Source organism: Mustelus asterias, chromosome 21 (assembly GCF_964213995.1).
Source record: "Mustelus asterias chromosome 21, sMusAst1.hap1.1, whole genome shotgun sequence".
Lineage (NCBI taxonomy): Eukaryota > Metazoa > Chordata > Chondrichthyes > Carcharhiniformes > Triakidae > Mustelus > Mustelus asterias.
Genome location: NC_135821.1, coordinates 39,787,083 through 39,859,171, shown reverse-complemented (window position 1 = coordinate 39,859,171; position 72,089 = coordinate 39,787,083).

Below are 72,089 nucleotides of genomic sequence, written 5' to 3'. Positions count from 1 at the left end.
AAACTCTCCGTGCTCCCGCTGTCAAACAGACAATGTATCAGGCGTCCGTTTACCTCTATGTCCATCATGGACTTGTCGAGTCTGTGAGGCTTGGCCTGGTCCAGGATGATTGACGCCACCGTTGAATCTTGAGTGCAACTGCAGGCAGCTGAGATGGTCGATGATGATGACCCCTGCTGGTCGTCTGCGGCCGGTGTCGACCAAAATGGCTGCGCCCATGGATCGCACGTGGTCGATGGCGTTGAAAGTAGTGGCACTCACAGGTTGCACGTGTCTTGCGTCGTTGTCCTCAGGAATGGCGGCGCTCGTGAATCGCACGTGGTTGAAGACCTCGACGAAGCCGGAGACGGGGAGGCAGATCCTGGAGAGTCACACGCAGCACTGCTTGGCTTCGAAGGTAGTTTCGCTCGGCACACTTTAGCATCGTGGCCTTTCTTCCCACACGCGGAGAAAAATACCGTTCTGGCCGGACATCGCTGACGAGGGTGCTTCGCCAATCCACGGAAATAGCACCGTGGGCCACCTGGAGCTGCCGCCGCCGTCAGGTCCGAGGTTGAAAGCACGATCGCGCAGTTCCTCGGAGCCGCTGGGTAGAGTTGAGTCGGTGGCTGTACTTGCCACGATGTTCCCACGTGGTCGGTGGGGTAAGTTTCAAGACTTCTGGAGGCCATTTCCATCGCATCAGCCAATTCCACCGTCTTAGCTAGGTCCAAGTTACCTTGCTCTAGCAGCCGCAGGCGAATATAGGATGAGCCGATTCCCGCCACGAACGCATCTCGGATCAGATCGTTGGTGTACTGAGTAGCCAACACTGGCTTGCAATTGCAGGCTCTGGCGAGCTGCTGAAGTTCGCGCAGGTACTGTCCCGTCGTTTCGCCGGGCTGCCGCCGTCGAGTGGCTAGTAGGTGCCGAGCATGAATCTCGTTTGGCGGTTTATTGTACGGCTTCTTAAGTAGTTCGATGGCCCCTTTGTAGTCTTGGGAATCACGGATTGTTGCATACACAGTGTCGCTTACCCTTGTGTGGAGGACCCGCAATCTGTCGGCGTCATTTTGGACTGCTGTTGAGGTGTCGATATAATCCTGGAAACACTTCAACCAATGGTTGAAAGTGTTCGACGCTCCAGCGGCACACGGATCTAAGGTAAGCCGATCGGGTTTTAACATTTGCTCCATGGTTTTTTTTTTCCTCTTCAACCAAAATTTGTTGCTAATAAAATTGATGCGCGATTAATTCACTCGGGAGGCTGGATCGCTTTTATTAGCAATAAGAATGGAGCATACTGCTTAACAACACAATCCCAGACTAAAGGGTCACTAGGAAGTGCAGTGACCTTTATACTCCTATAGGAAGGCGGAGCGAACCGGAGTGTACCACAGAACAATACCAACAGGTGGAATACCCCAACCCTAACCCCAACAGTAACAAGAGTAACATATGTACAAGTACCCATAGTGATAACCATCTATGGTTCACCACAAATTGTTTGTTAATACATACTGGCTTCATTAGATTAGATTCTTCTTATCTTAGAGCTGTCGTCATATCGGAAAACAGACTCAACGTTAGATGAATAAATTGTGGCTACTTACAAAAATGGCAAACTGAAAACCTCCTTTGACCCAATAAGCAATGATGGACTATTTGTTTTGCCCCTCGGTTACTAAATCTCATCCGATTATTAATTAATTAATCAATCATTTGTGGCGGCACGGTGGCATAGTGGCTAGCACTGCGGCCTCACAGTGCCGGAGACCCGGGTTCAAACCCAGCTTCGGGTCACTGTGTGTGGAGTTTGCACGTTCTCCCCGTGTCTGCGTGGGTTTCCTCCCACACTCCAAAGATGTGCGAGTTAGTTTGATTGGCCATGCTAAATTGACCCTTAGTGTCAGGGGGATTAGCAGGGTAAATGTGTGGGGTTACGGGGATAGGGCCTGGGTGGGATTGTGGTCGATGCAGACTCGTTGGACTAAATGCCTCCTTCTGCACCGCAGGGATTCTATAAGTGGCTACAAAAGGTAACAATTATTGTGTTAATGTGAAGAAACATTTTGTTGCTAAATTTTTGTTTTATTCCCTCCAGAAACATAATGAAATGGAAATATGAAGATTAAGGGAAGCTGGCTGTCTTGTTTTCCCCTGTTGTAAAGTGAAAGGTGGGCAGATGTACCCTGACGAACCTTGATCAGTTTGCAGTAACACTTTTTAAGTCTGGCATGTTACCCAGTGAGATAGACAAAAGGGGACCAGAGTCAGGGGAAGGTCCAACACAAATTTATTGAACACTCTATCAAGGAAATACAATATTTATCAGACTCTACTATTGGACTTTAATTAAACTCTATCAAACTCATCACAGATCACTTCAGTAAACTGTGAAAACTATGATTTTCACAGTAACTTGTAAGCCTACTTGTGACACTAATAAATAAACTTATACAATCTTAAATCTCTAAGTAAACAGTTTCAAATCAACACTAGCTATTTACTTCTGATATACGCTTCTGAGGATTTGCTACACGCTAACCACAGGTGCCTACCACTTCATTTGATCTAGTTTGTCTGAAAATACTGCTAATACCCCTTCAATAAGGCTGGGACAGGCTCTTCCTCAGTCTTTGAGTGTTGGCTGATGTTTCAGGATCGGCAGTCAATGATTTGTGCTTCCCCTCTCGTCCAGGGCTGGTTCTGGTCTTCTGTTTCTGGTCAGTCTGATGATGCTCACCGTGGGGTACAAGGATCAGGAGATGCGGTGCTGCATCCGCCAGTTGATGGTGCTCTCTGCAGATGTCATTGAAGAAGGTGCAAAAGCAGAGGGAGCTGGGGCTCCAGGTTGTCCCTTTTATCCTCCCCTTGGCACCCTTCTCAAAGATTCTATGGTGTGTCTAATAGAAGCACGCGCGGGATAGGACAATCCAATGAAGTGTCTACTTTCCATGTTTGGAGGTCACAGAACATGGTTTTGAGCCTTCAATTTTCAAGTGCTGTCCTTGTCATACTATGCCTCTGGCCTCCTACAGAGCTGGGTGCCACCAAGTCTGTGTAACATTTTTCTCAGGAAGAAGTCTCACAACACCAGGTTAAAGTCCAACAGGTTTATTTGGTAACAAATATCATAAGCTTTCGGAGCGCTGCTCCTTCGTCAGATGGAGTGGAAATGTGCTGTTCTGTCTGGAGACAATACACATCTCTTTAACCTGTGTTCAATGCTCCCTCCACACACATTGTCTGTACCTTTAAGACCTGGCTGGCTTTAGGGATTCGCATTCTAATCAGTATTCTGTAACTTGATGTTGTGTCGCTGTGCACTTTTTGAGAGCACATTTCCACTCCATCTGACGAAGGAGCAGCGCTCCGAAAGCTTATGGTATTTGCTACCAAATAAACCTGTTGGACTTTAACCTGGTGTTGTGAGACTTCTTCCTGTGTTCACCCCAGTCCAACGCCGGCATCTCCACATAATAACATTTTTCTAACAAAGCAGGTTCACTGGAGGTGTAAACACGGTTCATTCTGATAGAATGTGGCTATTAGCATTTGGCCAGACAGTTTCAGGCCTGTCTGGTTTTGATGGGAAGTTGACTGTCCAAGGCCTGGCTGCATGAATACTGTTCCAGCTCTGCAGTTTGTAAATTGCAGAGTCCAGCTCAGTTTAAACTTGGCTTCCACATTTTGATTTTTTGTCCATACTCATGCGGGTACAATTTTGTCTTTCAAAAGCGCTTAGGCAGTTACATGGGTAAGATGGCTATAGAGGGAAATGGGCCAAACGCAGGCAATTGGGATTAGCATAGTGATTTTTAAAAAAGGGGTGGCATGGACAGGTTGGGCCAAAGGGCCTGTTTCTATGTTGTAAACCTCTATGACTCATGAAAAACATGTTAACATTTCTGTAACAATCCTGGAGCTCATTGGTCACCTGACCACATCCATAACAGATTAGAGCAGGAAAAATAATTGATTGACCAACAATTAAATCTCAGTTTAATGAGAACCAAAATAAAATACTGCAGCAGCTGGGAATCTGAAATAAAACAGCAAATGCTGCAAGTACTCAGTAAGTCTGTACAAACTATCAAACTATTTTCCAGCAAAATTAGGAGATAGTAATCAGTTCTTCAGTAAATTTGAAAAAGAACTGAATCAAAACATTTCAAATTGTATTAATTAGTGTTCTTGTGCCCAAGACCCAGCATCACTTTTTTAGTCCTCTGTAAAGTAATTAATAAACACAATGGAAACTCCTGGGATGGGATTCTCTGATCTTGTTTGTTCCCACCCCACTGCCAGCGAGAATGGAGACATTGGTTCTCATCCAAAACTCCATTCAATACAGCAGCGCCAGAGAATCCCAGCAGCGGACGAGGCCAGAGGTTTCTCTTGCTAATGGTGATTAATGTAACCTTTGAGGATGGGAGTAGGGTGGGGCTTGGGGGTGGGTGTCATTGTTCAGGCCAGTTTTATGGATAGGGCCTTTAGCACCAGGTTTTTAAAGCTAGTGCAAAAGGTCACAAAATCTCAAAGAACAAAACAGCACAGGAACAGGCCCTTCGGCCCACCAGGCCTGCGCCGGTATCCAATTTCTATCCCTCTCTTTTCCTCCCATTCATGTGTCTATCAAGATACATCTTGAATGTTGCTAACGTGCCTGCTTCCACCACCACCACTGGCAGTGCATTCCAGGTACCCACCGCTCACTGCATGAAAAACTTTCCTGTGCCTTCTTGTAGTTGACCTTTCCACCCGGGACAAAACCTCTGACTCTTCACACTATCTATGCCTCTCATAACTTTGTAGACCTCTATTAGGCCGCCCCCTCAATCTCCATCTTTCCAGTGAAAATAATCTGAGTTTATCCAACCTCTCCTTATACATGGGTGGCACGGTGGCAGTGGTTAGCTCTGCAGCCTCACAGCGCCAGGAACCCAGGTTCAATTCTCAGCTCGGATCACTGCTTGTGCGGAGTCTGCACGTTTTCCCCGTGGCTGCGTGGGTTTCCTCAGAGTGCTCCGGTTTTCTCCTACTGTTCGAAAGTCGTGCTGGTTAGGTGCATTGGCCATGCTAAATCCTCCCTCAGTGTACCCGAACAGGCGCCGGAGTTTAAGTTTAAAGTTTATTTATCAGTGTCACAAGTAGGCTTACATTAACACTGCGATGAAGTTACTGTGAAAATCCACCACCAAGTGAGGGAATTTTCACAGTATCTTCACCGCAGTGAAACCTACTTGTGACACTAATAAATACACTTTAAACTTTACTTCAAAGACCAGGCAACATCCCGGTAAACCTTCTTTGCACCCTCTCCAATGCATCTACGTCCTTCTGGTAGTGTGGTAGGCACTGAGAGTAAACTGCATTTAAAATGCCATGATCGTTTGTGTGGTTACACTGTTGTCAGAGGAACTGGTATCACCAAAAAAAAACAGTACAAGCAAACCAAAATTCCAGACCCCACAATGTTTTTCCTTTAATTTTACATTTTTTTTTACAATCATACCTCCTAACAGTTCCTCTGATTAACCTCTCACCTGGAAGTTTTAGTTTTCAATAATATATTGCCTTGACTGTGTACTTTGACACGTAATGTTAACAAGGACCGATTATTTCAATAATACAAATGGGTTAAATTTAGTCTTGCGATATGCTATCACACTCACTTCATTAATCACAGTTATTACATTTGAATAACAAACTGTGGTAACCAACAAATCAATTACAAATTAAATAGCGATAAGATGCATAAACTATTTGACAAATACTAAAGATACAAGTATAAATTGTAAATATAACTGGAAAAATTTTAATGGGCTAATTATCCTGAGTACTAAACAGATTTTATACATAATTTTATAACTCTTTCAACAGCAACAATTTATATTTGCTTGGCATCTTTAATGCAGTAAAATTTCATACAAACCTATAATTTAAGAGCAGGAGTGGACCACTCGACCCTGCTTCACCATTCAATAAGACCATGGCTGATCTGATTGTAACCTCAACCCCACATTGCCATCTACCCCCATACTTACCAAGAATCTGTTCACCTCTGCCTTAAAAGTATTCAAAGACTCTGCTTCCATCATCTTTTCAGGAAGAGTTCCATAGACTCACTCTCCTCTGACAGAAAAAAAACAGTCTTCACTTCTTGAGATAAATGGATGACCCTTATTTTTAAACAGTGACCCCTAGTTCTAGATTCTCCCACAAGAGTAAAAATCCTTTCCTCATCCACCCTGTCAAGAACACTCAGGATCTTATATATTTTAATCGAGTTGCCTCGTACTCTTCTAAATTCCATCGGATACAAGCCAAGCCTGTCCAACCTTTCCTCATAAGACAACCCTCCCATTTCATGTATTAAACAGGTAACCTTCATTGAACTGCATCCAAAGCATTTACATCCTTCCTTAAATAAGGAGACCAATACTGTACTCAGTACTCCAGCTGTGGTCTCACCAATGCTCTGTATAACAGAAGCACGATCTCTCTATCTTTGTATTCAACTCCCCTCATAATAAACAATAACCTGCAATTAGATTTTCTAATTACTTGCTATACCTTCATCTTAACCTTTTGTGATTCATGCACTAAGACACCCAGGTCCCTCTGCATCTCCGAGATCTGCAATCTCTCACCATTTAGCTGACATGCTTTTTTATTATTCTTCCTGCCGCAATAGACAGTTTCACATTTTCCCACATTATACTCCATTTGCCAGATCTTTTCCCACTCACTTAACCTGTTTATATCCACTTGTGGCCTGCTTATGTCCGCTTCACAACTTACTTTCCTACCTATCTTTGTTTCAGCAGCAAATAGCAGCAATACCTTATATCCCTTCATCCAAGTCATTTATATAAATTGTGAAAGGTTGAGGCCCCAACACTCATCCTTTTGACTTATCATATGTAATATCTTGCCAACCAGAAAATGGCACTTTTTTATTGGCACCTTTCAGTACTTCTAATCAGAAAAGCCGATTCAAATTACGTCCAATCATTGTTCCCATATGAGGGACAAACCAGATCCAAGCTGACAAGACAAGACTTTGTATCCCATCTTTGTATCCCATCCCATCAAACATTATCTAAGCTGACAGGATGAGGCATTGTACCCCCTCCTGGGCTTGTTCTGACGCTTCATCTTAGCCAAAAGGCCGAAAAATTGCATCAGGTAAAGCCTTGGTTTAACCGTATTGGCTACCGCGATCCTTTACTCTACCCTAGCTTAGGCAAACCACGATCGCAGGCGTCAGCACACCCCCAGTGCAATGCGCGAGCCTTGTCCTCTGCCTGACCATGGTTTTACGCCTACTCTCGGTTTCCTGTCAGCTTCAACCATGTAAGAAGTTTAACAACAACTTCGGGCTTGGGGCTCCGAAAGCTTGTGTGGCTTTTACTACCAAATAAACCTGTTGGACTGTAACCTGTTGTTGTTAAACTTCTTACTGTGTTTACCCCAGTCCAACGTCAGCATCTCCACATCACAGCTTCAACCATGCCACTATGTTAACCCCTATACCTTGAGATTTATCTCCACAATAACCATTAGTGTGTTACCTTATCAAATGTGTCTGAAATTCTAAGTACAGTACATCGCCATTGTCCACATCACGTTCCTTTTTCGAAGAACTCCATTAAAAGGTTAAAGATGATTTCTATCTCACAAAACCATGTTGGCTTGACCTGATTACCTATAATTTCTCTAAATGCCCCACTGTAACAATTTTAATAATCATAGATCTATAGAATCACTACAGCACAGAAAGAGGCCGTTAGGCCCATTGGGTCTGCACCAGCTCTCCAATAGAGCATCCCACCCATTGCCCTATCCCTGAAACCCTTTATACTTACCCTGCCAATCCCCTGCTGCACAGCTTTCGACTGTGGGAGGAAACAGGAGCACCCGGAGGAAATCCACGCAGACACGGGGAGAATGTGCAGACTCCACACAGTCACCGCAAGCCGGGGATCGAACCTGGGTCCCTGGCGCTGTGAGACAGCAGTACTAACCACTGTGCCGCCCATAAATAACTTAGAATATTTTCCCTATGATAGATGTTAAGCTAACTGGCCTATAGTTTCCTGTATTTTTAACCACTTTGAAAAGTAAATGGAAGGAGTGAGTCCCACAGCATCATACCGGTGGGGCAAGCTCCCACCTGCAACTTGTTTTTTTGTAAACCAAGGGCACCCCAATTTGAAATAATGAAAATAAAAAGAACACCCCCCTCCCCACCCCCCAGACACAAAACACCCCGTCCCCACGGACACGGAACACCCCGTCCCCATGGACACGGATCACCCCAGCCAACCGCTGACAGCCCGCTCCCCCATGGAACAACCCACCCACCCACTGACACCCCTCCCCCATGGAACACCCCACCCACCCACTGACCGACCCCCCCCCCAACGGAACACCCCACCCACCCACTGACCGCCCCCCCCAACGGAACACCCCACCCACCCACTGACCGCCCCCCCCCCAACGGAACACCCCACCCACCCACTGACCGCACCCCCCCACAGAACACCCCACCCACCCTCTGACCGCCCCCCCCAACAGAACACCCCACCCACCCACTGACCGCCCCCCCACAGAACACCCCACCCACCCACTGACCGCCCCCCCCATAGAACACCCCACCCACCCACTGACCGCCCCCCCCCACAGAACACCCCACCCACCCACTGACCACCCCCCCCCCCACAGAACACCCCACCCACCCACTGACCACCCCCCCCCACAGAACACCCCACCCACCCACTGACCGCCCCCCCCCACAGAATACCCCACCCACCCACTGACCGCCCCCCCCACAGAACACCCCACCCACCCACTGACCGCCCCCCCCACAGAATACCCCACCCACCCACTGACCGCCCCCCCCCCACAGAATACCCCACCCACCCACTGACCGTCCCACCCACTGACACCCCCCCACAGACACAAAACACCCCATCCCCATGGACACGGAACACCCCATCCCCATGGACACGGAACACCCCATCCCCATGGACACGGAACACCCCATCCCCATGGACACGGAACACCCCATCCCCATGGACACGGAACACCCCATCCCCATGGACACGGAACACCCCATCCCCATGGACACGGAACACCCCATCCCCATGGACACGGAACACCCCATCCCCATGGACACGGAACACCCCATCCCCATGGACACGGAACACCCCATCCCCATGGACACGGAACACCCCATCCCCATGGACACGGAACACCCCATCCCCATGGACACGGAACACCCCATCCCCATGGACACGGAACACCCCATCCCCATGGACACGGAACACCCCATCCCCATGCACACGGAACTCCCCATGGACACGGAACACCCCATCCCCATGGACACGGAACACCCCATCCCCATGGACACGGAACACCCCATCCCCATGGACACGGAACACCCCATCCCCATGGACACGGAACACCCCATCCCCATGGACACGGAACACCCCATCCCCATGGACACGGAACACCCCATCCCCATGGACACGGAACACCCCATCCCCATGGACACGGAACACCCCATCCCCATGGACACGGAACACCCCATCCCCATGGACACGGAACACCCCATCCCCATGGACACGGAACACCCCATCCCCATGCACACGGAACACCCCATCCCCATGGACACGGAACACCCCATCCCCATGGACACGGAACACCCCATCCCCATGGACACGGAACACCCCATCCCCATGGACACGGAACACCCCATCCCCATGGACACGGAACACCCCATCCCCATGGACACGGAACACCCCATCCCCATGGACACGGAACACCCCATCCCCATGGACACGGAACACCCCATCCCCATGGACACGGAACACCCCATCCCCATGGACACGGAACACCCCATCCCCATGGACACGGAACACCCCATCCCCATGGACACAGCACACCCCACCCACCCACAGCACACCCCACCCACCCACAGCACACCCCACCCACCCACAGCACACCACACCCACCCATTGACCCCCACCCCCACCCCCACTCCATCCCCACTGACACTAAACACCCCACCACCATGGACACGGAACACCACACCATCACAAAACACACCCCTTTGGCACTGCCTGGGCAGTCCTAGGCACTTCCCGCTGGCATTGTTAGTTCCAAGGTACTGCCCAGGCATGACCCTCTCCCCCCTGGCACTGGTCAGGCAGCACAAGCCTCTGTATTCTCTCTCTTTGCTGTAGAGAACAGAGTCAATCTCCCTCATTGTGCTTACCCTTAATACCACTGTCTCCCTTTCTGGGCACCTCACTTGAATGGCTCCCTGTCCAACAGCGCCATGATCAGTCAGCTCATCCATCCTGCAGTCCCCCACTCTCATCCAAACAAGCTGAGAGAGCTTCAAACCTCAATTTTCAAAGGCACTCCTGCCCTTTGGATCCCCTTTCCTCCTTCACTCACAGTCACACCCGACTCTCCCTGACCACTGATCAAAGCTGAAGACCCTATCCTAAGGGTTGTGATCACATCCTGGTACAAAATATTCAGTTATCGGACAAAATTTGATAATGTGCGGGAGGTGGGGGTGCGGCGGCGGGGGGGGTGGCGGGAGGTTGGCAGAGTTCAGACGAAATGGCGGGGGGGGGGGGGGGGGGGGATCTTGTAGAAAAGTATAAAATTCTGACAGGACTAGACAGGGTAGATGCAGGGAGGATGTTCCCGATGGTGGGTGTGTTCAGAACCAGGGGTCACAGTCTGAGGATTCGAGGTAGACCATTTAGGACAGAGATGAGGAGACATTTCTTCACCCAGTGTGTGGTGAACCTGTGGAATTCATTACCACAGGAAGTAGTTGATGCCAAAACATTGAGTGTATGCAAGAGGCGGTTCGATAGCACTTGGGGCGAATGGGATCAAAGGTTATGGGGAGAAAGCAGGATTACGCTATTGAGCTGGATGATCAAGCATGATCGTAATAAATGGCGGAGCAGGCTCGAAGGGCCAAAGGACCTCCTCCAGCTCCTATCTTCTATGTATGTTTCTATGGCTATAAAGGAAGATATTGGGACAGATTGAGATTTCAGAACCCGTCGCGCTCAAGATGGAAAATTCGGAGCGGCAGCCAAACATCCATTGACTTTGGTGGGAAAATCCTGGCCATACTTTCTGTTTTGATATTAGATTTCTAGTTTCCGTATTATTATGCTTTTGATTCCCAAAGGTAGGGTTTATTTATTCAAAATTCCAGCCAAAGGTCAGTCCCATTCCTCAATTCTGCATTTGAGAATTTGATGAAATATCAACTTTCAGAAGCTCCTACTATTTTCCTTTAAGTAAACTGTTAAAACCCTTTCATTCAAATAAGCAAAATGTAAAAGACCGAAATTCATAGATAGGATATAAAGCTTCATTTAATCATATATGTGCAAGCTTGTTGCTCGACAAGCAAGCCTAGTTTCCCTTGCAAGGTTCGTTCCAATTGCTGATTTTTCAGACATTCCTAATGGCTCCTGTAATTGCCCAAGCAGTCATTAGCAATATTAATCAGTGAACAACTCATCTCGGATCTAAGATCACTTTGATCTCTTACACAGCAGCCACTGAATGAACATCTCTGGAAACTTAATACAACTGCAACATGTCAATAATCGATGTGTTGGTGCATGTAGCAGTTTGTATTTTAACCCCAATCCACTATCCCCCCCCCTTCAAATGTATCACATAATAATACACAGCATATAATACAATATACAGTCACGGTCAAATGAAAACAAATTCTTCACTGTATTTTGCTCTGTTAATGAACTGTTGGTCGTTATTCAGTAACATAACAGTATTAATTATATAATTGTCATATCAATGTATTTTAAAGTAATGCATTGCCTGTATTTCTTAGACATTAGATAAGCCATTATGTGCCTGCCTATCTCATGCATTCTATTATGTATTATATTTGCTCGTTCAGGTCCACAACCAGGGGCATGGCACCTGGCACTGACAGTGGCCACCAGACACCCTGGCAGTGCCAGTTGGGTGGCAGTGCCAAGGTGGTGGGCCAGAGTGTGGGTTGTACAGGGGGCTATGAAGGGGAGGGGGGTGGGGAGATGCAATGCAGGAAGGTTTTGCGACCGAACACTCTGAAGCTGATTCACTGGTGTGTTTAGTCCTTCCCCACCCCCCACCCTCCCAATGCCCCCACCACACCCTCCAGACACCCTCCCTCCCCTGCCCCCCCTCCCCACCACCACCACCACCCTACCCCCCCCCACCCACCCCAGTACCAGCATGAAGCTCACCACTCTCCAAAAAATTGACTGAGTGTGGGACGATTGTGGTGCAGAACGCGCCTGAGAGACCAATGTGGATCTTTCCATTATTCTCCCCGGTTTTTAGGGAAAATTCCACCCACTAGCTCCAAGTCAACCAAACTCCAGTCACCGGACTCTCAGTCCAAGCAGTAAAAGCCCACTGGAAAAACTCACGTGCATTAATTTGGTTCTTTGATCGAATTTGAATTTTGGTCGAATACAGGCAAGTTACTTGTTAATCCCTTCCCAGAAAGTCACCATTGCCCTTGTGATATCATTTTTGAGTAGCTAGAACTCCCTCTCTAACAGCACTGGGGTGCATCTACACCTCAGAGACTGCAACTGTTCAAGAAGGATTGAAACATTAACAACATGTATTAGTATGCAGTGAAAAGTATTGTTTCTTGCATGCTATACAGACAAAGCATACCATTCAAAGAGAAGGAAAGGAGAGGATGCAGAATGTAGTGTTACAGTCATAGCTAGGGTGTAGAGAAAGATCAACTTAATGCGAAGTAGGTCCATTCAAAAGTCTGACGGCAGCAGGGAAGAAGCTGTTGAGTCGGTTGATACTTGACCTCAGAATTTTGTATCTTTTTCCCGACAGAAGAAGGTGGAAGAGAGAATGTCCGGGATGCTTGGGGTCCTGGATTATGCTGGCTGCTTTGCCGAGGCAGTGGGAAATGTAGACGGAGTCGGTGGATGGGAGGCTGGTTTGAGTAATGGACTGGGCTTCATTCACGACCCTTTGTAGTTTCTTGCGGTCTTGGGCAGAGCAGGAGCCATACCACGTTGTTAGCTTATGAGAAGGTCTGCTGGATCATACATGGACGTGATGTATAAAATTAAATTCCAAAACTGTAACAATTGCCCCAGCAATTGTAATATCCCGTGCAGTCACAGCTATAGTTTCCTTTAAACCTCAGGGCTGAATCACTGTGGACCTGATCGAGCGAATATAATTGTCACTTATTAAAAGTCCTGCTACGTAGACTTGAAGTTTGCTTTTGTGGATTTACTGATTCAAGGTCACAGTGACAAAACATATTACTCGCAATTCAATGCAATAGGATCCTGTAATACCCAGTCCATTAGATAGAAGTTGTTAGAAATACAAGTAGGCTTGCAGGCTGCAAAGAGTATCTTTATCCATCCCAAATAAGCCATCAGCTGCAGCTTTGTTTTAACTTCGCTGTCCATAGTGAGATAATATTTTTAAAATTACATCAAAATATCCGCAGTGCTCTCATTATAACAAATCTAATCGGAGGAGCCAAGGATTCAAACCTCTTTTCAGGTATTAACTGTGCAAACAGTAATGAGTTTTGCATCTCATTCTGAGAACACAATGGGAGGATCGTCATCCTACTCTGATTATAACACTGCTCAAATCTTGTTGCTGGAACCCCATGGAGTTTGCTGTTTACATAAGCTTTCCCCTTGCGTGCGAAATATCAAGAGAGGATTAACAGTTAACTTCAAGGATCTTAGTGGAATATGTAAGTGGAGGTTGCATACAAGGTTTCAGAAACATGAGGCATGCAAAAGCAATATACTGGTGGAGATCAGAAATAAAAGCAGGAAGATCTAGAAAAGCTCAGCAGGACTGGGGGCAGCCTCCATGGATGGAGGAACAGAGTTAATATTGTACGACTCTTCTTTAGAGCATCAGTTCTTCTGAAACGGTCATTCAGACTTGAAACGTTGGGCCGGATTCTCCGATCTCGCTTGCAGCCGGGATTCTCCTGTCGCACTGCAGTGAACGGAGATTTGGCTGAGCGCCAAATTCATCATTCTCTTTGGCAACGGTGGTGGGGCGTGAAAGACCGGAGAATTCCAGCTGTTAACTCTGTTTTTCTCTCTCTCCAGATGCTGCCAGACCTGCTGAGTTTTTCCACTGCTTTCTGTTTTTAGTAGCTCAAAAATACTTGTTGATCTGTCTTTCAGATCTGACCTCTAACCTTCAACTATCCATATAATCATAGAATCCCTACATTGCAAGAGAAGGCCAATCGGCCCATCGAGTCTGCACCGATTCTCCGAAAGAACATTTTACCCAGGCCCACCCCCCGATAGAAAATCTTTCTATCTGGACATCGAGACAATCTTTCTGGTCTCTGGTTTTAGCAATAGTGCAATTGCAGATCTCTACTACCTTCTCCTGGATTTTTTCCTCATCTCTTAATTCCTCCCTTGGATTATATTTCTGATGTGCCAAATAGGCCATCTCCGTCTTTAGATTTTGGTTGTTTTGGAAGCAAGTCTGATTGCACAGTCTCTTTGTTTTTTTTCCCCCTTCGACCTTGAAGAACATAGAACTCCAGACCTTCTTTCAATTTTGTTTCTCCTTGAATCTGAAGAGTTCAAGTTGGACATTATATGATCAAGTCAAGTTTTGTTCACTATTATCGCCCTTGGTCAATGCAGCCAATTTCCTGCTTTTCTCTAATGATAATAAACAATAGAAAAGAATGGACAAAACTGGAACCTCTGCAAGGTCACAGCTATGGCTCAGTTGATAGTATTCTTACCTTCGAGTCTGGTGATTGTAGATTCAAATCTCACTTCAGTATCTGATCGTACCAATTAGGCTGACAATCCACCGCAGTGCTGCGGGAGTGCGGCACTGTCAGAGGTGCTGTCTTTCAAAACAAGCTTTTAAACCATCACTCTGTCTGGGCTTTAGCTATAGATAGAAAAGTTACACTGCATTATTTTGAAGAGTAGCAGGGAAGTCCTGCCCAATATTTATCCACCAAACCTCATTATCAACAGAAGATAGTCATTGCTACTCATGGGATCTTGCTGAGTACAACAGTGACTACCAAAGCATTTCATTGGCTGGGAACTGCTTTGGGTTGCTTTGAGGATGTGAAAGGTACTATATAAATGCAGGTCTTTCTGAATATGAATAGATCATTTTTTAATATTGCCATGTAAATTCATCCCACTACCAAATACCATACAACACAATGTAGCTCCAAGTGAATTATCAAAGGATACCTTTCCAGTCTATTGCCATTCCTAATTGAAGCATCCGATTCATATCCTTCAATGAAAAATTCAGTAAACAAAGATTAACATGAATTTTCAAATAAAACCTTCCATAACATTGGTGATATGTACAGCTGAAAATTCTGTAGACTCTCATGAATATTATGATGAACACAATAACAGCTCATGAAAAAAGTCAGAACAATAACAGTGTTTGAACAGCACAGGCTGAGAGAAAACCGCTGTCAAAATCTGTCTCGAATTTCAGCCATGAAATTCACACAGAGGCGGAAAGAAATGTATCACAATATTGGTGTATGCCACACACAAGCATCTATTTGATAGCGGCATTACAGATATAACTTCACTTCCGCCACTGGAATTAAATTAACTCCTTAACAGCCTCCAGCAGGCTTGTGGTTCATTGGGTTTTGTCAGTCCTTTTGTATCTTGCTGAGCGGGATCTTCTGCCATGAGAGTCACAAGGTCAATCAATCATTGATGATGTCTGAAGCCCTTCCACACCCCGACGGTGCCTGGGTCAGACTTTCAACTGTGTCTGTAGCTATTTATTCCTGGAACAGGTCACTAGTCTGTCGCCACACACTCGCGCACAAACACACATGAACGAACACACACACACGAACGGGCAATTTAGCATGGCCCATCCAACTAACATGCACATCTTTGGACTGTGGGAGGAAACCAAAGCACCCGGAGGAAACCCACACAGACATGGGGAGAATGTGCAAACTCTACACAGACAATCACCCAAGGCTGGAATTGAACCCAGGTCCCTGGTGCTGTGAGGCAGCAGTGTTAATTATTATGCCATCATGCCACCCATTATATCGTTATTTTATTCCATAAATAAATTAGGAACGACATTGTCAGATTTAGTTATACGTGTATGCAGTCAGAATGGCACATCCCTCACCACTGCACTAGAATCAGTGCACCAGAGCAACAAGTTTTTGTTCCTCAGCACATAGCGAGATCTGATGGTCACAGCCAACTTGTACACATTATTCACCAGCTGCAAGTCACCCGTCAGTGCCATGCTCATTGTCCTGTGGTTCCAGCTTGCCAATTGAAGAGTTGGCATCTTCTTTGCTTTTGTTTTTGGTTTTTTTTGTCAGGTGTGAGGGATTCTGTCCACTTATTGAGCAGAGAACCTAAGCTCCAAGCACCCAATAAAGTTGATGGACTGCCAGTGCACTGGCATTGCTAGGGTGCCCAGTCATGTTTCTCAAACCCCTGGGGGCTACAGGCACATCTCTGCCCCGGAATGGTCATGATGACTGGCTTTTATTTTTGAAAACCAGTAGTGATTTGCACCGGCAGGGTGAGGTGGGCGGGGGGGGGGGGGATTGCGACATAGATAGATGTCCTTGTGGGAGGAAACCGGAGCACCCAGAGGAAACCCACGCAAAATGGGCAGAACGTACAACCTCCACACAGACAGTGATCCAAGCCTGGGTCCCTGGCGCTGTGAGGCAGCAATGCTAACATTGTGCCACCGTGCATCTTGCATGCATTCTAAGATTTTGTCTTCCACAACATTAGTATTAATTAGGTTTATCCAGTCTATCGGTAGATTGAAATCCCACATGATTGCTGTATTAACCTTGTTACATTACACTTCTAACTTCCTGATTTTTACTGCGCTTTTTATTACCCCTGCTGTTCGGAAGCCCATAAATTCGTCCCACTAACGCTTTTTGTCCCTTAATTGTGGCCAAACTGATTCTATGTCTTGATCTTTAGAAGTAAGCTCAATTCTCACGTCAGTATTAACACCATCTTTAATTAACGGAAGATCATAGGTATCGACACTGACAACTGGGAGATCGTCATAGCGGCTGTGACCTCTGGAGGCTGACTTTTTGGAGGGCCATTGGAAGATGAAAATAGAAACAGAAAGCTTGAGTGGCTGAGAAGAGGAGAAAAGAAAAGATAGATTAGTGCACCTTCTCAGCCCACTGTCGTCCTCTGTCGGGAATAGGGCAGAGGCTGCCATGTTAGAGTGGGGCTGCTGAGCCACACTGTGGTTAACCAAGATTTGAACAACCACAGCACATAACGTCATCCCATGGGATAGAAGTGCGGTCAGATCCGGAAAAATACACTTGATGAAAGTTCAGTATTTGTATGCAAAAATGTGATTATGTCAAACTTATGGGAAGCACAAAACATAAGTGGTTAAGAAGGCGTATGGTGTGCTGGCCTTTATCAATCGAGGGATTGAGTTTAGGAGTCCGGGGATAATGATGCAGCTATATAAGACCCTCGTCAGACCCCACTTGGAGTACTGTGCTCAGTTCTGGTCGCCTCATTACAGGCAGGATGTGGAAAAGATTGAAAGGGTGCAGAGGCGATTTACAAGGATGTTGCCTGGATTGTGTGGCATGCCTTATGAGGATAGGCTGAGGGAGCTCGGTCTTTTCTCCTTGGAGAGACGTAGGATGAGAGGAGACCTAATAGAGGTATATAAGATGTTGAGAGGCATAGATTGGGTGGACTTTCAGAGGCTTTTTCCCAGGGTAGAAATGGCTGCTACGAGAGGACACAGGTTTAAGGTGCTGGGGGGTAGGTACAGGGGAAATATTAGGGGGAAGTTTTTCACACAGAAGGTGGTGGGTGAGTGGAATCGGCTGCCGTCAGTGGTGGTGGAGGCGAACTCAATAGGGTCTTTTAAGAGACTCCTGGATGAGTACATGGGACTTAATAGGATGGAGGGTTATAGGTAGGCCTGAAAGGTAGGGATATGTTCGGCACAACTTGTGGGGCCGAAGGGCCTGTTTTGTGCTGTAGTTTTCTATGTTTCTATAACGTCACACAATGTGTATTTTTCCCACTGAGGCAACTGCAAAATGCTGCTCAACTGTCTTCCTCTCATTAGGGGAGGCGATGGCCTAGTGGTATTATCGCCAGACTATCAATCCAGAAACTCAGCGAATGTTCTGGGGATAAAAGCAAAATACCGCAGATGCTGGAAGCTGAAACAAAAACAGAAAATGCTAGAAAATCTCAGCAGGTCCAACAGAATCTATGGAGAGAGAATAGATCCAATGTTTCGAGTCTAGATGACCCTTCATCAGAGCCAGAATTCTGGGGACCCGGGTTCGAATCCCACCACGGCATTTGGTGAAATTTGAATTCAATTTAAAAAAATCTGGAATTAAAAATCTACTGATGACCTTGAAATCTGCCGTCCTTACCTGGTCTGGCCTACATGTGACTCCAGGGCCACAGCAATGGGGTTGACTCTCAAATGCCCTTGGGCAACTAGGAATGGGCAATAAATACTAGCTAGCCCGTGATGCCCATGTCCCGTGAATGAATAAAAAAAAGTCTGAGTACATTCAGGCCAATTTGTTGCCTTGACTGAGATCAACAAACTCAAAGATCAAGGATTAAACCTGGAGCCTTGTTGGTCTATGTAATTTAGAAGAATGCTGAGCGATGCCACTGCCCAATAAGTCATGGGATGGCAAATGGACTATTTACACAGTAAATAACATTGTTTGCCATAGACATATATTCAAACTTGTTGACAAAGGAGAAGGAGCAATTACTTCCCATCGACATGTTGTCAATGTTTTATCAATTCATTTTGCATGAATGAGAGATGTGTTGATATCTCTGGTTAATTACATTCCAGAACTGAATATTTTTGGCCAATTTTAATTATCATCTCATTATTGAATAACCTGTCAAATCAAAAAAAATTGTGGTGATTTGTTAATTTCAATATTAAAAGATGATGTGAATTGCAGATTTATTCACATATTTGTAATGGGTGAAGTGCTCAAAGGTCAATTAAACGGCACTAACAGTGTCTGTCATAATGTCATGAATGTAATCTTGAAAGCAATGTTTTGCAGTAGAAGACCATCCCTAAGACATTTCCTCAAACCTCTCGCTTCAACCAAGCTTTTGGTGATCTGCCCTCATGTGTCCTTATGTGACTCTGTGTCAAATTTCTGATAATGCCCCTCCGAGGACATTTTTTACTATATTAACATACAAAGATACATATAAACATATGAATTAGGAGTAGGCCACTCGGCCCCTCAAGTCTGCTCACCTTTTGATAAGATCATGGCTGATCTGATTACCGCCAACATTTAACTTCATAGTTAGTCAAGAAACATCGACCTCTCCCTTAAAAATATTCAATGACCCTGCCTCCTCTGCTCTCTGGAGAAAAATTCCTAATTTATAACCCTATGAGAGAAGGTTATTTTCCCAACTCCATCTTAATTGGAAGACCCCTTATTTTTAAACTGCATCTTCTAATTCTAATCTCTCCCACAAGGGGAAAATTCCTTTCAACATCCACCCTGTCAAGTCTCCTGTGGATCTTACATGCTTCAACAAGACCACTTCTCAATCTTCTAAACTCCAATGGATACAGGCCCAACCTGTCCAACCTTCCCTCATCAGATGAAGCCCCCCCCATCCCAGGTATCAGTCGAATTGACCATCCTTGAACTGATGATGATGGTGACAGCAGAGGCAACAGCACAGAAAACCAATATTTCCAGGTTTTAACTTCTCCCATCCTACACCCCCCACTTCCCCCGCTCCCCACCTGCAGCCCCATAAAAACTGGGGCCCACTTTCTGATATAAATGTAGATAGTTCTAATAGCACAGTTGCATTTGTTTCTGTCCTCTGTCAATCTCTCTCTCTCTCGTTCCCTCTCACAGTCTAACTCAACTGAGCATCAGTCAACCAAGTGTGATTAAAAACAATAACTTCTTGTTGCCTTTCAAGCTACTTTATCGAGTCTGTGACAGTCAAGCAAATAAGCAGACTGTTAGGAAAAGGGTATATTCTCAACAAACCATGACAGGTCATAGATAATCTGCTGTAGAATTCCTTCTGGCTATTTTTTGAGCAGCTTCTGTTGGAAGCTTCAAAGAGCTGGAACAGTGTGCTGCAAGGTCCACCCAACTTGTGGACAAATTTCAGCCAGGATCTTACAACCGTCGATAGGGTCCCATTTCCAGATGTAAGGTCTCTAAAGCCTGTGGGAGGCTGGTGTCTCGATGCACCCAGAGATCTAATTTGGCAGCTGGCACAGTTCTTGGAGGAGATCAGGCACCAGAGATCGTGACTCGGAACTTGCCCTTGATCCATCAATTTACATGTGACAACATAGATGAAATGACATTGAAATTCTTGCCCAATGTTAGTACGGCGCTCCTGCTTATGTAAGTATGGTTATGATCAGATGAGGGGTGGTCGAGTGTCTCTCCTTTTCCTTCTCCTTGTTTGACCACAATGGGATTTTCTTTTGTTAATATGGATATACTTGCCAATTCTGCAACTGTTTAACTGTTTACGCGCTGTGGTCATAAAAAGGCACAATCAGACAGGCTTGAGTTTAAACAAAGAAAAGAGGACAACTATTGTTGTACATAGTCTAAGTAAAATAATAAAATAAACTTTGACTTTTGTACACACACCCACTCAAAGTCTTCACACACACACATGCACATAGATTACAGAGTATGGAAGGATTGATTAAGCAAGTTTGAATCCAGTAAAAATGAAAATGATACACAGTTCCTGGAAGTTGGTGACTTGATGGGCTTCAGGCTGAATTCAGTGATCCTGCTGCATTCAATTAGTGTAACTTTTGCCAATTGAAATACTTAAACATGACAAGATACCGTTCTTAACTGCTAGTCTGTCTCTATTAGTTCCAACTTAAGCAATATTCCTCATAGACATAAACTTCTCTTCAAAATCAGTTAGCGAACGGTAGGCTTACATGCTGGTACATGGGCTGCTAGTCCTCAAGTGCACCTCTGGTGAGAGATATCTATTTTCCAGCAGGTCCCACACTGTAGATTCGAGAGAGAGAAGAGCTCTTGCTCCTTACAGACCCAAGCAGAAACTGTCTGCTTGTCTCTGTAAGCGTAGCGTCTCCCATTAGCATGTGACTCAGCCTCTGTCAATCAACCTAATTAAACCCTACTCTGAAACCCCAGGGGACAACCCAAAAAAGAAACAAAACTATACTAGCTCAGATTAAAGCAAACACCCCAATATCTGGGAGCAGTGATTCTTCTACATTCTCAGCATGTGGGCTGCCTGGAGCAGACAAAGCGGCACCGTTTAAACAGAGTTGAAATTTTAACATATCCTTCCCAAGAACCATGATATCAATACATTTCTTAAAGGCACAGTATCAACACAAGTGTTAGATAAATGCAAATCATTTTTTTCTTCCAAAAGCATCAATGTGTGCATGCAGAAGTAATTTAGGGCAGAGTTTAATCCAGCTTGTCATGGTAGGAAACGTGGTGAATTTAATCATGGGGACAGCTCCAGGTGATGGAACCTCCCCCCCCCCCCCCCCCGATTCAGCTGGAGAGTAGAATAGGTTGACAAGGGATTCCAGAACGTCAACAGTGGGATGTCAATTAGGCCCATTTATGAGCCACTTGACAGACGTTACCCGAGCCCAGCTCATTTTGCTGCTGGCTCAGGAATTAAATGGGAGTCACACTGCCTTCCCCACTTCCTATAGGCTGTCCAGTAAACTCAGTTGGGCATGCCAGTGGCCTCCCAGGGTGGATCCCTCTTTATCAGATGCACAGCACCCGATCGCAGGACCCAGCATCAGGAAGGGTTGAAAGCCATCACCTTCCTGCCCATGCCTCCAACACCATACCTCCAACTCCACCTCCCTCTTGTGACCTCCCACTGTGCAATCCGCTTCATAGAATCATAGAATCCTACAGTGCAGAAGGAGGCCATTCAGCCTATTGAGTCTGCAATCCCACCCAGTCCCTATCCCCACAACCCCATGCACTTACCCTCGCTAGTCCCCCTGACATTAAGGGGCAATTTAGCATGACCAATCCACCTAACCCACACATCTTTGGACTGTGGGAGGAAACCAGAGCATCCGGAGGAAACCCACACTGACACGAGGAGAATGTGCAAACTCCACGCAGTGACCTGAGCCGGGAATCGAACCCAGGTCCCTGGAGCTGTGAGGCAGCAGTGCTAACCACTGTGCCACCGTGCTGCCCCTCCCTCACCTTTGACCTGCGTTCTCTCGGCGGCCCTGTCCTGGGAAGGTGTTGCTGGGTGTGCCCCATGAAGTGCCAGACTGGCCAGAATGTTAGGGCGGGAATTCCAGGTAGTCAGCCCTGCGATGGTGATGTGTCCAAATTGTATCATGGAGCAACTAAATCACCTTCAGATCAGAACTATTTTCTTCAGGGATTCGGAGCTGATGAAGCTGCCGCCTATCACTCCCATCGCTATCGCTAGCCCAGAAGGCTGACTAGTTTTGGCAATCTTGCAGTATTGCTTACTTTCCAAGTGAAAGGCATTTATCATTCCCTAAGTGGGTTGTTGAAGCAAAAAAACTCAAAAACGGTGCTATTTCAAAACATTTTCGCCTCAAACATCTGCCATCTTTCCTTTGTTGACTTGCTGTGCACTGAGGAATGCAAAACAAAATTAACTCACAGGAGATGATTCACTATTTGGTTGCAGGCGGAATATTTGTCAAAAATTGATTATTGCTACGGGTCATTGACAATACATTGTGTGAGCATTTACAATATTTATATTTTGATTAAAAAATTAAAAACGCATGACATAAGCTGTTTCCAAACTACGATAGTTCCTTAATATTTTGATCAACTGAATTTTCGTGGCATAATATTAAAAATCAAACATCAAGCTTGGTACAATTTATTTTAACACATGATTCCCCTTCCTTCAGAATTCTGAGGCCTGATCTCAATCATTAGACCTGTTCCGCATTCTAGTTTCTCATGTTTTTTATTCATTCGTGGGACATGGGCATCGTTGGCTGGCCAGTATTCATTGTCCATCCCTAATTGCCTGAGGACAGTTGAGAGTCAAACACATTGCTGTGGTTCTGGAGTCACACGTAGGCCAGACCTGGTGCGGATGGCAGATTCCCTTCCCTAAAGGACATTAGTGAACCGGATGGATTTTTCCGACAATGATTTCATAATCATCAGTAGTTTCTTAATTCCAGATATTTTTTATTGAATTCAAATTCCACCATCTGCTGTAGTGGGATTCGAACCCGGGTCCTCAGAACATGAGCTGAATTTCTGGATTAATAGTCTAGCAAGAATACCATTAGGCCATCATCTCTGCCTATATGAGAAGATTATGCCTCTGGGAGTTTTACATTTAAGGAAAAGCAAGTGAGCTCAGATGAGTATCTCAGTAGATTAATTCTGCAATGGTAGACTCCTCCTGTTTGCAGGGAAGTTATACTGTAACATGAACTGCTGCCTCACAGGGTCAGGGACCCAGATTCAATCCTGGCCTTGGATCACCGCCTGTGTGGAGTTTGCACAGTCTCCCCGTGTCTGTGTGGGTTTCCTCTGGGTTCTCCTGTTTCCTCCCACAGTCCTAAGGTGTGCAGGTTAGGTAGGTTGGCCATGCCCTTAATGTCCCAAGATCTGTAGGTTAGGGGGATTAGCGGGGTAAATATGTGGGGTTATAGGGATAGGGCCTGGGGTGTGCCTGGGTAAAATGCCCTGTCAGAGAGTTGGTGCCAAATGGCCTCCTTCTGCACTGTAGGGGTTCTATGAAGACGTTGATGACAGAGCTGCCTGAAATCACCATGCCAGCAGTGATCTTCAGGTCTGCCAGGGATACAAGGGGCAGACTAGCTGCAAGACCCCCATCCCGGAGGAAGGCCCCTTGTCCTCAGCCCAATTTGATCGAACCCCTAGGACTCTTGGGGGACCTCCCTCTGTGACCCGCAGTGACAGAGGGGCAAATGGCCACTGAAACCCACAGACATGGGGAGAATGTCCAAGCTCCACAAAGACACTCACCCAGGGCGGGAATTGAACCCGGGTCCTTGGTGAGGCAGCAGTGCAACTGTGCCACCATGCCACTTTCATTCTTGCCTGCCAGCTTTGAAAACTTTGAAGTGGCCTGGTCATTTTAATCTCCATGCCCTTTAAATCACAGCAGCTATTAAAAGTTGCAGGTGTGAGCAAAACACTTTGAAGTCCTCTTTCAGAGAGGAGTTGACAATTTCACTGGGGGGGGGGGTTCCCTTCTCCACAGCTGTTTGCTCACTGCAATGTATTCATACAGCTTTCATTTGAAGTCTCTGAGCCTTCCTATAAAGCTCAAACGTTTGAAACTCTCTCTATTCTCTTAAAAATGTTATAGTGCATTGTTTTGAGAAAGGCTTTGATTGACAGCTTAATGGTTGTCTGCTCAGCCTCCAGTCAGCTAAAGAACAAAGAAAAATACAGCACAGGAACAGGCCCTTCGGCCCTCCAAGCGTGCACCGACCATGCTGTCTGACTAAACTAAAGCTCCCAACCCTCCCGGGGACCATATCCCTCTATTCCCATCTTATTCATGTATTTGTCCAGATGCTCCTTAAAACTTACTATCGTATCCACTTCCACTACCTCCCCCGGCAGCGAGTTCCAGGCATCCACCACCCTCTGTGTAAAGAAACTTGCCTCTCGCATCTTAAACCTATGCCCCCTAGTAATTGACTCTTCCACCCTGGAAATAAGCTTCTGACTATCCACTTTGTCCAAGCCCCTCATAATCTTGGACTTCTATCAGATCATCCCTCAAGCTCCGTCGTTCCAGTGAGAACAAACCAAGTTTCTCCAATCTCTCCTCATAGCTAATGCCCTCCATGTCAGACAACATCCTGGTAATTCTTTTCTGTATCCTCTCCAAAGCCTCCACATCCCTCTGGTAGTGTGGTGACCAGAATTGAACACTATATTACAAGTGCGGCCTGACTAAGGTTCTATAACGCTGCAACATGACTTGCCAATTTCTAAACTCAAAGCCCCAGCTGATGAAGGCAAGCATACCATATGCCTTCTTGACTACCTTCACCACCTGTGTACTTGTACACCCAGATCCCTCTGCCCATCAATACTATTAAGGGTTCTGCCATTTACTGTATATATTCTATCTTTATTAGACCTTCCAAAATGCATTACCTCACATTTGTCCGGATTAAACTCCATCTACCATCTCTCTGCCCAAGTCTCCAACCGATCTATATCCTGCTGTATCTTCTGATGGTCCTCATCACTATCCACAAATCCACCAACCTTTGTGTCATCCATAAACTTACTTATCAAACTAGTAAACTGTTTTTATTTTCATTTCACTTCATGGTTGAATACATCTCAAGTATCCCTATTTTTCCTAACCACAATGTTTACACAAAAGAGGAACTAAGAAGCACTTACCTAGTCCGAACCACCCCTCCCTCCCCAGGTAAAATTTACATCTCCTCTTTGTCAGAGGACTTCAAAGAGATCTGCCCATACCTGCAGCTTCTAAGAGAGAGAGAAAAGGAAATCCCTGCTGCAGAATGGAGTGCTGCTGTGATTTAAATGTCTGCCAGCTCTCCAGCGGGCATGGAGATTAAAGTGACCAGGCCACTTCAAAGGTTTCACAGCTGAGAGGCAGGAATGAAGATGTTGATCACAGCGCTGCCTGAAATCACATGCCGGGGTGATCTTCATGTCTGTCAGGGCTAGAAGGAGCAGTCTAGTCACGAGGCATCTATCCTGGGGGAATGTAGTGAGGTCAAACCCTTGCCCGCAGCCCAAGCCCACCAACACCAAGGACTCTTGGGTGACCCTCCCCCTGCAGCCTGGCAGTGGCAGAGGGGCAAATGGACACTGGACCTACCTCCAAGGCACCAGGCTAGGATGTCAGTGCCAGGGTGCCCAAGGGCAGTGCACCATTGGTACTGCCAAGGTTTAGATCTTGAAGCGGGACCTTAGTGAAAGTCGGAGGGGAAGGGAGGCCTGAGTGAGGGTCTGAAGAGGGGAGGGAGGTGATGATGGGCCGAGATGGGCCACCCTCATGCTGTGTTGTGTGTCGAGGGGGGGGGGGGGGGTGTTACTGGTTATTTGAGGAGAATCCAATCTGACAGATGCTACCAGCACCAGCATGAATCACTCCCGATTTCACGCCAGCGGGAGCACTTAGAGTGAAAATGGGAAAATTCCACTCTGAATATCTGAAATGGAAAACTTGCATTCCCCAGCATCAATATCCCTTAATTTGGTGAGAGCCACACTGATAGCTTGTCGTCTTTAGTAGGTTTGGTAACTCAAGGTGACTCAATGTGGTAAATGAAAAACTGAAGGATTTATTATTTGAGAATAACTATATACAACCAAGGATTTAATAGAATAACGACACAGATCTACTCCTAATAATGCCCTGACTCCAACTGCAACCTCCAGCTCCGGGGATGTATGCCCTCGCTCCCAATAGGTCCAGGTTTGCACACACATACTCCATTGGTTCCGGCCCAGTCATGTGGCCAGCAAAGGATCGCCCATTAAAGAGGCCACACTATCACAGTTGGGATGATCATTTCTTTCATAACTGGAGCTCTCTCTCCTACTCTCTGGATCTGTTGATCAAAGACTGCTTAGAATCATAGAATCCCTACAGTGCAGAAGGAGGCCGTTTGGCCCATCGAACCTGCACTGACCACACTCCCACCCAGGCCCTATCCCCTTAACCCCACCTATTTATCCCGCTAGTCCCCCTGCCACAAAGGGCAATTTAGCCTGGCCAATCAGCCTAACCTGCATATCTTTGTAGTGTGGGAGAAAACCGGAGCACCCAGAGGAAACCCATGCAGACACGGTAGCACAGTGGTTAACACTGCTGCTTCACAGCACCAGGGATCCGAGTTTGATTCTCGGCTTGGGTCACTGTCTGTGTGGAGTTTGCATGTTCTCCCTGTGTCTGCGTGGGTTTCCTCCGGATGCTTTAGTTTCCTCCCATATTCTGAAAGACGTGCTGGTTAGGTGCATTGAGCCAAACAGGCGATGCACTGTAGCGACTAGGGGAATTTCACAGTAACTTAATTGCAGTGTTAATGTAAGCCTACTTGTAACTAATAAATAAACAGACACGGAGAAGGTGCAGACTCCGCACAGACAGTGAGCCGAGTCGAACCCGGGTCCCTGGCGCTGTGAGGGCTCTGGCAAGTCACTCTGTTCTTTCTTCATAGGGTGGTTCAGATGAAGGAATGTGTTTCTCTTTATTTGCCAAGTCTGAGTTTCCTCTCTGTTGCATGGTTGTTAATATTTTACTTTGCCTCATTTTAAAGTTCTGCACACTCCATGCCAGGAACGAGGAGTGACATCCTGCTGTCCAGTAACACTGCCCTTTAATTGTGAATAGAGTGATGGAGGCTTCTGATCAGCAGGATTGACAATTACCCTCCAGGCTTCTGCAGGAATTAAAGGTTAATCTCTTGGACATGGCTGCAAACAATTCAGGGGAAGTATCATAGGGGCATTCAAACAATACGGTGGTTTATTTCTGTTCAGTCAGTTTGTCAGTTATAAAAAATGTATTGGAGATGGCGAGGAAAAGGTTGACTACTGGACAAGGATCATCCAGTCTGTTTCCTTTTCCAGTTAGTCAGGGAATGGTGAGCAGTGTGAGGGTAGGTGTGTGGGGCGGTCATTGTGGGGCAGACATGAGGTGTCATGTGATGAAACCTCCAGGTGGGCACGGTGGCACAGTGGTTAGCACTGCTGCCTCACAGCGTCAGGGACCTGGATTTGATTCCCGGCTTGGGTCACTATCTGTGCAGAGGACGCACATTCTCCCCGTGTCTGCGTAGGTTTCCTCCGGGTGCCCGTTTCCTCCCACAGTCTAAAGGTGTGCGGGTAAGATAGATTGGCCATGGTAAATTGCTATTTAGCGTCTCAGGGTGTGTGGATTCAGGGATTAGTGGGGTGGATGCGTGGGGTTACAGGGATAGGCCCTGGGTACGATGCTCTGTTGGAGAGTTGGTGCAAATTCAATGGGCTGAATGGCCTCCTTCTGCACTGTAGGGATTCTATTCTATGAAACGTGTCCAACCAGAGTTGGCAATTCTACAGGTCAGGCTGTTAAAATGGCCACCAATTATTCAACGTTCCCTCCCACACCCAAATCCTCTCTTCTTCCTCAACTTGCAACTTTAACTTGCTCTTTTGGTGAGTGAGCTACACGTGGGAAGGGATCCCACTGATATCACTAGGGACTCTGACTGTGGTCTTAACCCAAGAGCAGCATGTGGGGAAGGTGCTGTGGTCACAGCTGCTCCAGCTTTCCTCCTACTCCCTTCCACTTAACCGTGATCTTACGGAAACACAAGATTCTGAGCAGACTTGACAAGATGGAAGCCAGAAGCAGGAGTAGACCATTCAGCCCTTCAAGCCTGCCCCACCATACAGCATGATCATGGCTCATCCACACTCTCAATGTCAAATTCCCGCTTTCTCCCCATAACACCTGATGCCATTAAAATCGATACAAAAATCCGTCTCTTTCTATAATACATTCAGTGACTTGGCCTTCACCCTTCTGTGTAGATGCAGCGAGGATGAGTCCCCTCATGCAGAACAAACTTAGATAACTTCCACTGGGCAGTGATGAGGGGGAGGTTCCTCTCTCTGAGGATCATTAATGTTTAGAGTTCTCTACCCAGGAGGCCAATGGAGGTTGGATCATTGAATATGTCAAAAGCAGACTCGGACAGACTTTTGACTTACGGGAGCGTCAAGGGATACAGATGGTCAGGAAAGAAAACGTGGCAATAAAAACAGAATGTTTCTCTCCAGATCTTGCCACACACAGCCACAAAAAAACAGCTGGGCGTGTTTCACGCTGTCAAGTGGGGGGGGCCTCAACATGTCAGTAAAGCCCGGTTGCACTGAGATCGAGGTGCTATGTTTGAAAGACGCCCTGATCAGAACAAACAATGTGCACCCCCCAGCCCACTATGGAGGTCTCAGGGGTTACCCCCCTCACCCTCCTGGATCAGAACCTGTATTGACCCCATGTGCCCGATCAGAACTGACATTCACTCCCATCCCCATCCCCCCCCCCCCCCCGATTGGAGCTAGCATTCTCCGTCCAATCATTGAAGCCAGCATTTACCACCCCCACCTCCCCTCCCCAATCGGAGTCAGCTTTCACCACACCTCCAATCAAAGCCGGCCGCCTCTCCCCTTCCTCGCAAACAATCCCCCACCCACGCAGTCAGTACTGCCACCCCCACATTCCTCCCGAACATCAGACCCCTTCCCCCCCCCAAACCCTCACCCACACAGTCAGTGCCGGCACCCATCCCCCTTCCTCCCACAAACAGCCATCACCGGCATCCATATTTCCCTCATCCACTCCCAATCACCGCTACAAATAAATGATTTCCCCTCTCCCCCATAAGTGGACCCCATGGGCCCAGTGGGGTCCACCCCTAGCACAGGTTGGCATTGCCAGGTTGGCATTGCCATGTTGACACAGGCATTGTGGCAATGCCAGATTGTGCTAGGTGGCACAGCCAGGCCACTGCCTGTCATATCCCTCTGTTATAAACCATGCCGCTGTCATGTGACGTGTGAGCTGTTAAACTCAGTCACGCCATATACATACAAGACTACCATTGAATTATGTGTAGTTGCAGCTTGCGAGTATTTGCTACAACAAAGAACAATGGATGTAGGAGAAGATGGGAGGCTGTTATACCATTGGGTAGGCCTATAGCCATCATACTCATGTCCTGAGGATAGAAACATAAAAAATAGAAGCACGAGTAGGCCATTCGGCCCTTCAAGCTTGCTCCACCATTCGGCCTAAAACTTTAAAACAATGGTTGAATACTGTTGAGGCTGGGATAGGTAGATTTCTGATCTCTCAGGTAATTTAGGGATATGGGGAGCAGGTGGAAAAATGGAGTTGATATCCCAGATCAGCCACGATTGTAATGAAGTTTAAAGTTTATTTATTAGTGTCACAAGTAGTCTTGCATTAACATTGCAATGAAGTTACTGTGAAAATCCCCTAGTCGCCACACTCCAGCGCCTGTTCGGGTACATTGAGAGAGAATTTAGCATGGCCAATGCACCTAACCAGCACGTCTTCAGGTGGTGGGAGGAAACCGGAGCACCGGAGGAAACTCATGCAGACACGGGGAGAATGTGCAAACACCACACAGTGACCCAAGCCGGGAATTGATCCTAGGTCCCTGGCGCTGTGAGGCAGCAGTGCTAACCACTGTGCCACCGTGCCGCCCATAATGAATGGTGCAACAGGCTCAATGGGTCATAGTCTACCAGGCTCCTATTTGGTATGTTCTTGAACACATACCATAAAACTGAAAAAATAAATTTCACTATCAACAAGGTTTCAGCCTTTCCTGAACACCACTGAAACAGGACGGGCTGAAGACTTTGCTCTGAGACCCCGTTAACGGGAATCTAATGCATGCTTCTCTGTGACAGAGTCATAGAATCCTACAATGCAGAAGGAGGCCATTTGGCACATCGACACAGCACCGCCAACAATCCCACCCAGACCCTATCCCCATAACCCCACGTATTTACCCTGCTAATCCCCCGACACCAAGGGGAAATTTAGCATGGCCAATCAACGTAAGGTCGCACATTTTTGGACTGTGGGAGGAAACTGGAGCACCCGGGAGGAAACCCACGCAGATACGAGAAGAACGTGCAAACTCTGCACAGTCACCCGAGGCTGGAATCAAACCCGAGTCCTTGTCACTGTGAGGCAGCAATGCTAGCCACCATGCCGCCCTCCCGAAATTCCTGAGATGGAATGAGAAACCAGAATTACATCTCGCTCACTCTTACGTCACATTGAATTCAACAAATCGACATGGGGTAAAATCAGATTTGCACTCAATTCCATCAGTTAGAATCCTACAGTGCAGAAGGAAGCCATTTGGCCCATCAAGTCTGCACCGATCAGAATCCCACCCAGGCCCTATCCCATAACCCCATGCATTTACCCTAGCTAGCTCCCTGACACTAAGGGGCAATTTAGCATGACCAATCCACATAACCCGCACATCTTTGTCTGGTAGACAGGCTAAGCTCATTGGTCGGAATTTTACCAGCCCGCCCACCACAAGAATTGGAGCGGGCGAAGGGGGCAGGTCATGGGAAGGTCCGTTGACCTCAGGCGGGATTTTACAGTTTCCGGATGAGCGAAGCCGTAAAATCCCACCTGTTATCTCCTGATTATGGTCCAAAACTCAAACACCTTGGAAACATTACCTCAATCTTGATAACTTCAGTAATCCTATCGCATCACCTGATTAAAATGCGAAAGGTTTTGGTCCACTTCCCCAAAGCAATTAAAATATATCGGAAGAAGTATAACTCGTAATGTCTGTACAGAACAGTTATTGATCAGAGGAGAAAAAAAAAATGAAATCGACAGCATTTTACCTCAGTTTCCTGAAATTAATATAAATATGGATTGCAAAGAACATTTTGAAAATGAAAATTAATGTTAGCTGCTGAGATCAAGGGAGCGATATTTCTTCAACTATAACAAGAACAGTTGTTACCTTTGGTGAATTTTTCAATAATTTGCTGCAACAAACAGTGGCGTCACTTTCAAACTGGCTGTGCTGAAAGAATGCTTTGAATGTTTCAAAGAAAGTTTTGGAAGAATTACTTGCAATTTATGTGGTGTTGTTCATGAACACAAAACATCCCACGACACTTTACAGCCTATTAAGTACTTTTGAAGTGTAGCCTCAGTTTTAATATTGGAAACGTGGCAGCTAATTTGCGCACACAGACCAGGAATGTGGAGGAGGCCTTGTGGTGCAGTGCGTAGCATCACTGCTTCTGAGCCAGAAGTCCCAGGTTTGAGTCCCACCCCAGGATTGGATGGCTATTCATAATGCGGTCAAACAGGTTGAGTATCAACTGCAAAATCCTTCTAGAAGATACCAATGGCTGGCAGTAAGAGCGGGAGAGACCCCCCCCCCCCCCCGCTTGATGTGGAATGGCGCCCCCTCAAGCTATGGGGGCAGCTCTGTGGCACAGTGGTTAGCACTGCGGCCTCACAGCGTCAGGGACCCAGGTTCAATTCCCGGCTTGGGTCGCTGCCTGTGCGGAGTCTGCATGTTCTCCCCATGTCTGCGTGGCTTTCCTTCGGGTGCTCCAGTTTCTTCCCACAGTCTGAAAGACGTACTGGTTAGGTGCATTGGCTGAGCTGAATTCTCCCTCAGTGTACCCGAACAGGCGCCGGAGTGTGGCAACGAGGGGATTTTCACAGTAACTTCATTGCAGTGTTAATGTAAGCCTACTTGTAACACTAATAAATAAAAGATCCTGTGGCGACAGACTAGTGAGTGACCAGTCCCAGCAAAAAGTCAGTTTGGAAACAGACAAATCTGCCTTGCGCACCAATAGATGTGGAGAAAAAAAAAACAGTAATGTGATAATGATGACGTAATCGTTTTTTTTGTGATGGGTTATTTGAAGGATAAATATTGTCCAAAACACTGGGGATAACCTCCCTGTTCACCTTCAGATATTGCCATGGAATCCTTTACATCCACCCAAGCAATTATTGCGACCGACCCCTGAGCTTTCAGATGAGATTCTAATCCCAAGTGCCTTGCTAAACCTTTTAACTTGTTTGAGGGTCAGAACTTTTAAATCCTCAAAAGTAACTCCCCCTCATTCTCCTAGAAAAGCACTGGCATCAAATGTGAGCAATACTGTACATAGTAACACAGACTCAAGAAAGACTCTTTTGCAGTTTTTAAAAATTGGTTTCAAAGGAAGAGTTTACTTTCCCCATTCTAATTTGCTTGTTTTGGGAAGAATTCTGGCCATGAGCTCGCAGTTTGTTGCGACTGGTCCCTGGGTCCCCCAATTTATGACGATTCCAGACAAGGTACTCCCAAATTGTTATGCTCCCAGAGGAGGAGGAATTAATTGGCTTCCCTTCTTTATTCAAGTCCTTCGGTTGGCTGCAACAAGGTTAATTTGAAAAGGATCCCTTCACTTCTGGATATCCTTCCCCGGCCTAAACATATTTGTGTTTTAAAAGGAGGCAATTGTGGTGAGTGATCTGAAATGTTTACTCTGGGCTGAACTCTCCATATTGGAGACTAAGCGTGATGGTCGTCAGCTCCTGTGGCACCTGTTCTCACTGGCCAGAGTGGCAGGATTGCGCACCAGAGTCTGCGCTTGGAATCTCATTAATTATTCACAGGCCCAATTCCCCCCTGAACATCCTGGCATGCCGGCAGCTGATTCAACCACCCGCCGCCATCGGTTGGTGAGTTCAAAGATCCCGGCGCCATGTTTAAATACCAATCCCACACACTCATATCGCTCTCTCCAAGCCAACGATCTTCATCAGACCGTGCGGGATGTCAGCAACACAAAGGGAAAAGGTCAACAGCCTCAGGAAGAAGTCTGTTCCTCGATTCAACCACCTGCCCCCCCTGAACCCATCACCCGTGAGGCATCCATGCCCAATGAGGACCTCTACGGAGTGCCTTTAGAATCTCAGTGCTTCCCTTCTCCCCTTCCAATAAACAACATAGTATGCCTTTGATCCTCTTGTTTGTGAGCTTTTCACACATCCTTGTCAAAGTCCAGCTGCTCCCCTCCCCTCAGTCTTCCCTCTGCCTTCCATTGTTTGTCATCTTCATCCACCTCCACGCCTCTCTGCCCGCTAGTGAGCAAGTTTATTTATTAGTCACAAGTAGGCTTACATTAACACTGCAATGAAGTTGCTGTGAAATTCCCCTAGTCACCACACTCTGGCATGTGTTCAGGTACACTGAGGGAGAATTAAGCACAGACAGTGCACCTAACCAGCATGTCTTCTGGACTGTGGGAGGAAACTGGAGCACCCAGAGGAAACTCACACAGACACGGAGAGAACGTGTAAACTCCACACAAACAGTGACCCAAGCCGGGAATCAAACCCGGGTCTCTGGCGCTGTGAGGCAGCAGTGAGAGCCTTCACCGTACCTCCCCCTCCTCATACAACTCTCTTTTCACATTCCACTCCACCCCCCCCCCGCTAGTCTTCGTCAGGCCACCGGCCAACAACCCCTCACCTCACACTCCATCCTCAGTTGAACGTCGGACCTTTGTTGCGGTGGCTGCATGAGTCCCACAGTACAGTGCTGTCCAGAAAGACACTGGTGCATGGAACCTAGGGGGGAGGGGGAGGAAGGGGGGCGGGGTGGGGGGCTGGTGGAAGGAGACCTTTGTACTCCCCACCTCCCGGCACTGTGCTGAATCGAGATGAGATGGTGACACAGGGTCCAGCAGCACGGTGCTGTCCATCAAGATCAGCTCAGCATGGAGATGGAAGGCAGGAATGGGATACCCCAGCAGAATGTTATATAAAGCATCAGGAGTAGTGCAGCACCATAGCAGAAAATTGTTACACTTGTCTCAAAATCTCTTGCAAACTGCGGACAGCCTTGTGAACGCAATTCTTCAGCAGTTAGGTTTTCGATGCTAGCGTGGAGCAAAATTGGAAGACTTTCTCCCTCAATGTACCCAAACAAGAGTGTGATGACAAGGGGATATTCACAGTAACTTCATTGCAGTGTTAATGTAAGCCTACTTAATGAATAAACTTTAAGCTTCCTGACACTCAGGGGCAATTGTGCATGTCTAATCAACCTAACCCACACATCTTTGGGCTGTTGGAGGAAACCGGGGCACCCGGAGGAAACCCATGCAGACATGAGGAGAACATGCAAACTCCACACACACACACACAGTCACCCAAGCTGAGAATTGAACCTAGGTCCCTGGTGCCATGCGGCAGCAGTGCTAACCACTGTGCCACCGTGCCGCCAATATACTTGCGCTTGGTAGTCCCAGATTCTGGGAAAGCGGGAGAATATTCTATTTTCCAAGCTTGGGAAACATGCCATCTTCAAAAATCACTGGAAAAAAAACTATAAGAAAGAAGATTGCATTTAAATCATAACATACACAACTCCAGGCTGTCTCAAAGCATAACCTTGGTAATCTGCGCTCTGCAAGGTCCCACAAACAGCAATGTGGCAATCATCTATTCTGTACTTTCTATTATTTAATGGAATAAATAATATGACACCAGGGAGAAGCTTCGCCCTGCTCTTTTTGGAAAATAGTACATGCGATCTTTCACATCTACCGGATATGGTAGATGTCATATCTAAAAGGGGACACCTCCAATGGTACAGCACTTCCTCAGCCCTGCCCAAATTATCCACCTAAAAATTATTCTCAAATTCCTGGAGTGAATCTTGAATCCAAATCTGACAGAGGTCCACTGCAGAACAGACACATTATTCATAATATTAGATAACTTTCAGTGAATTTTGCAGTAATCCAATGATGAAATTCAATTGACAAAGTTTGTTGACTGTGTTGTTTATCCTTTGTGTGTTCTGAGATCAATATTTGGCTGCATACTGTGTTGCGCTACAATGCAATCTTTTTTCTTCCTGCAGTCCATATTTAGACACACTTTCGATAGTGGACTGAACAACTCGGGCAGGTTTATTTCAAAAAAACGGCTCTTCAGATCAAAGTTCCCGACCAAACAGCATTCCCCAGAAGGAACATATTTTGTGAAAAAACTATACATTAAAAGTTTATTTATTAGTGTCACAAATAGACTTACATTAACACCAATGAAGTTACTGTGAAAATCCCCTAGTCGACACACTCCAGCGCCTGTTCGGGTACACTGAGGGAGAATTTAGCATGGCCAGTGCACCTAACTAGCACATCTTTCAGACTGTGGAAGGAAACTGGAGCACCCGGTGAAAACCCACGTAGACACGGGGGAGAACATGCAGACTCCACACTGATAGTGACCCAAGCCAGGAATCGAACCCAGGTCCCTGATTCTGTGAGGCAACAGTGCTAACCACTGTGCCACCATGCCATACTGTGCAGTGGAGAAATGGTCAGCTCCGCAATTGGAATTTTGTGGCACATAAATTTTGAACCACCAACATGTCTGGTTGAGGAGTGTGGGCGGATTCAAACGGCACTGAACGAAAACGTGTAAAACTGCACTACCCCAGTACCAGACAATGGACTAGGGACGGTCCTTAGGGACGTGTTTTAGAAAAAGTTCTGCTGACATCAATTGGCTTCCCGTAAATGTCACAGGCGAATAAAGAAACAATTAATCAATCAGTTCACAAAGAAAGAGGGTGTGTTGGACAGTTTCACTTTTAAAGCACTGTTTAATTATACACAACCTCACCGAAGAAGCTGTTCCGTGATTTCTGGCATTCAAACACATCGGACAACAAAAGAGATAATCGTAGCAAGTCATGACCATCGCCATTTGATTAGTTTTATAATTTCCAATTTATTCACTCCACTTAGATTTATTACGGCATTTTTTGCAACGTGCTTCTGGATGTAAGGTTACCATTTTTCAAGGTGACAACTGAACACAATACTATGCATCATTCTGAGGCGCATGTTTAGCCTACGGGGAAAGGGCTGATTATTACACGTCCATGATGAATGTTACATTCAGCATTACAAGATAAGGTGCCCCAATTAGAAAGATTAGGGTCGTGGTGCCATGTTCCCTGATGGAACCCCCTTTTATCCATCTCAGATACATAGCCAAGAAAAAAAAAGAAGAGACAAGGACACGGCAAAATCTTTTCCATTGTTACGCACCAACATCTCTATTACACTCACAGAGCAGTCTAGTCACGGCCGAGTTCAACTCATTTATTTCAAGAAAATTAAACTGGGGTATTGTCTAGTTTATTCCACACATTATGCTGGTTACTTCAGCTTCAGATGAATACATTTTTAAGCAACGAATATGCATGAGAGTTGCTGTAGTGAGAAAGGACTGACCCAAGTATGGGGAGAGTATTTTTTAAATCCAAAGTCAGAGCCAAGCTCTCTGCAAGTGATTCAAATAGCTTGTCAAAATTAGTGCTCAGAATTTAAACACTTGTTTTGAAGATCCCAGCACATTTGATCAGCATCCTGTCCTGATGTTATTCTATGGTAAGTGATTCCACCAGTCATGAAACCAGTGATCACATCAAAAGTGAACGTCAGCATAATCTGTGGATATAACTCAAAGATCTGTAAAAACTAATTAGTTTTGCATTCTCTCCCAACCAGGCTTGGTTAATATTCCAATCTTATTCTCTGCAAAGGGAATCATTTTCATTTCACAGTATCAAAGGAGATAAGTACTTTCTCTTGCATTGTTATTCAGACAGACAAAAATATATTGCCCTGAGCTCACTGTGGAATGCACGAAAGCAAAATGGGGAGGCGATGGCCTAATGGTATTATCACTGGACTATCCACCCAGAACCTCAGCTAATGTTCTCGGGATCCAGGTTCAAATCTCGCCACAGCAGGTGGTGGAATTTGAATTAAATTTTTAAAAATCTGGAATTAAGGATGTGCTGATAACCATGAAACCATTGTCGATTGTCAGAAAAACCCATCTGGTTCACTAAAGTCCTTTAGGGAAGGAAATCTGCCATCCTTACCTGGTCTGGCTACACGTGACTCCAGAGCCACAGCAATGTTGTTGACTCTTAACTGCCCTCCAAGGGCAACTAGGGATGGGCAATAAATGCTGACCAGCCAGCGACACCCATGTCCCACGAATGAATAAAAAAACGATGCTGAAAATCAGAGGTAAAAACAGCAAATAGAAGACACTGGAAATAGTCAGCAGATCAGGCAGCGTCTGAGTATTTCCAGCATCTTTTATTTTAAAGACACCATGGATTATGTTACATACTGCTTTACAAGACAATGGCCAAAAGTTTTCCATCCCCCTGCTGCAAGACAGAAAATTTGCTGAACCACTGTAGGGTCTGTTGAACTTAAATGGGAATTTCTGGTCTTGAAGTGCCTGTGGCCGAAAAATCCTGTCCAATGTGTTAGAATGTAACCGGTGATAATATTCTATCTGTTGTAATGTGACCAATGGTGACAAGCTGTAAGGGTCAGCTGATCCAGTAAACCATGTAACCAATGACAGAATGATGTGCTGATCAGCTGACTCAGTATAAATAAGAACCAGTTGGGAATTGTTAAATTGCGAGGAATGGCCCAGGGTGAGGCCTCAAGTTTGGAGTAATAAAGTTTATTAAACCTTTTCTTTGATTTATAAATTGGAGTAAGTTTTGTTTACACTGGAAGAGTTCCTTCTGGATCAACACAATGAATGGGCACACCAGTTTTGAGGCTACAAGTGGGCATTCACTAGCAATCCTGTGCTTATAGAGTTCAGAATTATTTGGTGATAGCCCAGTGCCAAATGTTTGTTCTTTGAGTAGTCGCTTCAGCACTGTCAAGGCAATTCTATCCCCTCGCTGCAGGCTTTTGTTTACGTAAGTGACATCAGTGCTGAACAGCAAATTTTTCCCATCAGGTTAGGTTCAGCATACACCAAATTCCCAATGTCTTGACCCATGCAAAATCAAAGAGCCAAAAGGTTAAAGTTCAGGCTTAGGAGGCACAGAGCAAAAAGAATCGTTCTCCCTCACCGGGTAATTAAGACGACAAATGGAATTTTGTCCTTCATTGCTAGAGGGATGGAATTTAAAAACAGCAAGGTTATGTTGCAGCTATATAAGGTGCTGGTGAGGCCACACCTGGAGTACTGTGTACAGTTTTGGGCTCCTTACTTGAGAAATGATATAGTGGCATTGGAAGAGGTGCAGAGGAGATTCACTAGGTTGACTCCGGAGTTGAGAGGGTTGGCTTATGAGAAGAGACTGATAGACTGGGGCTATACTCATTGGAATTCAGAAGACTGAGGGGAGATCTTATAGAAACATAAGATCATGAAGGGAATAGATAAGATAGAAGCAGGGAAGTTGTTTCCACTGGCAGGTGAAACTAGAACTAGGGGGCATGGCCTCAAAATAAGGGGAAGCAGATTTAGGACTGAGTTGAGGAGAAACTTTTTCACACAAAGAGTTGTGAATCTGGAATTCCCTGCCCAGTGAAACAGTTGAGGCTACCTCATTGAATGTTTTTTAAGGCAAGGATAGATAAATTTTTGAACAGTAAAGGAATTAAGGGTTATGGTGAGTGATGCGCGTTATCAATCACGAGGCTAGATGCTCGGGAAATAAAAGGCTTTTATTTACTGTAATGAAGCAGCCAATAATTATATACACTATCCCAGACTGAAGGGGTCCCAGCCAGAGCAGGGACTTTTATACCTCTCCCAGGAGGCGGAGCCCGACTGGGATGTATCACAACACTACAGTACAAAGGTGTAACAACCCCACCCTAACCCCAACAGCCACAAGTAGCACAACCCAACAGTAACATATGTACATCCTTGTAGTACTGGCCAGACCCTGGCTCAGTACTATCCAGTGGGAACCAACGATGGTTCACCACATTCACCCCTCCTTTAAGAACAAAGGCCGGCGGGGTACAAAAACAGAATAAAGTGTCATCAGTCTATAAGTTCAGACGGTCAGGGGGACCGCACCGTCGTTGTGACCTCCTCAATACCGGCGGGGACACCGGAGTAGGCACTTGCGGTGGCGTTCTCCCCAAGGCGGCGTCCAGCTGTTCTTCCACGGACTCACAGGCCGGTTGACCCTGAGGTGACGGTAGTCCATGGGGTTCTGACACGCCCTGCAGTGGCGACCATCTTCTGGGCTCAGGCAAGCTGTACACCGGAGTAAAAGGGTTAAGCAATGGTCCCGATGCTGCCCGCGCCGTGTCCGGGGGAGAAACAAGAGTTAAGGGGTTTGTAACAGGGGGTATGGGAGCGACAGGGGTTGCTACGTCCCCTGCTGGCGCCAGGTCTCGGATCGAGACCGTGTCCTCTCGCCCGTCAAGGTATGCCACATAGGCATACTGAGGGTTGGCGTGGAGGAGATGGACCTGTTCGACCAACGGGTCGGACTTGCGGGCCCTTACATGTCGCCGCAGGAGGACGGGTCCTGAGTACGTCAACCAAGACGGTAATGAGGTCCCCGAGGAAGACTTCCGAGGGAATGAAAACATCCTCTCATGGGGAGTAGCATTGGTTGCCGTACACAGGAGGGAGCGAATAGAATGGAGCGCATCAGGGAGCACCTCTTGCCAACGGGAGACTGGAAGACCTTTTGACTTCAACGCCAGTAAGACAGCCTTCCAGACTGTAGCATTCTCACGTTCCACCTGTCCGTTACCCCTAGGGTTGTAGCTCGTGGTCCTACGAGAGGCAATCCCGTATGAGAGCAGGAATTGCCTCAAGTCATCGCTCATGAACGACGAGCCCCTGTCGCTATGGATGTAGCCGGGGTACCCGGGTAAAGAGATCACGGAATGCCTTGATAACCGTGTACAGCGGATGTATCAGAGCAGGGAACAACAAAAGGGAACCTAGAGTACTCGTTAATGATATTGAGGAAGTACACATTCCGATCTGTTGAGGGAAGGGGGCCCTTAAAATCGACACTCAGTCTCTCGAAGGGACGAGTGGCCTTGACTAATTGTGCCCGGTCAGGTCGGTAAAAGTGCGGTTTGCATTCCGCGCAAACCCGACAGCTTCTTGTTACGGACCTGACGTCCTCCACCGAGGAGGGCAGATTGCAGGCTTTTATAAAGTGGTAGAGCCGAGTGACCCCAGGATGGCATAGGTCATTATGGAGAGCCTGCAAACGGTCCTCCTGTATACTGCGCATGTTCCACGCGAGAGGGCATCCGAGGGCTCATTGAGTTTCCCTGGACGGTACATGATGTCGCAGTTATAGGTGGAGAGTTCAATTCTCCACCGCAAGATCTTGTCGTTCTTGATCTTGCCCCTCTGCGTGTTGTTAAACATGAACGCCACGGACCGCTGGTCCGTGATCAGGGTGAACCGTTTTCCCGCCAAGTAATGGCGCCAGTGCCTGACAGCCTCCACAATGGCCTGGGCCTCCTTTTCCACCGCTGAATGCCGGATTTCGGGGCTTGGAGGATGCGGGAAAAGAATGCGACGGGCCTGCCCGCCTGGTTAAGTGTGGCGGCCAGGGCGAAATCAGATGCATCGCTCTCCACCTGAAAGGGGATGGACTCGTCAACAGCGTGCATCGTAGCTTTCGCGATGTTGGCTTTTAATTTATCGAAGGCCAATCGGGCCTCTGGCGTTAGGGGAAAAGTCGTGGACTTAATGAGCGGACGGGCTTTGTCCGCGTAATTGGGAACCCACTGCGCATAATAAGAGAAGCCGCCTAAGCATCTTCTCAGTGCTTTTGCACTAGCAGGCAAGGGAAGTTCAGAAAGGGGGTGCATACGGTCTGGATCAGGGCCAATGACCCCGTTTTCCACCACGTATCCTAGGATGGCTAAACGGCCCGTACGAAACACACACTTCTCCCTGTTGTAGGTCAAGTTCAGGCGAGATGCAGTGCGTAGGAAATTCAGGAGATTCATGTCGTGGTCCTGCTGGTCATGGCCGCAGATGGTGACATTATCCAGGTACGGGAAGGTAGCCCGCAGCCCGTTCTGGTCCACCATTCAGTCCATAGCACGCTGGAAGACCGAGACCCCATTGGTGACACCAAAGGGAACCCTGAGAAAGTGATACAAGCGACCATCCGCCTCAAAAGCCGTGTATTGTCGGTCCTCTGGGCGAATGGGGAGTTGGTGGTAGGCAGACTTGAGGTCTATGGTGGAGAACACCCGGTACTGCGCAATCTGATTGACCATATCAGATATGCGCGGGAGAGGATACGCATCCAGCTGCGTATATCGATTAATGGTCTGACTATAGTCAATGACCATCCGGGGTTTATTCCCGCTCTTGACCACCACGACCTGCGCTCTCCACGGACTAGCGCTAGGTTGTATGATCCTTTCTTTGAGGAGCCGCTGAACCTCAGATTTAATGAAGATCCGATCCTCAGTGCTGTTACGCCTACTTTTAGTCGCGATGGGCTTGCAGCCTGGCACAAGATTCTGGAACAGGGAGGGTGTGGTGATCTTCAGCGTCGAGAGGCTACAGGCGTTGGGCAATTTGGAGGCTGCTGCTGTTTTCCCACTGCCAGTGAAGGGAGTGGCCCACCGTACTGTAGGGTTACACTCCTTAAGTGGACCATGAAGTTTGGTCCGAGAAGTATTGGCGCGCAAAGGTACAGCAACACGAGGAGCTTGAAACGCTCGTAAACTGTGCCTTGCACCTTCAAAGTTACCACGCAACTCCCTAGCACGGTGACAGACCGGGACCTCGATGCCATAGAGATTGTCTGTTTGGCAGGTTGAATCTGGAGTCCACACCGCTTCACAGTGTCTGGGTGGGTAAAGCTCTCAGTGCTCCCGCTGTCAAACAGACAATAAATCACGTGGTCATTTACCTGGATGTTCATCATAGATTTGTCAAGTCAATGAGGCTTGGCCTGGTCCAGGATGATCGATGCCACCGTTGGTTCATGAGCGCCACTGCAGGCAGCTGAAATCGACGAGGAGGACCCCTGCTGGTCGTTCGCGGTCGGTGCTGACCAACAGGCTGCTCCCATAAGTCGCACGTGGGTGATGGCGCCAAACTCAGCGACCCCTGGTGGTCACACACCTCCGACTCCGTCGACCGTAGTGGCGCGTCCTGGCCTCGCACGTGGATGAACCCCTCGATGATTTCGACGATGAAGACCCGAGCTCTGAAGAATCGCAGGCCGCACTGCCGTTCCTAGGTTTAGATCGGCACACTTTCAAATAGTGCCCTTTCTTACCGCAGGCGGAGCACAACACAGCCTTAGCGGGACACCGTTGCCGAGTATGCTTCACTCCCCCACAGAAGTAGCACCGCGGGCCGCCCGGAGCTGCTGCCGTCGTCTGGCCTGAGTGTGAGCACGCCATCACGCAGCATTTCGAACCCGAGGGACGAGGGATTGGCGACTGCTCCTGCCACGTTGTCTCCACGTGGTCCTCCAGATACAATACTAAGCTTTTGGAGGCCGTCTCGAGCATCTCCGCTAGCTCGATTGCCTGGGTAAGGTTAAGGTTACCTTTCTCCTAGTTTACCTAGTTTAAGTCAAATGTACAACGATCCGACTCCCGCCACAAATGCATCTCGGGCGAGGTCGTTCATACTCTGCTCAGCCGACACAGCTTTGCAGTTACAGCCCCTGGCTAGCTGTAGGAGCTCGTTCGCATATTCCTCCATCGTTTCGCCAGACTGCCGTCGTCGAGTGGCTAGGAGGTAACGAGCGTGTATTTCATTGGGCGGTTTGATATAACGCTTCTTCAGAAGCTCAAGGGCCTTAGTATAATCGGTGGCCGCACGGATCGCGAGGTCGACAGTGTCGCTTACCCTCGCATGGAGGACCCGGAGTCTGTCATCATCTGTGGTGACCGCTGCGGAGGCTGCCAGCTAGTCTTCGAAGCACTTCAGCCAGTGGTCGAAGGTGTTAGAGGCGCCCACCACACGTGGATCTAGTGTAAGGCGTTCCAGCTTCAGGATCTGCTCCATACTCTCTTCTTTTTTTCTTTGACGAGAGTTTAACAACAGTAAATAAAATTGATGCGCGTTATCAATCAAGAGGCTAGATGCTCGGGAAATAAAAGGCTTTTATTTACTGTAATGAAGCAGCCAATAATTATATACACTATCCCAGACTGAAGGGGTCCCAGCCAGAGCAGGGACTTTTATACCTCTCCCAGGAGGCGGAGCCCGACTGGGATGTACCACAACACTACAGTACAAAGGTGTAACAACCCCACCCTAACCCCAACAGCAACAAGTAGCACAACCCAACAGTAACATATGTACATCCTTGTAGTACTGGCCAGACCCTGGCTCAGTACTATCCAGTGGGAACCAACGATGGTTCACCACAGTGAGCGGGCGGGTAAGTGGAGCTGAGTCCTTGAAAAGATCAGCCATGATAAGAACATAAGAACATAAGAAATAGGAGCAGGAGTAGGCCATCTAGCCCCTCAACCCTGCCCCGCCATTCAATAAGATCATGGCTGATCTGACGTGGATCAGTACCACTTACCCGCCTGATCCCCATAACCCTTAATTCCCTTACCGATCAGGAATCCATCCATCCGCGCTTTAAACATATTCAGCGAGGTAGCCTCCACCACCTCAGTGGGCAGAGAATTCCAGAGATTCACCACCCTCTGGGAGAAGAAGTTCCTCCTCAACTCTGTCTTAAACCGACCCCCCTTTATTTTGAGGCTGTGTCCTCTAGTTTTAACTTCCTTACTAAGTGGAAAGAATCTCTCCGCCTCCACCCTATCCAGCCCCCGCATTATCTTATAAGTCTCCATAAGATCCCCCCTCATCCTTCTAAACTCCAACGAGTACAAACCCAATCTCCTCAGCCTCTCCTCATAATCCAAACCCCTCATCTCCGGTATCAACCTGGTGAACCTTCTCTGCACTCCCTCCAATGCCAATATATCCTTCCTCATATAAGGGGACCAATACTGCACACAGTATTCCAGCTGCAGCCTCACCAATGCCCTGTACAGGTGCATCAAGACATCCCTGCTTTTATATTCTATCCCCTTCGCAATATAGGCCAACATCCCATTTGCTTTCTTGATCATCTGTTGTACCTGCAGACTGGGCTTTTGCGTCTCATGCACAAGGACCCCCAGGTCCCTTTGCACGGTAGCATGTTTTAATTTGTTTCCATTGAGATAGTAATCCCATTTGTTATTATTTCCTCCAAAGTGTATAACCTCGCATTTATCAACGTTATACTCCATTTGCCATATCCTCGCCCACTCACTCAGCCTGTCCAAATCTCTCTGCAGATCTTCTCCGTCCTCCACACGATTCACTTTTCCACTTATCTTTGTGTCGTCTGCAAACTTCGTTACCCTACACTCCGTCCCCTCCTCCAGATCATCTACAAAAATGGTAAACAGTTGCGGCCCGAGTACCGATCCCTGCGGCACGCCACTAGTTACCTTCCTCCAACCGGAAAAACACCCATTTATTCCGACTCTTTGCTTCCTGTCGGATAGCCAGTCCCCAATCCACTTTAACACACTACCCCCAACTCCGTGTGCCCTAATCTTCTTCAGCAGCCTTTTATGGGGCACCTTATCAAACGCCTTTTGGAAATCCAAAAACACCGCATCCACCGGTTCTCCTCCATCAACCGCCCTAGTCACATCTTCATAAAAATCCAACATGTTTGTCAAGCACGACTTTCCCCTCATGAATCCATGCTGCGTCTGATTGATCGAACCATTTCTATCCAGATGCCCTGCTATCTCCTCTTTAATAATGGATTCCAGCATTTTCCCTACTACAGACGTTAAGCTGACCGGCTTAATAATATGATCTTATTGAATGGCAGAGCAGGCTTGACGGGCCAGCTGGCCTACTCCTGCTCCTAGTTCTTATGTTATGACTGATTCATCCTCAAATTTACCATTGACTCGAGGAGATGGCAATTTGGAAATACAATCTAGAAGAGATGTAACACTGGCTACTGACTCGTTAGTGTGTATTTTTCAGTGTTTCACAGAAATATAGGGAGTGATCTTACCAAAAATATACTAAATGCCGAACGAGTGTGAAAACGGGAGAGTTTCAGACCCTTTTTTGGGCGAGTTTAAAAATCCAATCTTACGCCACTCTGTGCAAAACGCATTGCTAAATCTGTATCCTGCCAGCAGGCCATGTTGGGGGCGATGCCTGACTACAACAAATGTACACCTCACTCCTGAGGGATGCAAGACGCAGCTTCTGGGTCAGGCTCTTTTGTGTGGTATGGTATGTGCCATCCCTCCCGGACACTTGCCTACTCAACTTTAATGCTTGCAAAAGCCTAAAAGGGCAGTAGCTGACTTTGTTCCAAGGTTATTTTCCCATTGCACTGCCCAGCCCATTGTTGGCAGCAAATTAGCTTCAGTGCAGTCAGTAATCGAACAATGGCACCCTGAGGTTGTTGTGTTGGATCTAAACCAGTGAACAGAAGCACAATTTACTGTCTCCTATTTAATCATCATTGAGAGATTTTGCTTGTCAATGGCCAACCTTTGTGCGCCAAGAAGAAGCTTCCATTTCCAGGATTTTGACCCAGTGGCAGTGTGCGATATTCTATCTAAAAACTGAATAGCCCACATTATTAGCTGTACTCAAATCCTGATTGATTGGTCGGAAGTCTTATGTTGCAGAGGTATTATCCCTGGGGCTAAGCCAGAAGTTCCGGGATCAAGTCCGATGACAGGACTTGTTGGCCGGGGAAGGAATGTTCATAACATAGTTCAACAGGAACGGCAATATATTTCAAAGTCAGGATGGTGAGTGTCTTCGATAGAATCCTTACAGTGGAGAAGGAGGCCATTCAGCCCATTAGGTTTGCACTGACTCATGCCCAGGCTTACCCTGTGACCTCAAGTATTTACCCCACTAATCCCCCTAACCTATATATCTTGGGATATATAGGTTAGGGGGCAATTTATCATGGCCAATCAACATAACCTGCACATCTTTGGACTGCGGGAGGAAACTAGAGCACCTGGAGGAAATCCATGCAGACATGGGGAAATTGTGCCAACTCCACACAGACAGTCACCTAAAGCTGGAATTGAATCTGAGTGCCTGGCGCTGTGAGGCAGCAGTGCTAACCACTGTGCCACCGGCTTGGAGGAGAACTTCCAGGTGGTGGTATTCCCAGGTATCTGTTGACCTTGTCCTTCTAAGTGGTGTTGGCCATGAGTTTAGAATGTGCTGTCTGAGGAGCCTTGGTGAGTGCCTGCAATACATCTTGTGGATAATACACACTGCTGCCACTGTGCCTCAGCGGTGGAGGGATTGAATGTTTGTGAATAGGGTGCCAATCAAGCGGATTGCTCTGTCCTGAATGGTGTCAAGCTTCTGAGTGTTGTTCGAGCGGCACTCATCCAGTTTCTCAGTGGTGCATAGTGCTAAGCTCAGTAGATGAAGCAAACTGAGAATTGTAATAATTTTAAAACTTTGAATGATATTAAAATTTGCAAGTTACTTGTGAATTATCACTGTCCAAACAATCAATCTTTTAAGTGCATCTTAACATCCATACTTTTTTTTAACCCTTTGGGGAATAGTGCGGAAGTGGTGGAAGGATTCCCGAGCTGATTATCAGCCTGTTGAACTATGTTATGAATGTTCCTTCCCCGGCCAACAAGTCCTGACATTGGACTTGAATCCGGAACTTCTGGCCCAGCCACTGCAACATAAGACTTCCGAACAATCATTCAGGATTTGTGTGGCCAATAATGTGGGCTGTTCAGTTTTTCGATAGAATATCTCACACTAATAAAACGGCAAAATCATACAACCTGTATTGGGAACAGGTTTGAATCGGATGAGAAGTTTACATACATTCTTTTTTCTTCCACTTCTTGCTGCCAAGGTCTTCCCAACATCCGAACATCTCAGGAATGTTTAATCAGAGATTTCTTTTTCCCCCCCCCACCATCTGAACTTTCCCAAATTTATAAATATTTTATTTATTCTTGGGACATGGGCATCAGTGCCCTTGTTCAGAGGGCAGTTGAGAGTCAACTCATTGCTGTGGCTCTGGAGTCACATGTAGGTAGGACCAGGTAAGGCAAATTTCCTTCCCTAAAGGACATTAGTGAACCAGATGAACTTTTCCAACAATTGACAATGGTTTCATGGTCATCAGTAGATTCTTAATTCCAGATATTTTGATTGAATTAAAATTCCACCATGTGCTGTGATGGGATTCGAACCTGGGGCCCTAGAACATTAGCTAAATTTTCTGGATTAATAGTCTAGCGATAATACCACTAGACCATCAACTCCCCTATATCTTTGAACAGGGAAAAAGGGAAAATTCGACGGACCAAAGACCTGTTGAGCATGGGCAGGAATTTACGGCCATGGGGCGCTTGGCTGGAGGATCCTGCACATGTACTCCAGCAAGAATCGCAATTAAACAAGGTTAAATGAACAGCTTTGTACGGTGTTTGCTTGTTTAGGTGTTTTCCAGTTTCTCTGCCACTCTTACAAGAGGTTTTGTCTGACCTTGGGCCCGTTTTCAGGCAAGCCATCATTACGTAAGATTAATTGTCTCACTAGCCTTGCTTCTATGGAAATGAATTTCCATAGAAGCAATTTCCAGTCAATTCAACCGATGGCATTCACCTACTCTACTTATTTTGAGCTGATTAAACATAAATACAAATACCAGGCAGATAGCTCATTTCTAGCAAGGTCACTCTTTGAACTCATTTGAGTTGAGTAATGGGCCCTGTAGCTGCAACACCTGCAATCCTCGGGGGAAACCAGAGATTGTGGCGCAGAAAGATATGTTCCTGGGGAGGGTTTGTGCAAGAAAGATTACTTCCTAGTCTGCCATTGATGGTCTTCCAAAAGCATCGTCATCCATGCCACTTGTCGCACACACGCTGACAGTGGTTGGCGCAGTGGCACAGAGGTTAATATTGCTGCCTCACAATGCCAGGGACCTGGGTTCGATTCCCAGCTTGGGTCACTATCTGTGTGGAGTCTACACCTTCTCCCCGTGTCTGTGTGGGTTTCCTCCGGGTGCTCTGGTTTCCTCCCACAATCGGAAAGATGTCGGGTTGGGTGGATTTGAAAAGCTAAATTGCCCCTTCGTGTCAGGAGAACTAGCTAAGGTAAATACATGGGGTTATGGGGATAGGGCCTGGGTGGGGTTGTAGTCAGTGCACACTTGATGGGCCGAATGGCCTCCTTCTGCACTGTAGGGTTCTATGATTCTATGAATTCTTCAGAATCTCGACAAGGTCTTTGTGCTATTAGCAGCCTTTTCTGTTTCCACAACTTAGGCAGAAGATTGCACCTTACTTGGCACTACGAACTGTGTTCCATAAAGGAGAGCGGAAGCAGGGCAATTGGAGGCATAGATGGGGCAGGGCATAGTTTTGGCTGAAGGAGGTTGCAAAATGGGAATGGAAGAAATTAAACACAAAGGATACAAACTTTAAATCTGAGGCTTTTGGGAGTACTATGAACATTGGAGATCAGCAACTATGGTTCTATTCTAAGTATGAGTGAGTGGGACAGGGCATGTGTACGTTTATTAGGCATCCTCAACAAACTTACAGCTTTGCACTCTCTCTCCCCCCACCCATCCCAACAATTAACTTTTGAAAATGAATATCATGCATTAGTATGTATCAAAAATGCTGCATTTATAATTATATGCTACCATCAAGAATCAACACGTTCAAGTCTAAATGGTGCAATCCCATTGATGTATTTGTACAGTGTATGGGTGACCAATCCTGATTTGAAACATTGGCTCTATTCTCTCTCCACAGATGTTGTCAGGGCTGCTGAGATTTTCCAGCATTTCCTGTTTTTGTGTCTGAGACCACAGTTCTCCTGTGGCTTGGGTCCCTTGGAAACACACCAAGCAACTGCCTTATTTTAAGAGAAAAGACTGGAAAATCTCAGCAGGTCTGGCAGCATCTGTAAGGAGAGAAAAGGGCTGATGTTGCGAGCCCAGATAACTCTTTGTCAAAGCTAAAAGGCAAAAGATGGAGATGCCAGGGTTGGACTGGGGGTGGGCACAGTAAGAAGTCTCACAATACCAGGTTAAAGTCCAACAGGTTTATTTGGAATCACGAACTTTCAGGTGAATGAAGGAGCAGCGCTCCGAAAGCTCGTGATTCCAAATAAAACTGTTGGACTTTAACCTGGTATTGTGAGACTTCTTATTAAAAGGCACAGGAAGTGGGAGATATATATACTGTAGGGTGAGGGAATGAAAGATGAGTCAAAGCCACAAAAACAAGGGGAAATGCTAAGAGGTGCTAATGGCAGTCCATAGAGAGATTAGAAGGTGGGGCCAAACGGCCTTACTTTGTTGCACTTCCAGCAGAATTATCTCACACATCTTCAAAAGGGGAGATATTTTCCAGCCAGGCCTGCTTTTCTCCACCAAAGACTCCAATCAGAATTTTCTTCATTTTAATGAAGTCACATCACACTTTCACCACCTTATGGCATCCTAAAGTGTTTCACAGCCAATGAGGTACTTTCTGAAATGTACTCCGGGTAACCTAAGGAAGATAATAGCTGATCTGTGCACAAATAGCTCCAGTTAATCTGTTTCAGTCATGTTGGTTGAAGGATATATTAAGTGGGGGATTCTCCAGGTCCACTAGCTCCCAGCAATGATCACGATGGCCGGGAGAATCGCAAGTTGGTACCAGTCGCCAAACCGCTGCGACCCTCTCAGGCAGCACTGCCAGCCCCGATCGGGTTCCTGACCAGAGCAGATAGGAACCCGATGCATATTCAAATCCACAACTTTCAATACAATTAGTGGGCTTGCAGCCTGAGTCAAAGGGCCCTCGCAGTTCGCCCGCCTCCCCAGCGGGATATGCACCGGGCAGGCTTTTGGACATGTCCTCACAATCATGGACCTGGCATGTTGGAGCCCAAGAGTTGAGGAAGCAGCACCAACCCCTCAGCAATGGGAGGCATTCCCACCCTTCCTCCACACCGTGCAGGCATGAAGTTTGTCCAACCTGACCTCCCACCACCCCTCAGGGAAGGTCTGAGGGATGGGGTGGGTGGGGGGAGCTGAGGGGGGGGGTCTGTGGGGAGAAGTGGGGGAGGGAGGGCTGAGTGCAGGGGTTGGGTCACCCTCATGCCTGCGTGATGTTGGGGGGAGGGGGTGTTGCACATTATGTGTGGGTGGGGAGGATGCTTCTCTTTGGTGAGGGGTCAGTGGTGCTCCTCTGGTCAGCGTGGGGGCCACCATTTAAGTTTTTGTGGGAGGGTGGGCCTGTCTCTGAGTGCGGAGATTGGGGTCACCATTTAAAAATGGTGGCCCGGTTTGGGAGCAGCGGGGCTGGCCAGCGGATTGTCCACTATGAATAAATTAGCATCCATCAGATGGGAGAATCCTACCTGAGACAAGCTGCTAATGCCAGCAGGAAACACTCCAGTTTCCACTGGCGTGGGCACTTAGTCCAATCTCAGGAGAATCGCGGCCCAAGAATGACCCCTTTAAGACAGTGCTGTCAGATTTTTTCACACCTGCCTGAGAGGATAGAGCGGGACCTCAGTCCAATATCTCTCTGAATGATGCTGAACCGAGATTGAGATCATCATTCTTTTCCAGCTGCTCCATTTCTCCAACATCCCTAAAGCAGGGGGGCACGGTGGCACAGTGGTTAGCATTGCTGCCTCACAGCACCAAGGACCCAGGTTCAATTCCTGGCTTGGGTCACTGTCTGTGCGGAGTTTGCATGTTCTCTCCGTGTCTGTGTGGGTTTCCTCCCACAGTGCGAAAGACATGCTGGTTAGTTGCATTGGCCATGCTAAATTTTCCCTCAGTGTACCCGAACAGGGGGTTGTCACAGTAACTTAATTGCAGTGTTACTGTAAGCTATACCAACTTTAATCAGGCAATTGAGGTTGGCTTGTTAGAATATGAACTCCCTGATTAAGGACCAAATTGAGGGAGCCTCTTGCTTTGTGTTTAACCAGGAGTGTCGGTTCCTCTGGGACTCCGAGTGTCGACTGCTAACTGAAAGCACTCTGTACACTGTTGTCAGACTTGCAAATAAAGAGATTTTAGTGAAGAGACTTCTGCCTCCAAGGATTTATTACAAAAGCCCACTTGTGACACTAATAAATAAACAAAATAAATAAAAATAAACTGATGATCTGTTCATCATATTGTTGGTTGTCGACCATAAGACATAGGAGCAGAATTAGGCCACTTGGCCCATCGATTCTGCTCCGCCATTCAATCGTGGCTGATATTTTTCTCATCCCCATTCTCCTGCCTTTTCCCCATAACCCCTGATCCCCTTTATTAATCAAGAACCTATCTATCTCTGTCTTAAAGACACTCAATGACCTGGCCTCCACAGCCTTCTGGAGCAAAGAGTTCCACAGATTCACCACTCTCTGGCTGAAGAAATTCCTCCTCATCTCTGTTTTAAAGGATCGTCCCTTTAGCCTGAGGTTGTGCCCTCCAGTTCTAGCTTTTCCTACTAGTGGAAACATCCTCTCCACGTCCACTCTATCCAGGCCTCGCAGTATCCTGTAAGTTTCAATAAGATCCCCCCTCATTCTTCTAAACTCCAATGAGTGCAGACCCAGAGTCCTCAACCGTTCCTCATACGACAAGCTCTTCATTCCAGGGATCATTCTTGTGAACGTCCTCCGGACCCTTTCCAAAGCAACACATCCTTCCTTAGATATGGGGCCCAAAACTGCTCACAATACTCCAAATGGGATCTGACCAGAGCCTTATACAGCCTCAGAAGTGCATCCCTGCTCTTGTATTCTAGCCCTCTCAACATGAATGCTAAGATTGCATTTGCCTTCCTAACTGCCGACTGAACCTGCATGTTAACCTTAAGAGAAGTTGAAGGGCAGCACAGTGGTTAGCACTGCTGTTTCACAGCTCTAGGGACCTGGGTTCAATTTCCAGCTTGGGTCACTGTCTGTGTGGAGTTTGCACATTCTCCTCGTGTCTGCATGGGTTTCCTCCGGGTGCTCCGGTTTCCTCCCACAGTCCAAAGATGTGCGGGTTAGGTTGATTGGCCATGCTAAAATTGTCCCTTAGTGTCCTGAGATGCGTGGGTTAGAGGGATTAGTGGGTAAATGTGTAGGGATATGGGGGTAGGGCCTGGGTGGGACTGTGGTCGGTGCAGACTCGATGGGCCAGATGGCCTCTTTCTGCACTGTAGGGTTTCTATGATTTCAATGACTCCCAACTCCCTTTGTGTTTCTGATTTCCTAAGCATTTAGAAAATAGGCTATGAAGTCTATTCCTCCTTCCAAAGTGCACAACCTCACACTTTTCCACATTATATTCCATCTGCCACTTCTTTGCACACTCTCCTAACCTGTCCAAGTCCCTCTGCAGCCCCCCCTGTTTCCTCAATACCACCTGCCCCTCTACATATCTTTGTATCATCTTAGTTACTTAATAACAGTGCCTTCAGTTCCTTCCTCCAAATCGTTAATGTATATTGTGAAAAGTTGTGGTCCCAGCACTGACCCCTGAGGCTCAACACTAGTCACTGGCTGCCATCCTGAAAAATACCCCTTTATTCCCACTATCTGCCTTCTGTGGGATCTTGCTGTGTGAAAATTGGCCAACGCTGGTTCTCACATTACAGAAGTGATGGCACTTTGAAAACTACACTTCATTTGTTGCGGCACGCTTTGGGGTGTTCTGAGGTTGTGAAAGACACAGTATAAATGTCTGCCTTTCTTGTCTTTTCCCTCAGCTTCCAGCTAAGTGGGCAGGTTCCAGCTGACAAGCCCTAACTACGTTGGATTTATTATGGGAGGCCGGTGTGCTTTTCAAGAGACTCAAACCCCAGCGATGACAAAGCTGCAATTTGGCATGCCAAGGAATGAACTTTAGATCTGAAGCTATCAGAGAGCTTCTCAGAAATAAACAACCCCATGAAACTCCCTCTGTGATAATAACAGACTTCATTTTAAAAGGTACTTTTGGACAATGAGATGGTGAGTAAAGCTATGTTAAAAGCTCCCCTACCAGTAACTCCAAGTAACAATGCCTCAGCAACTCATCCCAGTGAACTCTTTGGAGATGCCCTACGGTGAAATGAAATGGTACGGGACAGATAGAATGATCGACTGCTCAGCAATTCAAATTTCCTGATTTACCAGAGAGCCACATCGTCAGTATTTGTTTCACTGACATGTGGCATCCTGGAAACCTTTTACAATGACTATTTTCCATTCATTTTTGTGAAACCCTAACCAAACTGGAATTGAAGTAACCTCAGGAGGCCATTTGTTTTTTGTCATTCAAACTATAAAGCACAGCACACCTTTTGCTTCAATTGCCATTTTCTAATATATCCCTGCTCATTCACAAAAACGAAAGTCAAAGCATCCTGTGCGAAATTGAACAGGAGTTAGCCTGCCCCTAAAGGGAAAGCAGTGAATGCTGTTGTACACTTTAAAAGTATCAATTCTAACTGTACCATACATTATCCTGTACATCACTACTAGCCTGAAGACCTTAAAATCTCTGCCTATTGTTCCTGCAATTCCAATTCTCTCAAATCAGAAGCATGTGCTATTCCTCTTTTTACATTTCATTTTTACATCAATTCTATTATATACAGGAGATAAATCTTTTTTTTTAAAAAAACCTTCAATTTTAAAGCATTGAACATTCCATCAAAAGAGGATCTTTTTGGGTGGGGGCAACACTGGAAATTCTCCAACCCCCGATACTGAACTCCCAGAAATAGCCCCATTAATCACAACGCGCCATTGAATTCAGTGCGATATTTTAGTGCAGAACAATGTAGCATACACACCAGAATATTATTTCCTATTTGCACGGGGCGGCACGGTGGCACAGTGGTTAGCACTGCTGCCTCACAGCGCCAGGGACCCGGGTTCGATTCCCAGCTTGGGTCACTGTCTGTGCGGAGCTTGCACCTTCTCCCCGTGTCTGCGTGCGGTTCCTCCGGGTGCTCCGGTTTCCTCCCACACTCCAAAGATATGCGAGTTAGATTGATTGGCCATGCTAAATTGACCCTAGTGTCAGGGGGATTAGCAGGGGAAATATGTGGGGTTACAAGAATAGAGCCAGGGTGGGATTGTGGTCAGCGTAGACTCGATTGGCCGAATGGCCTCCTTCTGCGCTGTAGGATTCTATGATGAGTATTCTTTATATTTGCTGAAATTCTTATTTTTTTGAGATCAGGATGAGACGAAAGAATAATTTGCCCCATAGAGTCTCTACACTGCAGAAAGAAGCCATTCAGCCCATCGAATCTGCACCAACTCTCCGAAAGAGCATGTTACCCAGGCTCACCCCTCCGCCCTGTTGCCATAACTCCACCTACTTACCATGGCTAATCCACCTAACCTACGCATCTTTGACCACTAAGAGGCAAATTAAACTAATCCCTTCTGCCTGCCTTTGGTCCATTTCCCTCTATTCCTTGCATCTGCTCATCTAAAAGCCCCTTAAACGCCCCTATTGTGTCTGCCTGCACCACCATCCCTGGCAGCGTGTTCTAGACACCTATCATTCTCTGTGTAAAAAACCTGCCCCTCACCTCTCCTTTGAACTTTCCCCTTCTCACATTAAGTACATGACCCCTTAGACATTTCAACTCTGGGAAAAAGATTCTGACTGTCAACCCTATCTATGCCTCTTATAATTTTATAGACTTCTATCAGGCTTCCCCTCAGCCTCCGCCGCTCCAGAGAAAACAACCCTAGTTTGTCCAACCTCTCCCCAGCTTATACCCTCTAATCCAGGCAGCATCCTGGTAAACCTCTTCTGCACTCTCTCCAAAGCCTCAACATCCTTCCTGCAATGTGACAACCAGAATTGAACTTTATCTTAGACTGCACCCCTATATAGCAACGACTTAGTGCTCTTTCACTAAACCAGCGGGTCTGCCTAAAAACAACGTACATTTTCTTAGCTGGGAAGTAGTTTGGGCAAAACATGGAGCATTGCTTGGGGTAAAAAGTTTCCAAACGGAGCATCCTCCATTTTAATAAATGGCTTGAGATTCTTTTTACATAGAAACATAGAAGATAGGAGCAGGAGGTGGCCATTCGGCCCTTCGAGTCTTGTGGGCCATGTTTTAATCTTCACTCTGGAAAAAGATTAAATAGCAATTACTGGACTGCCTGGGACCTTTTCAAACTTCCTAATTAATGCCTCAGCATTAACAGTTAATTTGCATTTTGAATGGGAGCCAGCAGTATAACTTAGGTCTGCTAGTTCCACATTGTACAAAGGAAACACTGGTCTCAAAGGCAGTACCAGTAGCACAACACACCTATAATATCTTTAACAGCTACTTCCTCTCCACTTATTGACATTTTCGATACCATCTTCTGTTAATAAAAAGGAAATGGGGCTTGTTGATTACTGCACCTTGCAATCCGTTTGTGTGATCTATATTGATATAGTTTACATAATTTGGCGACACAGTGGCACAGTGGTTAGCGCAGCTGTCTCAGTGCCCAGGGACCCGGGTTCGATTTAGGTGACTACATGGAGTTTGTACGTTTTCCTTGTGTCTGCATGGGTTTCCTCCGGGTGATCCAGTTTCCTCCCACACTCCAAAGATGTGCGGGCTAGGTTGATTGGCCATGCTAAATTGCCCTTTAGTATCAGGGGGATTAGCAGGGTAAATAAGTGGGGTTACGGGGATAGGGCCTGGGTGGGGTGTTGTTGGTACAGACTTGATGGGCCATATGGCCTCCTACTGCACTGTTCTATGATTAACCCAGCACGTTGTGGATGCTGCATACCAGAGGATATTTAAGAGTGAGAAAGATGGATTTTTGGAAAGCAAGTTGAAACTGAAGGCTCTGCATGGATTTTGGAGGTGACAACACGTTCATAGACTTGAGAGGAAAGGAAGGTTGGGACAGGGCAATAGTTGCAAGGATGCTAGACCCAAGACTGTTTTTTTAAGAAGAGAAGCGATGATTAAAGGAGAGAGGGAAAACACCTGAAGAGAAAGAAACATTTACAACATTGGTTAACACGAGGACCAGGAGGGGAAGTAGGATGGTCAGCAGTTTAGTGGGAATAGGGTTGAAGAAACTGGACTTGGTTCTCGTGGACAAGATGGATATGAGGGGAGATAAGAGAGCAGCTAAGGTAAGATACAAATTCAAGCCCGGAGCAGGCAGAGCTTTAGAGGAAGCTTGGCCTGGTGGGCTAGGGAAAGGGAGAGCTGCAGCACAGGTTGGGATTGTCTCGATCATGAGCTCCTCACACTTAGAACCATAGAATGCCTACAGCGCAGGAGGAGGCCATTCAGCACACTGAGTCTGCACCAACAACAATCCTACCCAGGCCCCATCCCATAACCCCACATATTTACCCTGCTAATCCCCCTGAAACTAAGGGGCAATTTAGCATGGCTAATCAAACTAACCCACACATATTTAGACTGCGGGAATAAACCGGAGCACCCAGAGGAAACCAACGCAGACATGGGGAGAACTCCACACAGTCGGTCACCTGAGGCCAGAGTTGAACCTGGCTCCCTGGTGCTGTGAGGCAGCTGCGCTAACCACTGTGCTACCATGCCGCCCCAACTTATTGTTGGAAATGAGGGTGGAGAAGACTGGGAAGAGGGGTTTAAGGTGGTGATTTTCAGTTGAGGGAGAGAATAATATTTTTAATGGGGACCAGATCAAAGGTATAAAGGAGGGGGCAGTTGAGTAAATCAGTCATTACAGAAATGCCATGGTGAGCAGAGGGCCAAAGGCAGATAGGAATTCTATTTTGTAATCATACTATTGTGTGTGTCAATGAAATATCACATTATTATGCACATTCTGTTTACATCATCATTATTTTCATGCAAATCACCTCAATCATGCCAAAGGAGAGAGCATAGCTTTCATTTAACTGACCAAGCTTAGACTCATTTGAACCCCTGTCACGGAAACAGTTTAATTCCCAACTTAACTTCTGGTCTTCACACTGGCTCGACAGATCTAGAAGACTATTATTACAAAATTGTATCGCAAGCCCCACATCTCTATTAAGAGCCACGGAAATTGCTGCCACTCAGCAGCTTGGCAAGAGAATAGCAGTCAAACAGTTTAACAATTAGGCAGTAGAATTATAGCCGGCTGCTTTTAATTAAATATTAAAGCAATTTTCTCCTTTAACCATTAGTCTAACAATCTGTGGAATGTTGATGCAGGAATTTTAATTGCATCAATACTTCAGAATAATGAACAATCAATCGTCCCAGATAATCACGTTTTTTTTCACGTTTAATTAATGCCTTTATTCGCAGAGTGGCAAGCAGGTGAGAAAGTAACATAATGGGAATGCTGAAGATAATGCATGCCAAGATAAATTACTTCAGCTGTAGGGGGATAGTTAAAAGCAATTTCTCTCAGAGACATCGAGACTGCTGAGAACATGCGGAGATGTGTAGCGTTCAACACCATTTGTGATGCCAGTCATGCTCAGGAGATTCATTGCTCTTGTATGTTATCTGTACTGAATAGCTTTTCGACAGTGTGGGTTTCCTTCATTTTCTGGATAGTTCTTTTTTTAAAAAGAAGTCAGCTCCGGACACAAAGGGCCATATTGCCTCCTTCTGTGGCAAGGATTCTTATAATATTTAAAGATGTGGCACGGTAGCACAGTGGTTAGCACTGCTGCCTCACAGCGCCAGGGACCCTGGTTCGATTCCCAGCTTGGGTCACTTTCTGTGTGGAGTTTGCACGTTCTCCCCGCATCTGTGTGGGTTTCCTCCCACAGCCTGAAAGACGTGCTGGTTAGGTGCACTGACCCGAACAGGCGCCGGATTGTGGCGACTAGGGGAACTTCACACTAACTTCATTGCAGTAAGCTTTACTTGTGACTAATAAATAAACTTTAAACAAGCATTTGGGCAAGTTTCTCCAGTCCTGATCGTGGTGCGACCTGTTGTGAGAGAAAACACAAACTTTGACGGAAATGAATCCTCAAAGGCTGGTGTACCTTCACCAGATAGAGGGAGGCGCTGGCCTAGTGGTATTATCACTAGGTTATTAATCCAGAGACTTAACTAATGTTCTGGGGACCCGGGTTCGAATCCCGCCCTGACAGATGGTTGAATTGGAATTCATTTAAAAAATCTGGAATTAAGAACCTACTGATGACCATGAAACCTTTGTTGATTATTGGAAAAAAACCATTTGGTTCACTAATGTCCTTTAGGGAAGGAAATCTGCCATCCTTACCTGGTCTGGCCTACATGTGACTTCAGAGCCACAGCATTGTGGTTAACTCAACTGCCCTCGGGCATCTAGGAATGGGCAGTAAATGCTATACACTAGATACATCGATGACATTTTCTTCCTTTGGAGTCATGGTGAGCAATCACTGAAACAACTATATGATGACATCAACAAGTTCCATCCCACCATCAGACTCACCATGGACTACTCTCCGGCATCGGTTGCATTCTTGGACACATGCATCTCCATTAAGGACGGTCACCTCAGCACCTCACTGTACCGCAAGCCCACGGATAACCTCATGATGCTCCACTTCTCCAGCTTCCACCCGAAACACGTAAAAAAAGCCATCCCCTACGGACAAGCCTTCCAAATACACAGGATCTGCTTGGATGAGGTGGATCGCAACAGACACCTCCAGACGCTGAAAGATGCCCTCATAAGAACAGGATATGGCACTCGACTCATCGATCAACAGTTCCGACGCGCCACAGCGAAAAACCGCACCGACCTCCTCAGAAGACAAACACGGGACGCGGTGGACAGAGTACCCTTCGTCGTCCAGTACTTCCCCGGAGCGGAGAAGCACGGCATCTCCTCCCGAGCCTTCAACATGTCATTGATGAAGACGAACATCTCGCCAAGGCCATCCCCACACCCCCACTTCTTGCCTTCAAACAACCACGCAACCTCAAACAGACCATTGTCCGCAGCAAACTACCCAGCCTTCAGGAGAACAGTGACCACGACACAACACAACCCTGCCACAGCAACCTCTGCAAGACATGCCAGATCATCGACACGGATGCCATCATCTCACGTGAGAACACCATCTACCAGGTACACGGTACCTACTCTTGCAACTCGGCCAACGTTATCTACCTGATACGCTGCAGGAAAGGATGTCCCGAGGCATGGTACATTGGGGAAACCATGCAGGCGCTACGACAACGGATGAATGAACACCGCTCGACAATTGCCAGGCAAAACTGTTCTCTTCCTGTGGGAGAGCACTTCAGCAGTCACGGGCATTCAGCCTTGGATCTTCAGGTAAGCATTCTCCAAGGCGGCCTTCACGACACACGACAGCGCAGAGTCGCTGAGCAGAAACTGATAGCCAAGTTCCGCACACATGAGGACGGCCTAAACCGGGATGTTGGATTTATGTCACATTATCAGTAACCCCCACAGCTTGCCTCCTGGGCTTGTAGAATCTCACTAGCTGTTCTGTCTGGAGACAATACACATCTCTTTAACCTGTGTTGAATGCTCCCTCCACCCACATTATCTGTACCTTTAAGACCTGGCTGGCTGTAGAGATTTGCATTCTAATTAGTATTCTGTAACTTGATTTCTGTGTCTGTGCACTGTTGGAGAACAGATATCCACTCCATCTGACGAAGGAGCTGTGCTCCGAAAGCTTATGGTATTTGCTACCAAATAAACCTGTTGGACTTTAACCTGGTGTTGTGAGACTTCTTATAGTAAATGCTGGCCAGTCAGTGATGCCCATGTCCCATGAATGAATTTTTTAAAATTCCCTTTATTTACAAACTCTATTCCAGTCCTAGAGTGCTTTAGGCACAAAGTCAGTGGACCTGACACTCCTATTTTTATATACAGGTGAGACTCCCTGATTGGGCAGGCAACCATTATCTCAATCAGGGAGCTCATACTCCAAGAGGCTAGCCTCATGGACCTCGTTGAAGTTATTACATTGGCGCTCCAGCCGAAACTCCGTTCACTCTCAACGCCACCAGAGAAGCCCAGCCGCGAACGAGGATGGGAAATTTTGGCTGTTATCTAATTGCTTCAGTCACAAAATGGTCGTGAGCACACTTCTAAAGTAGCTCATTGGTTGTAGAGCACTTTGCGATGCACCGAGGGGGAGTGAAAGGCGCTATATAAATAAATTCAAGTCCATTCTTCCTTGAACTGGAACAGAGAGGATTGAGAGGATATTTTGACACAGGTTTTAAAAACAAAATCATCCAGGGGGTGAATAGGGAAAGGCCAGTTCCTCAGATGGGGAGTCAGTGTTGAGGGGATTTATCAATTTAAAAAAATACCTAAATGAGTGAGGAAGAAGGTTAATTAGGAGACATTTCATTACACTCAGGATTTCGCAAGCATCAATTTGCTTTACTGAAGACAGTGGTTAAGACAGACACTAATGCATCTTTTAAGGGAACGTTGGATACATATCTGAAACACTGACAGATAAAATGTTTAAGGGGTGAGTGCTGGACAGGGGATTAGTGCTTCATTGCTCCAGTAGAGGGCTAACAGACACAATGGAGTGAATGTCCACTTCTTTTTTATCACCGATAATTAACAGTTCTGCGCTACGTGGAAAGTTTAAAATGCTCCAAGTCTTTCAGTTGAACTATGTGGGAATATTTAAGCCTTCCTTTTTTTAAGAAACAAGAAGCAAAGAGGAATTTGTTACACTTACAGAGGATACGATTACCCCCAGCATTCCTCCTGCTCATTTAAAGTTTATTTATTAGTCACAAATAGGCTTACGTTAACACCACAATGAAGTTACTGTGAAAATCCCCTAGTCACCACACTCCGGCGCCTGTTCGGGTACACTGAGGGAGAATTTATCATGGCCAATGCACCTAATCTGCACATCTTTCGGACTGTGGGAGGAAACCGGAGCACCCGGAGGAAACCCACACAGACATGGGGAGAACGTGCAGATTCCGCACAGACAGTGACCCAAGCCAGGAATCGAACCCAGGTCCCTGCCGCTGTGAGGCAGCAGTGCTAACCACCATGCCACCGTGCCACCCCATGTGCTGGGTCTCTCGAATGTACGACACATTTCAGACACAACTGCTTCAGAAAGAAACAATTATCGGAATTTTACCACCTCGCCCGCCCGAGGCCAACAGAGAATGCTGTTCTGCAAGCCTCGCCCTCCCTGATTCCATGACAAGCGTGCCAGTAAATTTCCGGCAATGACTTCCAATTGCATTTGACGATGTCAGGGTGACCTGAAATGCTGAAGAGCCGATTCAATGTTTTTGAAGTGTGGTCACTGTTATAATGAATTTATGCATAGCAAGATCCCAAACACAGCAATGTGATAATAACCTGATAATCTTATTTTCTTTTAACGATGTGTGTGTGAGATAACCACTGGCCAGAACATCAGGAGGAATTCCAGACTTCCTCTTTGAAATAAGGTGATGCGATCTGTTACAGCCACCAGGAGGGCAGACAAGAACTTGTTTTAATACCAATTTCAAAAGACAGCGGGGGCGATCCTACCAGAAAAATACTAAGTGCTGAACGAGCGAGGAAACGGGAGAGTTTCAGACTTGTTCTTTGGCGAGTTGAAAATGCAACATTATGGTACTTAGTCAAAGAGAAGATCCACGATGCAATTCTCACCAGTAGGGGATGGGATGGAGTCTATTGCTGAGATCTAGGGGCAAAATCGTGCAGGTGCCCCGATCTCTCAGTGCACTGTGTACTGGGAGATCTCCTGTCCACACCCCCGCCAACGTCTCCCCCCCCCCCCACCCCCGCCGATAGGCGCCCAAGGGGCACTGCCTGGCTCTGCCCCTGACCACCCAGGGGACTTCAATGGCCTCCAGCACTCACTAATTACATACAAATAATGTAGTGAATATTGGGCGGGAAGCCGATTTTGCAGGACAGAGCCGGTAAGATCGCGAGAGGAGAAAAACCAAATGTAAGCCCAATAATTTGCCTCTTGCCCGATCTTACCAGCTCACCTCACCAATCGCCCAGGCAGGACAAGCCGGTAAGATTGTCCCCAGCATCTCAGGTGATGTAGTTCACTCTCAATACTGCACTGGCATGCAAGCTAGATTTTGTGGTTAGCTTCCTGGAGTAAAAGTTGAACCCACATTCTTCTGAACCCGAGATGAGCATGCTACCCGCTGTGCTATTGGCTGATATCAGGGCATGGTTTAACCACTATGTAACCAGTATACCCAATATTCAGTCAGGTTGAGATGGCTGCAGATAGTGCAGCTCTAGATAAAAAGACTGGATTTTATGGGATGCCTTGGTTCCCGTTACCCCACTCCCTCATCCAGCTATAATGTCAGGGGGAGACCACCCATGATCACACAATCCCTACAGTGCAAAAAGAGTCCATTCGGCCCATTGAGTTTGCATCGACAATAATCCCACCGAGGCTCTATCCCCATAATCAATCTAACCTGCACATCTTTGGAACCCCGTAATCACTACCCTGCTAATCCCTCTACTCTACGCATCCCAGAACATTAAGGGACAATTTAGCATGGCCAATGCCCCCAACCTCCACTTCTCTGGATACTGCCAGCAGCCTCCCCAGCAATTTAACACTGGGAGCCACATTAATTACTCAAAATCAAATTTAGCACTAAGTGCCAAATTTTCCATTCTCATTTGTAACTGGGTGGCCACGGGTGAGATTGGAGAATCCCACCCATCAGATGCATGACAGACTACGGCGGGATTCTACGATCTTGCCTGTGCCCGTCCCGCAGCGAGCGAGAATGGAGAATTTGGCGTTCCAGTCAAAACTCCATTCACGGCAGAGCCACCAGAGAATCCCACCCATGGCTGAGGTCGGAGGTTTTCGCCGCATGAATGACATGCGCTGTTCTGGGACTCCAAAGTGCTAACTCACTCATGCGCGAGTGATATCCTAGCACCTCTATTAAAATAAACTTGATCTAGACCAGGCTGAACCCATTCACATCTTTGAATGGTATCCAAACGGCTGTAGATGATGCAGCAAATGCCAAGGAAGAGACAGTTAGTTTGAGAGCTCCACCCAGGAAGGTTGTCCTGAGTTTTGGAAGTCTCCAGTTTTACTGCGAGGAAATACTCACCGGGAAAGACGGCACTGACCGGCACTCTTCACTGGGGGGCTGGGATAGTGATACATCGTCCCATAAAACACACCCCATAGAGATGATATTGACGCTTGTGGATGAGACTAAAATACAGGTGCATAAATATTATGCGGCCACGGTGGCACTGTTGCCTCACAACACCAGGGACTCGGGTTCAATCCCGGCCTTGGGTAACTGTCTGCGTGGAGTTTGCATGTTCTCCGTGTCTGTGTGGGTGCTCCGGTTTCCTCCCACACTCCAAAGATGTGCAACTTAGGTTGATTGGCCATGGTAAATTGTCCCTTAGTGTCAGGGAGATTAGTAGGGTAAATACATGAGGTTATGAAGATAGGGCCTGGGTCGGATTGTTGTCGGTGCAGGCTCGATTGGAATAGGGCCTGGGTAGAATCATAGAATCCTACAGTGCAGAAAGAGGCCATTCGGCCCATCAAGTCTGCACCAACCACAATCCCACCCAGGCCCTATCCACATATCCTTACATATTTACCCACTAATCCCTCTGACCTATGCATCCTGGGACACTAAGGGGCAATTTAGCATGGCCAATCAACCTAGCCCGCGCATCTTTGGACTGTGCGAGGAAACCGGAGCACCTGGAGGAAACCTATGCAAACACGGGGAGAATGTGAAAACTCCTCACAGACAGTGACCCGAGCCGGGATTCGAGCCCAGGTCCCTGGAGCTGTGAAGCAGCAGTGCTAACCACTGTGCCACCGTGCCACCCTGTGTACAATTGTATTCGGTGCAGACTCGATGGCCTCCTTCTGCACTGTAGGGATTCTATGATTCTCCGACTATGCAGTCACTAATAAGTCCAAAAAGTAACTCGAGCGAAACTTCTAATAACCGGAAAGTAGTGACAATGTAGAGATTGCTACCGCAAGGAGTAGTTAAGGTAAATAACATAGATACATTTGAGGAGGAAACGTGTGAGCATAAGGAGAAAAGAATAGAAACATATGCTGATAACTTTAAATAAAACAGGTTGGGAGAAGGTTTATGTGGAGTATAAACATTGGCACAAAGCAGTTAGATTAAGTGGCTTGTTTCTGTGTTCAATATTCTACACAACTCAATGCAGGAAGTATATGGATGCCTTCACAAATATTCTGTGCCATGCATCGTCTTCAGGTGGCCAGAATCACAGCATCTAAGTCGCTGAAAGCGACATTCAACATGACTGCACAGTAATGCTAACAAACTCTACCATGATCCACATATTATGGGCCCCAATGATAACTGGAGATATCTCATCACCTACACCTCTCAGGAGTAAGAGGAACAGCATTAGAAAGAGCAATAAAATCTATCCAGTTTAGTAGTGTGTGCCACTGATGGAAGTTACCAGTGCTAATGGTGAAGCATTCACACCCGACATCTTATCATTAAAGGAGACTTCAACTTTACACACACCCTGAGTGTGATGGTTGGAGTCTAGCAGGAAGATGTTTGTTCTATAACCTGTCCCCCAAAGCAATGCACAGTGATAATTCAAGCTCAATCCAAATATTTCTCATATCCAATACTAAAATACTGTGTCCAATACAAACATTTGCTCCCTGAAAATCAAAGGATGATCTCATGTGTAATAATGTATGTGTAGGCCAGTTTGTCCTGAATGAACAATGAACTGGTTATCATTGCAACATGACATTTATGAATATACAATCCACAGTTGGTGCTTCTCTTTTCTACAACAATTCAATGGATTTTGCACAAAGCATTCTCACCAAGTCACAGGAACCATACATATTGCTTACCTTCGGAACTTGCAGAATAGTGACTTAGGAACACACGAACAGGAACATATTAGTCCTGTTCTGCCATTTAAATAGATGACGGCCGATCTTTATTTTAATTCCACTTCCCTGTGCTGGTTCCATATCCCTTCATTTCCTTGCTTAATCTATCAAACTCAATTTCAAAGTTTACAATTGATATCCACTTTGAACAGTATAGGCGGGATTTTACGGCCTTGCTCGACCCGAGACCGGAAAATCCCACCCAAGGTCAACGGACCTTCCCATTGTCCACCCCTCACCCATTCTGATCCCTGTGGCGAACGGGGTGGTAGAATTCCGGCATATTTCTTTGGTTGTGGAGCAGGGGTGGGAGGTGAGGAGGAGGGGGGGGGGTAGGGGGGTGGAGTGCAGGAGGGTGGGGGACACAGTGGGGGACACAGTGGTGGGATGGTTTGGATTGAGTTGGAGTTCTAAATTTTCAACATCCATTTTTCGAAGATGTTTTTCCTGACATCACCCATGAACAACCGCGCTGTAAATTACAAATTGTGCCCCTTTTGTTCTGTATTCCTGCACCAGAGAAAATACTTTCTCTCTCTCTCTACCCCCATCAGATCCTTTATTCAGCTGAAACATTCTGAAATGGGTGGCATAGTGGTTAGCACTGCTACCTCAGTTTCAGGGGCCTGGATTCAATTCCTGGCTTGGGTCACTGTCTGTGCAGAGTCTGCATGTTCTCCCCATGTCTGCATGGGTTTCCGCTGGATGCTCCGATTTCCTCCCACAGTCTGAAAAATGTGCTGTTTAGGTGGATTAGCTATGCTAAATCCACCTAACAGTGTACCCGAACAGGCACCGGAGTGTCGGGGATTTTCACAGTAACTTCATTGCACTGTTAATGTAAGCCTACTTGTGACACTTATAAATAAACTTTAAACGCCTCATTGCCCCTTAGTCTTCTATACTCCAGTGAACACTGACCCAGTCAATCCTCATAATTTAATCCTTCAGTAACTTTGTCACTCTGGTGAATCTACTCGCATGGCCCATTTATATATACTTCCTAAGGTACAATGTCAGACTGAAGGCAAATCTTTCTTATTTGCTCTTGGGATGTGAGCACCACTGACCAGCTCTTATTTATTGTCCACCTTTTGTTTCCTTGATGCCTTTAATATGAATCAACCACTTAATGTGACCAAAGTGGGTTAGACCAAGTAGTGATGAAAAATTCCCTTCCCTGAAGGACATTATGAACCATTTTGGGCATTTGTAACAATTCAATAGCTTTAGTTATTTCCTGATGCTGGTCCACAAATTACAAGATTTATTGAATTGAACTTGGACTGGACTGCTATTTAGGTATAATGAACTCATAATTAATTTAAAGGGCAAGCTGGAGAAATAAATGAAGGAGAAAAGAACAGAAGGACAGAGTTAAGTGCGGTAGAATGCATAAACATAGTCATTGACTGGGTCTGTGCAGTAACCTCTGTATAGCTCACAGCCACTCGATTGCCAAACCAGTCACTTAATTACAGCCTTTATGCTGCCTTGAGGTATTGTACATAAGTAATTTCAACATTGGCTTCTATACATGTATTGTTATAATTCTTGCTCTGAGGTTTATGAGCGCAATAATTTATGAAGTCAACAGGAGATTAGCAAAATACAAGGTTTACCAGTGTAGTGCAAAGTAAAAAATTGACTTGTAGGGCCCGATGCACAAAATTTACCATACTCCAAGTTTTTTGTTCATCGATTTAAATGAACAGAAAATCAGGAGTACTGGAATTTTTTTAAAAATTCATTTAATGGGGCATGGGCATCGCTGGCTGACCAGCATTTATTGCCCATCCCTAGATGCCCATGGGCAGTTGAGAGTCAACCACATTGCTGTGGCTCTCGAGTCACATATAGGCCAGACCAGGTAAGGGCAGCAGATTTCCTTCCTTAAAAGGACACTAGTGAACCAGATGGGTTTTTCTGACAATCGACAATGGTTTCAAGGTCATCAGTAGATTCTTAATTCCAGATATTTTTTGTTGAATTAAAATTCCACGATCTGCCATGGTGGGATTCGAACCAGGGTCGTCAGAACATTAGCTGAGTTTTTGGATTAATAGTCTAATAATAATAACAGTAGGCCATCACCTCCCCTTAAATCAGGTGAATTAACCTGCACAACCCATTGTAAGCACATCTGCTTGACATTCAATGGAATTACCATCACTGAATTCCCCCACTATCAACAAAACTGAATTGGATTAGTCAAATTTATACTGTGGCTACAACAGGTCCAAGGCTAGAAATTCACTGACTCTCCAAAGCCTGTCCACCTTCTACAAGTATTATGGAAACTCCCCACTTGCTTGGATGAGTGCAGCTCCAACAACACTCAAGAAGCTCAACACCATCCATGAAGCAGCCCACTTGATTGGCACCCCTTCAACGTTCACTCCCTCCACCACCCACACGCAGTGGAAGCAATGTGTATGATCTAGAAGATGCACTGCCACAATTCACCCAAGGCTCCTTCAACAGCACCTTCCAAACCTTTGAACTCTACCACCTGGAAGAGACAAAGGTAGCAGATGTATGGAAACACCATCACCTACGGGCTCCACTTCGAGCCACTCACCATCCTGGGAATTGCCGCTGATCCTTCACTGTGGCTGCGTCAAAATTCTGGAACACCCGTCCTAACAGCACTGTGGGTGTACCGAGAACTCAGGGACTGTAGACTTTTAAGAAGGCAGCTCACCATCACCTTCTCAAGGACCTCAATGAATGTTGGCCTAGTCAGCAACACCCACATCCTGTCACTGAATAAAATTCTGATCAATATACTCCTGCTGAACAAGGTCACATCAAGAGCAGAAGTTTGCAGGTTTTAGCAAACATCACTTCAAAAGATAAGCCATTTATTTGTACCAACCAGAATTACTAGCAGCCTTGCTTGCAGAAGAAAGGAATTCTTGACTTTCTGTAACAGTGTAGAATGGGTGATAGTGAGATTTACATTTCTCCAAGTGTTTATTCCCATTGAGCTGTTGGTGGGGGAGTCCAAAGGAAGGAGGCATAACACTTCAAGCTAAGACATTCACTGGAGATGTCAGGAAGCATTTCCTCACACAACTCCCTCTCTAACAGCACTGTGAGTGTGCCTACAACACAGAAACTGCAGCAATTCAGGCAGTCAGCTCAACACCACCTTCTCAAGAGCAATTAGGGATGGGCAACCAATGCTGGCCTAGCCAGAGATGTTAATCCAGAAGGAACTCTCCAAATGTAGACAATAAAAATATAACAAAACTTACTCCAACTTATAAATCAAAGAAAGGGTTTAACAAAGAATTGGAGTAACTTAATTACTCCAAAATTGAGACCTCACTCCAGACTATTCCAAGCTCCCCACAATGCCCAACAAGTTCTAATTTATACTGAGTCAGCTGGTCAGCTGATCATTACATCATTCTGTCATTGGTTACATGGTTTACTGGGTCAGCTGACCCTTACAGCTTGTTACCATTGGTCACATTACAACAGATCCAATGTTATCACCAGTTACATTCTAACAAGAGACACCTACACCCTAGGAAAGAGCATTAAAAGAGGGATAGCTGCAAGCTAGAACTCTCTTGCTCTCTCTCCCTCTCAAAAAACTGTTAAAGCCAGGGACGAACTTTAAATTTCAAAACTGAGGTTGATAGATTTTTGTCAGGCGAGGATGTGAAGTGTGTAGGAGCCAAATGGAATTAAGTAACAGATCAGTCATGTTCTCTCTGAATGGCAGAATGAGCTCGAGGGACTGAATGCCTATTCCATTTCTCAAATTCATGGTTGAATCTCACTGAGGATAAAGGAATGACCTGGTGAGCAAAGTGTTGAAGTAGTTAAGGACATATTGAACTGTCAATCACAGTCAGATGTTGTCTCTTTATTATAGATCATAGAAATCATAGAAACCCTACAGTACAGAAAGAGGCCATTCGGCCCATTGAGTCTGCACCGACCACAATCCCAACCAGGCCCTACCCCCATATCCCTACATATTTTACCCACTAATCCCTCTAACCTACGCATCTCAGGACACTAAGGGGCAATTTTAGCATGGCCAATCAACCTAACCCGCACATCTTTGGACTGTGGGAGGAAACCGGAGCACCCGGAGGAAACCCACGCAGGCACGAGGAGAATGTGCAAACTCCACACAGACAGTGACCCAAGCCGGGAATCAAACCCAGGTCCCTGGAGCTGTGAAGCAGCAGTGCTAACCACTGTGCTACCGTGCAGCCCCAATCTTGAATTGAAGCCAACTTCCATTTCAAATGTGACGACACTTTAAAATGAACCTATTTTAAATGAAGACACAGCAAATGAAAATAGATCATGTAAGCAGTGGTTCGCAAACTTTTTTCACTGGGCCGCACTTTCGGAATAAAAATTTGCTCGCGCCACACCAAATTTTTTATTGATAAGAAATACATTCAAAAACAAAAAAAAAACAACTCCTAGCAGTGCTTGATTCATAACATAGAACACAACTACTTTATAATATGACCATGGGACATCCAGAAAGTATAAAACAATGCTTGTTTAAACCATGTTTAAATGTTTTTTTGATTGTCCTTGAATCTTCCCGCCACACTTGCCATCCTCTCTCGCCGCACCAGTGTGGCACGCCGCACCCTTTGGGAACCACTGATGTACAGGATAGTCGAATACATACAGGTCTGTGGGGAAGTGGTGTGAGTGGTCCTGAACTTGCAGCAAGGCCTTTGTTCCTGTTTTAGGACCTATGTCCTGCTGCGAATTGGAAGCGCATTACTCACTGGTGTGTTCATCTTTCCCTGAGGCTGAATTACTCCAACTCAGTTCAGGAGCACAGGTCACCTGTGGAGGATGTATTGCACGTTACAGCATACACATGCTGATTGAGTCTTTGAAGAATCCTTAATTTGTGATACTAAATATACAGAGATATTAAAACAGCAGAAAAATGTGGAAAATCGGGGAGAAAATATTGGTATTGGCAGCATTTGTTCTGGCTTTCTGTCACCCTTTTAACAATAGCCTCACAGAGGGGTCAGGATTATTGTAAGTAGAAAGATAATTGAATTTTCACATGTAAATTAAAAAGCCCGGGTGAAGAGAAAGAAGGGGAGCTGAAGGTACAAAGAAAGGCTCGAGATACTGGGAGATTTCCACAGAGCAGGGAAGATCAAGAGGAGACTTAATCGAGCTTATTAAATTGTGTATTGGTTTTAATTAAGTGAATAGGGAAAGATTATTTCTTCCGGTTAGGGATATCATCACTAGGAATCATAAATTTACAATTGTCATTTGGAAAGCTAGAAGTTCCGTGAAATAGTTTTTCCAGAGAGAGTTACTGGAGTGATGTTATATATTTAAGTAGTTGCATGATTGTTTTAAGAGCAGGTCATATGATTTGATGGTGATGTAATTGCGGTGTTTCACAGCTTCCTGCTTTTAGTTTAGGTTTATACTCTGTGCAGAACGGAAAACATCTCTTTCAATAAATCTGTTGTTGTGAGTTTGAATCTGTGTGCAAACCACATCTTTTCTTCTTGTGTAAAACCCACGACTCCAAACATAGTTAGGACATTACAAGCTTGGATGCTTTGTCATGGAAAATAGTTGCAGTCGAGGCAACAGCTTTTTTTGAGGGAATATTGGATAAAGGTTTGAAGCAGAGGAAAATAAGGGTCTATGGAAATTGAGGAAGGAATTTTAATTGTTCTCAGAGAAAGTTATGATGTGGAGATGCCGGCGTTGGACTGGGGTGGGCACAGTAAGAGGTCTCACAACACCAGGTTGAAGTCCAACAGGTTTATTTGGTATCACAAGCTTTCGGAGCGCTGCTCCTTCATCAGTTGATGCATTATAAGTCATTCTTAGTCACCTGATGAAGGAGCAGTGCTCCGAAAGCTCATGATTCCAAATAAACCTGTTGGACTTTAACTTGGTGTGAGATTTCTTACTGTGCCCATAGAAAGTTGTCACAGAAATGACAGGCTGAGTGGCCTCCATCTATTCTTTATACATTTATGGTTCATAATTTTTGGGAGGGGATGAGATGGTGCCATGTTTCAATGGGATTCCCCTTTCTCCTTCAATGGTATCCTATCCCACTCCTCTCAATGCGTATTCCAGCCCCTGCCCATTTAATCCAGTCTCAGCCCAAATCACTCTCAATGGGACAAATCAACAAGGTTCAGGGAGAAGGAAGCCACAAAATCATGCTCAAACCACTGGGTAAGATCCTTGTGAATAACAACAATCACAGCACCAGGGACCCGGGTTTGATTCTGGCTTGGGGTCATTGTTTGTGCAGAGTCCGCACGTTCTCCCCGTGGGTTTCCTCCGGGTGCTCCGGTTTCCTCCCACGGTTCGAAAGACGTGCTGGTTAGGAACATTGGCCATGCCAAATTCTCCCTCAGTGTACCCGAACAGGCACCGGAGTGTGGCGACTAGCGGATTTTCACCGTAACTTCATTGCAGTGTTAATGTAAGCCTATTTGTGACACTAATAAATAAACTTTAAACTTCAACTTTAACAATCCAATCAGGGACCCAAAGGAATTGATAATACCTCCAAGAAGTTCTTTACTAAG